The sequence below is a fragment of the Solanum dulcamara genome, chromosome 5 (genome assembly GCF_947179165.1).
Source record: "Solanum dulcamara chromosome 5, daSolDulc1.2, whole genome shotgun sequence".
Taxonomy (NCBI): Eukaryota; Viridiplantae; Streptophyta; class Magnoliopsida; order Solanales; family Solanaceae; genus Solanum; species Solanum dulcamara.
Window position 1 is genome coordinate 14,162,027 of NC_077241.1, and position 72,089 is coordinate 14,234,115.

The 72,089-nt window shown below is 35.1% G+C and overlaps 1 protein-coding gene across 2 annotated transcripts; it reads right to left on the reverse strand.

Annotated features, from left to right (window-relative positions):
- Window positions 1–21,466: 21,466 nt before the first annotated feature.
- On the reverse strand, window positions 21,467–45,805 carry LOC129889052 (putative ALA-interacting subunit 2). Of its 2 annotated transcripts, none has more exons than XM_055964165.1 (10): window positions 45,591–45,805; window positions 45,085–45,224; window positions 43,359–43,420; window positions 43,199–43,273; window positions 42,966–43,082; window positions 28,591–28,661; window positions 27,931–28,228; window positions 26,954–27,243; window positions 22,562–22,669; window positions 21,467–21,730 (listed from the first exon to the last, which is right to left on the reverse strand). In XM_055964165.1, exons 2-9 carry the CDS (start codon window positions 45,173–45,175, stop codon window positions 22,618–22,620), a joined length of 1,056 nt encoding a protein of 351 aa, XP_055820140.1. In that variant the 5' UTR covers window positions 45,176–45,224; window positions 45,591–45,805; the 3' UTR covers window positions 21,467–21,730; window positions 22,562–22,617. The 2 variants fall into 2 exon arrangements, with proteins under 2 accessions (XP_055820140.1, XP_055820139.1); XM_055964164.1 differs by having other exon boundaries at window positions 45,085–45,230.
- Between the last annotated feature and the right edge of the window lie 26,284 nt (window positions 45,806–72,089).

Below are 72,089 nucleotides of genomic sequence, written 5' to 3' on the forward strand. Positions count from 1 at the left end.
TAACCATCAATTTATATCAAAATAGACTCATAATCATAATTTGAATCATAATTCATGCAAATGGGAATAGAGATCATAAAACCCATAAAATCTCATACTTGAATTTAATAGAAAACTTGAGAATTTGATTGAGCTTCATGGATGAAAGAATACTTGAATTTAATAGAAAACTTGAGAAATTTATTAAAGAATTTGAGAGTTTTGATGGAGAGCTTGAGTAAATTTCTTTGAAGACTTCGATGGATTTCTTGAGAGCTCTTGTAGAGAGAAAAATATTTGAGTAGGTGAATTGTAAAAGAATGAATGGAACTAAGGGTTTTTGGGTAGTTTATAGAGTAGAATTAGGCCCTAAAAATATCCAGGTTCATTAACTAACAATTAGAGAAAAGTCTAAAGTGCCCTTAATTAAAAATCGAATTTGAATAAAAAAGCATGCCTAGGTCCGCGATGCGGAACTGCTCCCTGCTAGGCCAATTTTTAGTGAATGTGATTTTGGCCAGATTTTGACTCAGAAAAATTTACACTGAATAGGAACAGGTGGGCAATGCGGAGCTGAAGCGCACCTCACTGTTTTGTGCAATTTTAAAAAAATTCATCTTTCGATACATGAGCCCTAAAAATCCGCTGAGACCATTTTTCCGTAGGTTTTGACCCACTCATCAATATTCTAGACTCAAATTTGTCAAAAATAATAAGAACAATGCGTTACGCGAGTGGCTTATTCCCAAGACATTCTTAAGGAACTTCTGAGGATTTTGAGGTATGTTACAAAAGACCCCAAGCCAAGAAACTTCACTAGACTTCCACGATCCACATTCACGAGACGTGAACGAGTCCACGAAGAATGAATGGGTCCATGAACCGTAAAGGGTGTCCGTAGACCCAACCTTGCACAAAATAGTGAAGTCCAATATTGGACCCCCTCGACCACGACCTCTATTCTACGGTCCGTAGAAGGACCCGTAGACGACCCAAAGTTAGTTTTAATGAGGGGTATTTCAGTCTTTTTCCACCTTTTCCAAACTCAACCCTAGCCATTTTGGGATTCAAAATTAGTCCCTTATCAATATCCAACGAGCTTTTTCTCTCATTAACACTTAGAATATTTTGATAGCAAGAATTGGAGAGAAGGAGAAGAGCTAGGGTTCAAGTGTTTTAACCAAATTCTTTGAGTTTCGTCTAGATCATTGATCTTTCATGTATGTAAGGTTAATCACAATGTTAAAATAAGATTGTCCATGTGTCCTACATCTTCATTCAATCAAATTGAGTTTTGATTCTGATAAATTAAATTCTTGAGTTATCTATATAAATGATATTGGATTATGTATATATATTTAAATATACTTTGATGATTTTCATGAGTTGAGTTCTTGATATGTGTGTTCATGGTTGCATTCACATGAAACCTAGTTATGTTTTTATATTAATTATATTAGCATAATTTATTACTTGAATTGTGAAGTCTTTGTTTCACTGATTTAGGCATGATTCCTATCAAGTCTAAATGAGTTGAAGTATCGAGCACATATAGTATTTTGAGTATGAGATTGAGAAAGAAGTTTTATGAGTATGGAATAAAGATATAAGAAAGTAAAAAAGAAGTATTTCAAGGTTTTTTCGCAGTTTAGTATGAGAATTACATTTTATGTTTTTGTGAATAGTATTGAGCACCGAGTTGGAAGAGAGTTAAATAACTCTAGTTTCACAAACTAATTAGCCAGCGTAGGATAAGATCGTACTGAAAGTCAGGCGACTCCTCATTTCCTCTGAGAAGGCTCATAAGATGGATCCATAAGTTAAAGTTTGTCCATACCTGAAAAAGTATAGGATGGCTCTGGCAACACGGGAAAGACGTTGTATCATCACAAAGCTCATAGTGGTGGTTGTCGATTAGAGAAACTCCCCAAAAATGTAAAGTTATATTATTTCAAAAGTTGCTTTTATTGCATATTTTACTTGAGTAAGTTTAACTAACTGCTGCTATATAATCACAATCTTTTGCATATGAGTTACTTCAGTCTTTATTCAGATTAATTATTTTGTTTTTGACATATTACATACTGTACATACAATGTACTGACGTCATTCAACACTTTATCTTTTCATGATGCAGACACAGGTGCCAGAGATCATCAATAGGCGTATCGTTGAGGATCACTCTCCATCCGACTTTTGATGAGACCTCTTTGCATTCAGAGGAGCTCTTGAGTCTTACTTTCAGTCTTTATATTATTAATATTTGAGGTAGACATGGGTAGTCCCGGTACTGTCATGATCCAAATCCAGGCTTTGATGGCGCATACTATAACCCCGAGTAGGCAAGCAAAACTCAACTCAAGCGTAAGTCAAACCACAATTTAAATAAATAATTAATAACATAAGAAGGCGGAAGGAAGATGAATATAACAAAAGAAATCAGGCCAAGGTTTAAATATGTAAATATGATACAAAATATACAAAAAGGCCCGAAAGTGATAAAAACAAATGGCGTACTAATGCTACCCCAAACCTGGTGCCACCTATACAGGAGCCACTAAGTATAAAGGCTGACAATATATATATACACAACACAGAACTGACTATCCAAACCACAAAATATAAGTTAGTGCAAAAGAAAGAATGTACAAAATATCTGAAAGCCAGGAGCTCACCAATATTCAGATCTGGCACCGCTATGGACGATCAGGCGCACTTGGGGTGGTTCAAACTTTGGATCTGCATCAAAAAAATGCAGAAGTACAGTATGAGTACCAAAATACGGGGCACTCAATAGGCATCATAGGCCGACCGATCTAAAAAAGAATCAATATATAATAAACAACACAATAATACTAATAATAATAGGAGAGAAGCATAAAACTATGATTACAGGAAAGAGGGTAGGGAAGACCATACAATAATCAAGTAAATCCAATCAATCATGTAATCACATTAATAGTCTCAACTCACAAAATATCAGAAGGATGCATAAATGTAGACTAGTAGATATGGAATAATATTCCCAGTAGTAGCATGGAGTGCCCGGAATGACCCTCGAGCTCATCAATATAGAAATAATAACTGAAATATGTATCAATGGGCCACCCAAAATTCACACCTCAAGCATATCAACGGTGAATATAGTATTGTAGCCCAAAGTCAATGAAAGAGCCGCTCGAAAACATACCTTGAGCTTATCAACATCAGGAAAATGCCATAATCATGATATTCCCAGAATTTCCTTAAATTCCTTATACTTATTCATCAACCAAAAATCTTAATCTCACCATTTATTCTTTCTTTAAAATTTTTAAAACATCGGCGAGATAAATTAAGACAAGTAGCATGTCAAAAAAATTATATATCACTCAAGCCTGGTAAAATCCCGACAAGGATACCAAATCACTAAACCAAGACTCCAGTGTACCAAAAGCACGGCCTCGGGCCCAATATTTCAATGCCATAAGCAAGAAAGAGATAAGCATAAGTCAAAATCACAACAAACGGGCAACTGAAACCAATCAAGTCAAACAAGCAGCATCTTAATTTCAAGCCTCTTAGGAGAAAGTTCTAACGATTCTAAGTGATGCAATCAAGTCAAGATAGCACCTAGACTAAGGCTCAAACGGCTAAAATCCAAACTAGTTACTAACGATGATCATCGACTCCAAATTGCTCAATGGGATATCAACACCTAAATCACCAACCAAATCATACATTAGTACTTAAAATATGCCAATTCTAACCAAGCCAATTCTAACAAGAGGAAGTCATAACCTACCTTAGAACGAAACCACACACGAACCGCTAAATCAAAGTTTTTCCTTTCCAGGCTGCCTCTGAATGATACCACTCTATTAAATTATAAAAGAATACATCAACACAAACACAATGATACCCATATTACTATAATCGAAATGGAACAAAAATTGGGTTAAAATTCAACATTAGGACCCACGCATGAAATCAAAAACCAACTTCGTCACAAGGTCCCAAATAGCTCAAAGAACTTGTTCACCAAAAATGGGCACATTCTGAGCATCGAAAGAGCTCAAGGAAACCCCACCAATTTCAAAACCTAATATAGCCAACATGCAAGAAAACAACGAAATTACGTGAGACTTATAAGATATTTAGGATAAGGAAGGGTCCCGGAATGTCTCTCCAAGAGTTTCCAACATAATGCAACATATTTCATGTTAGACCCGAAGTCTGCAAGTGTTACAACCCTTCATTCAATCAATAGGGTGAAACTAATACAATACGCATTCATAGAAGTCTCCCATGATTCTAGTATGCCACGCAAAAATATACACGATAAAACAACAATGCATGATACTAAGTTAATGCCCCATACTTCAAGTACACATTTGACCCACAAAATTTACCATGGAAGCTCACCCCACCCTTCGACTCACAAATTAAATAAAATTTAACACAATATAGCATGCATACTATCTCAAGACTTTACCACACATGATCAATCACAACCCAATTCATCCACTCTCCACAATATCAAACTAGGGTTTTAGTTTAAGAACTTCAAACCATGAACAATCACCCACAATAATCCAGTTCTCAACAAAATCTTCATACCCACAACAACTAAAATCTAAGAAAAAAGCAAGAATTAATAATATGGAGGTAAAACTAAAAACCCATGAACTTACCCATATGCACTCCATCTACCCACATCAAAAACATAGAATAAGACCTTGCTTGAATTTGAAGAGAGCGTCGTGGATTTACTTGAGAAGAGTAAGAAATTGAGAGTTGAATGGGTGTAGTTCGATGAAAGAGATGAAAATATAAATCTTAAGGGAAATTTTAAGGTTAAAAGGGGAATAGGGTCGGGTTAAAAGAATAAAAATGGGTAAAACTCCATCTTTTATTTAAAATGCACCCGAAAATATGTGCAGGTCTGCGACCAGAGACATCGCGGACTCCTCTGTTTAGAGCATCTAAATTATGAGAAAATAAAATAACACAAGATTGAGCCAGGTCTTCCACACAGACCCTACGCGCACTTTCCTTGAGATATAATTTCATCAAAAAATATTTGAAAACATACCTTGGCAAACTTGAACTGGATGAATTAGGTCCGCGATGTGGAGACTTTGGGGACTCTATTGTTTACAGCTCTTCCAATCCTTATTTTTTTATTTTGATTTTGTTTTTCGTGTACAACTATACTATCCTAATTATACACTAAAACAAAATGAAATTTTAATAAACTCAAAAAATCAAATTACAACCTATGACTACAAATTCTTACATTACCTCATAGGTTGCCTCCAGTGTAGTGCCTGATTTATAGTCACGGCATGACTTATCATTGGTTTTCTCATTCTCGACTCAATTTCCTCTTCTTAACGATCGACATCTTGTCCGAAATAGTGTTTGACTCATTGGCCATTTACCACAAACATGGTTGATTTGGTGTGATCTCATAGTTCTACAACTCTATGTACTGACATTTGTATCACCTCGAATGATCCAATCCATTTGGATCGAAGTATACCTAGAAAGACATGCAAACGAGAGTTAAAGAGCAATACCTTTTGACCTGGCTCAAATGTGCGAGCGACAATGTGCTTGTCATGCTATCTCTTCGTCTTCTCCTTATACAATTTCACATTCTCATAAGCGTAGAGCCTAAATTCTTCTAGTTCATTAGGCTGATCCATATGCTTTCTACTTGCCAGCTTTGGGTCTAAGTTTAGCTTTCTGATGGCCCAATATGCTTGGTGTTCCATCTCCATCGAAAGGTGACATGTTTTTCCAAACACTATATGGTACGGTGAAGTGCCACTTGGTGCTTTGTATGCAGTTTGATATGCCCAGAGCACTTTATCTAGCTTGTTAAGTCTTTTCTTATAGCATTCACAGTCTTTTGAAGGATTTGCTTTACCTTTGATACTTTAACCTGTCCGCTAGACTGGGGATGATATGATGTGGTGACCTTGTGCCTGACACCAAACTTAGCTAATAGATTCTTTATCATTTGATTTATGAAATGCTTAGCTCTGTTGCTGATGATGGCTCCTGGAGTGCCAAACCTTGTGAAAATATGCTTTTTGAGAAAGCGACTTACCACTTTAGAGCCATTGGTCGGCAAAGCAATGGCCTCGACCTATTTAGAAACATAATCCACCGCCACCAGTATGTACTGATTTCCATATGACAGTGGGAAGGGACCCATGAAGTCTATTCCCCACACATCAAAGATCTCTACCTCTAGGATATTATTCAACGACATCTCTTGCCTTCTATAGATGGTGCCCATTCTTTGGCATTGGTCACAACTTTTGACAAAATCTGCAGCATCTTTAAATAAATTAGGCCAAAAGAAATCAGAATGTAATACCTTATGAGTCATGTGTTATCCTCCATGATGTCCACCATAAGCAGATGAATGGAAACTTTGTACAACTTATTGAACTTCGGATTCAGGCACACATCTTTTGATCATTTGATCAACCCCATGTTTGAACAAGTAAGGTTCGTCCCAGACATAGAACTTTGCTTCATACATTAATCTCTCCTTTTGCTGGGAGTTTGCTTAAGGGAGAAACACTCCACTTACTATGTAGTTCACAATATCCACGTAACATGGTAGTTCCTTGACTTCAAGTGCCAACAGTTGCTCATCTAGAAATTCTTCCTTTATTAGGCTCTGTTTACTCATATGTGATAAATCCTCTAATCTGGATAGGTGGTCTGCTATTTGATTTTCACATCCTTTCCTATATTTGATTTCTATGTCAAATTTTTAGAGTAGCAGGATCCATCTGATTAATCTGGGTTTGGCATCCTTCTTGTTGAACAAGTACCAGAGAGCTACATGGTCAGTATAAACAATCACTTTTGTACCTACCAAGTAAGAGCGAAATTTATCAAATGCGTAGACCAATGCAGTCATCTCCTTCTCTGTCATAGTGTAATTTGCTTGAGCAGAGTTAAGAGTCTTGTTGGCATAGTAGATAGAGTGAAAGAGTTTCTCCTTTCTTTGTCCTAGCACTGCTCTCACTACTATGTCGCTCACATCGCACACTAGCTCAAAAGGTAGCTCTTAATCAAGAGCTATCAGGATTGGGGCTTCAGTCAGCCTATTCTTTGGGAGTTCAAAATCCTATAAACACTTATCATTAAAAATAAATTTTACCTCTTTTTCCAGCAAGTTGCACATGAGTCTAGCAATCTTTGAAAAATCCTTAATAAATCGCCGATAATATCTGGCAGGCCTTGGAAAATGCGAACACCTTTTACTAAAACAGGTGGTGATCACTTCAATTTTAGCTCTGTCTACCTCTAGACCATTTTTAGAAACTTTGTGACCTAATAAAATCCCCTCATTTACTAAGAAATGTATTTTTTCCAGTTTAGGATGAGATTCATTTCCTCACACCTCGCTAATACCTTCTCTAGATTGTTCAAACACAGATCAAATGACTCTTTAAATACTAAAAAGTCATCCATAAAGATTTCTATAAAATCTTCCACCATATCATGGAACATATCCATCATGCACCTCTGAAAAGTGATAGAAGCATTCCAAAGACCAAATGGCATACGCTTGAATGCATATATCCCATAAGGGCATATGAAAGTTGTCTTTTCTTGGTCCTCCAATGCAACTGTAATCTAGTTGTAGCCTGAATATCCATCCAGGAAGCAATAGTACTCTTGGCCTGCTAACTTGTTGAGCATTTGATCAATAAAAAGCATTGGGTAGTGATCTTTTCTCGTGGCATCATTTAACTTTCTATAATCCATGCAGATACACCATACAGTCTCTATTCTGGTGGGGATTAACTCATTTTTCTCATTAGTCACCACAGTCATTCCACTTTTTTAGGTACAAACTGAACTGGGCTTACCCACTTGCTACCTGAGATTGGGTATATTATGTCTGCATCTAGCCACTTAATTATCTCGTTCTTCACTACCTTTTTCATAACAGGGTTTAACTTACGTTATGGTTGTGCACTCGCCTTATGCCCTTCTTCCATAAAGATCATATGCATGCACAAAGCTGGGTTGATGCTATGAAGATCAGCCATTTGCCATCTGATTGCCTTCTTATGCCTTTTTAAAACTTTAAGTGCTTCTGTAACCTGCATGTCAAACAAAGACGACGAGAGGATTACAAGTGAAGTATTATTGACACCAAGAAAAGCATACCTGAGATAGGCTGAAAGCGTCTTTAACTCCAAGTTAGGAGCTTCTTCTAGAGATGGCTTGGGTGAAGGACCCAATTCTCTGTTTAATGGCTCCATATTCATTTTTCACATACGCACATTTGGAATGTTGAGAACACTAGCTAGATCTTTAGCTTCCATGTCACCCTCAATATCTTGGCCCATCAATGCTCTCTCCTTTTGCTAAAATGCACTGAGCTGCCACTTCCTCATCAATGATAGTTATAGCAGACAATTCTTCATAGACTGCAGGCAGTTTCAGCGTTTGATATACATCAAACACCTCAACTTTGCCATGTGCTCCCATAGTTAATCTACTTGCAGTTACATTAATGAGCGCACCTATTGTTGCCAAGAACGGGCATCCCAAGATAAAAATAACCTCTGGATCAGGCTCAAAATCTAATACAACAAAATCAACATGAAAGATGATGGATCCTACTTGAACTAACATATCCTCAATAATACCATCAAGTCTAGCTATAGAATGATTAGTCAATTATAACAAAATGGTAGTTGGTTTAGGTTCTCCCAAGCCTAATTTCTTAAATATAGATCTAGGCATCAAGTTTATACTTGCACCTAGATCACAGAGACCTCTTGCATTATTGCACTTAAAATGGTTACCTGTACCGTGAAACTACCTAGATCTTTTTGCTTAGCTGGGAGCTTTACTTTGTTCAAGATTCTTGAAATGCACTCTTCAGTGAGTACTACTGTCTCAAACTCAGCTAACTTGCTCTTGTTGGCCATAATATCTTTGACAAACTTGGCATTTTTTAGAATATCCTGTAACACATCAATCAAAGGCAAGTTAATTTTCACTTGTTTAAGCATATCTATGAATTTTTCAGAACATTCCTCCTCCTTGTTCTTTTTAAATTTTGTGGGAATGGATGAGGTGGCTTTGTCTTTGGTTCTTGCTCCCTCAGTGGTGAGCTAGGCTCACCAGCTTCAACTTCTGCATCTTTACATTTACCTTCACTACCCTTGCTTTGTGGCGCTAACTCAGCTAGTGGGCATCCACTTCATGTACTCACAGAATTTACCTCTTTGGGCTTTGGATCAGTGTTACCTAGTAAATCACCTTATGGGCGAGAATTTTGAGAATTAGCTAGCTGTCTCACCTATTTCTCTAAATTCTGAGTAGTGATTTGATATTGGTGAACATCAACAGCTAGCTTTGCTTGTTCAGCCATGAGTTATTTAAGCATATCTTCCACACTCATACTTTCTGTACTACCTGATTTTTGGCTATTCTAGCCTTGCTGATTGTAGTGTTGGCCACCTCCTTATTGTCTATATTGTCCTTGGCCCCGATTCTGATTCTGTTTGTTTCCTCCCCAAGAGAAGTTTGGATGGCTCCTTTAACTGGGTTATAAGTATTCCCATAATTTTGATGGCCTCCACCCCTCTATGTGTTCCCTACAAAATCTACCAATTCAGGATTTGCACCACAGTATTCTATCATGTGTTCACTGCATCCACATACTTCGCACCACATTTGTTATTGCTGAACTGTATTTACTAGAGCCTATTGCTGACCCAATGCTAAGTTGTTGAAGTTTGTAGACATCATATTTTGCATTGCTTCAATCTGTGTTGTCAAAGTTGTTATAGCATCAACTTCAAGCATACCTGCCTAATTTTGGATGACAGGCCTAGAGTTTCCTCCGTTTCATTCTAGATTTCCTTGAGATATGCGGTTCAGCAATGTATAGAGCTCATCATATGTCTTATCCAATGCATGTCCACTTGCAATTGAATTAAGAAGATTTTTGGTGTTGGGTTTCAACCCTTCGATGAAGGTATGGACCAATACCTTGTTAGTTTGGTGATGTTGAGGACAACTAATAAGCAAAGATTTGAACCTCTCCCAGGCTTGGTAAAAAATTTCGCCCAACGTTTGTTTACAGCTTAGAATTTCGACTCTTAGCTTTGCTATCTTCCCCGAAGGAAAGAACCTGATTAAGAATTTGTGAGCTAAATCGTTCCATGTAGTAATGGAATTTGGTGGTTCCGACTTCAACCACCTCTTAGCCTCCCACAATAGAGAAAACGAAAATAAGGTCAGCATCACGTAATCAGGAAACACTCCAATTGGCGTGCAAGTGTCACTGATTTCCCAAAAAATCTGAATGTGGACTTGGGGATCTTTATGAGGTAACCCCATGAACTGCCCATTAGTGTGCAGCAATTGCATCATCTTTTATTTCAGTTCAAATCTTCCTCCAGTCAGCGGCCTCTAAATGATGGAGGTTACATTCGCTATGAGTGGGACTGTCACATCACGTATTATCCTAGTTGCCATATTCACAGGGGACCTCTACAGGTACTTTGTTGTTATCACCCAGACTAACCTATGGTATTGGATATAGCAACCACTCTCCTTATTTGTTGATGTAGATATCTCTCAAGCTCAGCTAGCGGCTCTACAATGTTCTCACTTCTTTCTAGTGTGTCTTTGCAAATTTCCCTGCAAAAATTCACAGCTAAGATCAAGTTGTTAACACTAACACAAACAACTAAGAAATGTTGAAAATAAACAATTAACAAATTTAAAGTCCCTGGCAACGGTGCCAAAAACTTACCAATAGACTACAAACTTGTTGCTACCAAAGAAGACGCAAGTGCATGCGGTCTCACAACTAATACAGTGGCTCATTTCAGAACTGGATTGTCGAACTCACAGACACTTTTTAATTAACTATTTATGGTAAATTATATTAAATCTAATTATATATTTAATCGAAATAAAAAATCCTATTAATATTTTTATACTATAAATTGCAAAAATTAAATAATAAAGTAAACTTACAATATTATTGAGACAATTCTAGGGTTGCAGCTTACTAAAAATTCATGTTTCGCATCTCTTTCATGAATTTCAAAAGGTTATCAAATTACTGATTTACAAGGTTGATTTTATAATCATGGTCTCTCAACCTCTAATTGCCTACCTTTGTTGACAGCCTAACTACATCGTTGAGCGGGGATAAGTGTGAACCAACAAAGATACATTAATCATATCATTCTATCTAGTAACCAAACATGGTGTATAGGTATGTGTCCCTATATTCTAGTGTTCTATCTCCCTTTTGTCTCTCGAATTTCAGGTAGACAATAAATTTATTCTAATAGTGATCAGGCATTAAAATAATAGAAACAAGAATATAGGAGTAATGAAAACAATAACCAACTTCATCCATAAAATTATATTAAAACTTCCCCTTTTTGGCTACAACCCTAAAACAAAGAATTCTAGCCACTCATAATGTTTAAAAATATCCAAAACATAATTAAGGGCATGAAAAACTCACTTACAAATGAAAGAGAAGAGGAAATAAAACCCTAGGAGATTTCTCCTTTCGCCTTTCTACATCAAAATGTGAAATAAAAATAAAATATTTTAAAATAAAATACAAGTAGACTATTTATAGCCTCGAAAAATGCAAAGTTTCAACCCCTGTAGTAAAGTCCGTGATGCGGAACATAGTGTAATTTTGTATTTTCTTCTTCGGCAAAATTCCTTCTATCCTTAACCAGGTCCACGTCGCAGACCTGGCGCGTAATTCTCTATTTAGCCAGATAAATTCCAAGTATTGGAATTGAATAGTTGAATCCAACTACACAACGCGAACACACTCCAATATAGCTTCACATTTATTTCCAACTTCACCTTCAAGCTCCACTTTCAATCCAATCATCTTTTGAATGTCCATTCTTCCTCAGTAAGTCCTAAAAGTGTCTAATCATGTTGGTTATAATCACGCACAAGTATTATAAAAATGAACTAATATATAGGAATTTGATCTCAAACTCTACTATGAACATGGATTATTTTGGCTATTGGATGCCTGTGGGTTCCAGCCTGCTAGTCAGTGGATGTGTATCATTAGGACAGATATAATTCACTATACGTGATATTGCATTTCACTACATCACATCATGCATCTTTTGCCATTTGTGGACTGTGTTTACCCCTAATATTCTCATGATTTAACTATCGATTAGTGTGATTTGATTAATACTTGAGTTGTATTGTCTTTGGTATATATATATATATACTTGTGCTATTAGACTGCTAATTTCTATGCAAGTTGTAGTCTGACGGGTTCGGCTGGTATGATAGGGATACTTGCATTCTATTAGCTTTGCTTAGTCTTAGTTGTATAATTGTTGGGTACTGGGTTGTTAGTACTCACTCCTTGCTAACTAAATTTGTGTAGGTTCTGAGCCTGGACAGTGTCCCAGTTTTTTTCGTTCATTTGAGGCTTACTAGGAGAGACTTGAGAGAAAGTTGTTGATGTCGACAATCTTCTTGTTCCTCTTTACTTGTACTTTGTTGTATTCGAGATACAAAATTTTGAGACTTGTATTTATTTGAGTATCTTTATATTTAGAGGCTTGTAAATATGACAATCAGTTTGTGGGAGATTTTTATAGTCGACTAAGTTTTTGCTTTATCTATATTTGACCCATCTAAATTGTTTTCTTCTTTTATCTTCCGCAATTAGTGGTTTTAGGCTGACCTGTCTGGTGGAAAAGAATAAGTGTCATCACACCTGGATTTTGGGTTGTGATAAAATATATCATATTCAGGTTCATAGGTCTCATCTATATAAGCCAAGTCTAAGTAGAGTCTCGAGGATCGATACGGAGACGTCTGTACTTATATTTGAGAGGCTATGAAGGTTGTTAGAAAATAGTTTCACTTCTTGATTTTATATCATGCATTCTTGATCCGATCTAATTACTATCTCTTTACTTTGTCCTCTCTCTTATAGTGATGACTCTTGCTTGATCCTACGTACATCCAGTTGAGATGTCTTCAATTGGTTTTAGTGTAAGATATGGTATTGAGGCAGAGGCGATATACAAATGGGAATGATATGTAGTCAGACTTGGTATCTGCGATTCGAAAGGGATGAGTAAGGTTGTAGTTCAATGATATATTTGAGGATATGGTATGGAAAGATGAACAATGGTTAAGAGACTTCGTGAACACTTTATCTTGTGTGGTTAGTTATTCTACATGTGTGGGTTAATTGATATTTGAAGTGGGTCAACAATGGAGAAGGGTATAATTAGGGGAATGAGTATGTTATGAGCACTGTGACTTTGAAAACTACCGACTGTGAAGTTCGTCATAAAAGAGTGGGTTGGATAATGAATGATATGGTGTCAACCGAGATCATAATTTCTATGACGATTTTATAGAGTGGGTGTACATAAGAAAGGGTTATGAATCATCAACTATCGTGGCACCTCTGATCACTTGGGTGAGGTTATGGGATATGTTTCTTATGCTATCGACTTGGCTTATGGAATGATATATTTCGCTTTCGATTAGAGACTGAAATGCTTTGGTAATGTTTTATAGCTATTTAATGGGCATAAAGGTGTGGTCAATTTGAGTACAGCCTTTTCAATGGACATGATGTGATATAGTGGTGTATCTAGCGGATGTTCGTAGCATGGTAATAGTGATTCATGGAAATAGAGACATCTGGAGAGTTATCAGTTGTTTCACCTACTCAGGCGATGAGGGTTGGATGTTACATTCTCAGTTGAGAAATCAAGTAGTTTTTACCATGAGCACTTGGGTTAAGCATTATTTATAAGGAAAGTCATAGTGGTGGATTGAGTGAATCGATCATGTTCTGTCGACATTTGAGTTGAGGTGGTTATAGTGGGGACCGGTAACTTCATGATAAGCCAAAAAGAGTAAACTGATATTGAAATAACAGGCTTATGGGTAAGAAAAGTTCAAATGAGTATACTTGTGTGAAGGCAAGTAAGTGTACCAGGGAGAAAGTACGTATGAGAATTGGTTAATTCATGGGATTCGACTATACTACAAGTTTGGGGTATCACGTCGGCAATAATACTAACTTCATGATGACGATAACGACGTTAAGCATGCTAATAAATTTCGAGATGGACTTTAATTAGGGTGCAACTACATGGTAATAGCTTTTGGTTAACAGGGTCCAGTATAATGGTAACAACATGCGAGTATCTAAGGTTGCGACTGTCCCTGCTTGATAAGTAGTGTAGTCTTATGGAAGGTGATATGATGTGTTGAAAATTACTCAAGTGGAATTAAGGAAAGTTTTAACTTATAATGGGAAAATCAGTGGGATGTAGTTTGGGGTTTGGAATGAGGTAAGGAAAAGAATACTTACTTTGATCACAAAGTTTGAGAATTTAACTTCAGGGATGTTGGAGATTTGAGTTTGAAAGACACGTGACTTTATCTGTATTGTCATGGGAATAGTACCGAGTGATCACTAGTCGGGTTTAGAATGCTTCGAGGGTGGAGTCCACGGACACTCAGCTCTAGTGTCATGGTAAGTTTTATAGTGATTTCGAGTTGACAATTAGCACGATTTGGGTTCTAAATGAGGGACATGGTAAGATTGTCGTATAAGTGTCTGATGATAAGCTAAGGTATGTAGGAGCATAAGATCTTCAAGGTATTGGCTAATGTTGATTGATAAGGGGGTTGATTTACACGATTTGAATTGAAATTCAAGTTTTCACATCATAAATCTACATTCGTGGTGGTTGTTTTTGTCAAGGTACGAATTGACAAGGGAAGAAAGGATTGATTATGTTGATTGTTGAGAATTTGGAAGGACTTGTGCATGGTTTGGGTTATAGGGTTTATTAATTTTAATTATGAAAGAGCTCGAAGAAGTTTTCATTTGAGGATTTTGAGTTTGTTAAAAGGTAACATGATGTGGATTCTTGACCAAGAAATAATGATGATAAATGAGATAAGGAATGGAACATGAGTCTAGTGAATCAAAGAGTTTGAGCTTTTGGTAATGGGGTCATGAGTATGGGGTAAGAGTTTGAATGTCCTGGCAATATTGCGTGGTGGATACAAGCTAAGAAATGTGAAGAAAAGAAACCTTAGGTGTAGATCCCTTGGTTAAAAGGTGAAGGTTATTTGGGTTTTCACCTTTGAATTTAGATATGACAATGCAAGGTAGGCTGGTTTTGCATAGATGTATGATGGGTCATCAGTGACTGTTCTGAAGGATGGGTTTGGTTTTAGTTTGGGTGACGGATGGTGAGGTATCAAAGATTTTGTGTTTTATGTGGGGTTTCATTGCTCAAATTATGGTATGCGACTTATGAATGCACTACAGGGGAAGAGATAGTTCTTCATGGTTATTAAGGATTTCGAGTGGGATTAATATCGCTCTGTTGATGGTATTACGTAGACTATTGCAATTCATTCCATGGATCATGTATTCATAGTATACAGAATTATTGGGGTGATCAAGGGTTCCTCTAAGTTTTGGCATGAAGTACGTGATGGTTGAACAGTAGTTGAAATTGCATAAGTGTAAGATTTCTTGGAATTGATACTGGTCATGTTTTAATAGTTCTATCTTAATGGAAAGGTACTATGAGATTCAAAACTTGGAGTTTAGCAATTGATTGACCCATACCTATCATCGGATGTGTAAATGGGGAGAGAGAGATCCATAGTTAGAAATCTTAGGAACAATAAGGTGTTGCTAAGAAAATCTAGATGTTAGTGGCGGTCTGAGAGTAAAGTAACTGGTCGGTGTGAGTATGATATTTTAGTAGTATTGGTAGTGTTAGCTTCACTGGAGTATTGTAGAGAGTATGAGAAATTGATAAATCGAGTGTGTCTACGATTGTTATAAGACTGTGCTGGTTGATTGTGAAGTCAGACGGATGGGGATGTGTGGTTTAAACACTATGGAAGGAATATCTTGGGTCTTTCAACTTCGGTTCTGGACATTCTTATGTGACCACCTACTCTGCTTTAGACATGGTTTTGGAGTATGATTCCTTGTCTATGCCTATGCGTGTTTTCACTTTCGTGGATGGATTCCTAGTGGTGGATCAGAGGTATCGATCTATGCCCTTTCGATAGGGTAAAATGCTTGTGCAGGTTTGGTCAGTTCAGATATGGTAGATTGGGTGTTGCTTTGGGGAGGTCGAAGTTTTTCGAAAATTCTATAAGTTTCACCTTTCTTATGAGAAATTATAGAAGGGCTACCATATATATTTGCAGTGACTAAAAGTTTTGTTGTACACCTCATCATCGAGTTTATGTTTTGGCTATGTATAATTGAATGTGAGGGGCCGTTGGGCCTAGTGCTACCACATTGAGGGGTTGTTTATAATTACAGTTACAGATCTGACAATTTCAATGGTGTCGTTTGAAGTTCTTTGCGCATGGGGGTATCTCTCTCTAGATGGTTGCTTGACCATTTTATTTTTTAGGTCAGATATATTCGATTCCCCTTGATGAGTACCCGAGCTTGTGGAAAGATTTGGCTATGAAAAATAGAATTTTGCAAGTGTCTGTAATGGTTCGCGTGTTATGAGTGGTTGGTGGTTGATTCAGGCTTACCTCTGATTTTAGTGAGTATTGGTTCAAAATTCTCCGTGGTTTTGTGATGAAAGATTGTCCTGATGGTTATGGTATGGTTTAGAGTATTTTGACTTAGATTTGGTCCATAGAGTAGTTTGTGACTTGGAAATTACCCCTGACTGGTAAGCCCGTCAAAGTTTGATTCAAAAGTTCAGCTCGATAGTGATTTTTGATGATATGGTCTAAGGATGGGTTTAATTGGGAAAGACAAATACTGAACGTGGAGGTTTTGCCTCAGACTCTTGGTATCATCGAGTATCCTTCTTTCTTTTACTTTATATTAGAGGACAAACATAATTTTTAATGGTGGATGATGTAATGACCATGAAGGTTATTTTTGATATTTTTGATAAAATTACCATTTTATCCCTCCTGTCAGTTGCCCTGAGTCACTTTAGATTGGGTTTAAAAGTTATTTCTTGGAAATCTTGTGAAGAGTTGAGATTTTGCTAGAAAAATGAGTTTTAAAGGCTTAAGTTGTCAAATTTTGAATTTCGGATTCATTTGGAGTTTTGAGTCTTAGAATAGAATTCCGTTGATTTTTCGGAATGTGGAAATTAGTCTAGAAGATTTACGGAATCAGTTTTGGAGTTGTAACGAAGATTTGAGGTCTTGAGTTGGAAATTTAAGAATTTTTTATCCAATGTTTGACTTGATCAACTTTCAGAGTTCTGATGCTCGAAATGGAATTTCGAGACTCCGTTGGATTCAAGGATGGTTTTTGGCCTAGAAGAAATGTTCGTTGAATTTTTAGAGGTCCTGAGGTCGTTTTGGAGTTTTGAGGCTTTAAATTAGTTTAATTGCGACTTATTTTCTTGTCGGGTCAAGGAGACTTCGAATTAGAATTATGATGGTTCCATTGAGTCTGGAACATTGAATTTAGTAGGGTAGTATATAAAGTTTGTGTGCTCAGGATTTTGAACGAATCATGATGGTCCAACCCGAGATTTTGCTAAGGGTTAAATTGTTGATATCTGAGGTCTAGTGCAAGCTTCTTCGCGTTCACGGAAACTTGTCCTCGATCGCGGAAGGCTGTTGATTTGGCCTTCGTGTTCGCGGATGTTTAACTGCGTTCGTGAAGTGCTTTGACCTTGACCTTCGCATTCGTGAGGGATTTGTCGCATTCGCGGAGAGATAGAACTTTACCTTTCCCATTCGCGGAGTAAGATGTCCGCGATCGCAAAGGTATATTCTAGTCTGAACAGTGTTTATTTTCCCAAATTGAGTTTTAAACCTCATTTCACAATTACTGGACCTTGGAGAGCTCGTGGGGGATGATTCTTGAGGGATTTTTGAGCGATATTGGTTGGGTAAATTCTTTTACCATGATTTCTTCATTACCCATTAATTATTTAATAATTTTGGCTTGAATTTGGGGATTTCAATTGAGAAAATTTGGGGGTTTTCAAGAACATGGAATTTTTAATGTTTTGATGATTTTGAGCTCATTTCAAGTCCAAATGCAATTCCTTTTTCACTAATAGATTCCAAATATATCAAGGATCATTTTCATGTAAAAATTTATGAATTTACTATTCGTTTTCAAAATTAGATTTTTCGGGTTAGTTTCGATCCGATTTTCAAAAATATTGATTTGGATATTGTTATACTCATGTTCTCATTGGGATTGCATACTTGAATAGATTATCTTGATTCATAACATTAGCGTAAGGGTAAAGCTAAGATTTTGGAGTACATCAGAATTGAAATTGAGGCAAGTGAATTTCTAACCCTTTGTTTAAACTTGTAAAATCATGTATTTGTGTCTTATGTTTGGAAGTAATGGGAAGTGATTTTGGGGATTATTTGATGTTCAATTAAACTTGATAATGGATAATGGGGTAAAAGATGGTAAATGAGATGATTTAGCATGTTGTGTTCGATATGAATTGATATTGGGATTATTGTGAATACTTGAATATGTTGTTGTGATATGAGTTGTGACTTGTTGATTATATCATTTTATCATTGTGTTTTACATGAACATTGCCTATTTGAATAGGTTTTGATATATATTGAGAGGTAAATATGGATAGAACGTTGTGATATGAGTTATGACTTGTCATTGATATCATTCCATTATTGTGATTTACATGAACATTGCCTATTTGCATTGGTTCTAAAATATTGAGATGGAATTGATTTGAGGATTATGCTGAAGGGAAATGATTTCGGCGATGACGAAGGAAAATGGTTTCGACGAGTGATGATTATGCCGAAGGAAAATGATTCCGGCGATTGATGATTTATGCTGAAGGAAAATGGTTCCGACGGATACATGGTCTATGTGTGACTCCCATGAGTTCTGGCTTGCTAGTCAGCGGATGTGTATCATTAGGACAGACATGCATCACTATACGTGACATTGCATTGCACAGCATCACATCATGCATCTTTTGCCATTTGTGGACTGTTTTTACCCCTGATATTTCCATGATTTATACTATCAATTGGTGTGATTTGATTGAGACTTGAGTTGTACTATCGTTGATATATAAGTTGTACCAATAGGTTGTAGGCTGAGGGGTTAGGTTGGTATGGCAGGGTACTTGCATTCTATTAGCTTTGCTTAGTCTTAGTTGTTTACTTGTTGGGTACCACCTTATTGGTACTCACATCTTGCTAATTATACTTGTGTAGGTTCTAAGCCCGGACAGTGACCCAGTTTTCTTTTGTTCATCCGAGGCTTACTAGGGAGACTTGAGAGACAGCTATTGATGCCGACAATCTTCTTGTTCCTCTTTACTTGTACTTTGTTCTATTCGAGAGGCAGAGCTTTGAAACTTGTATTTATTTCAGTATTTTTATATTTAGAGGCTGTACATGTGACAACCAATCTGTGGGGGATTTTTAAGTTGACTAAGTTTCCGCTTTATCTATATTTATCCATCTAAACTGTTTTTTGCTTTTATCTTCTGCAATTAGTGGGTTTAAGCTGACTTGTTCGGTGGGAAAGGATAAGTGTCATCATGCCCGGATTTTGGGTTGTGACATGAAGTTAGGAGTTTTATGAACTTGCTAATTTTTATAGATATTTTGATGCAAGACCTCAAATCAATTGCATACTTTAGTAAGAAGCTGAGGAAAGAATTATTGAATTGCTTGTGATAAAGAGTTGTATATCTTTGTAAGTTTGAGTTCGCTACGTAGCAAATTTGTTGAATTTTGATCAAATCAAGGTATTCTCAATGTTAATGATTCAGATTTTGGTAAGATTTTTTCAGAATGCAAGTTGTCCTTTTGAGAAGTTCAATATTCAAGATGAATTTCAATTTAAGAAAAATTAGTTGTGGTTCCTAATTGCTCTTTTGCACAAACTATTTGTTAGGAAAACAGATTGTGGAAGGCTACTGAGATATTTTAATGTATCCAAAATGCCGAAAATACTTTTTAGCCATTTTTATTGGTCTAAAATGAGAAAGAATGTTGAAAGAGTGTTTTCAGTATTTTGAATATAAACAATTCAAGTATTTCTATTTTCCCTTGAATTGATATTTCCATGAATTTTATTTTGGGATTTTCAAAGCCCAAGTATGGTAAGGATAGATTTCCCATTGATAGCTTAAAACGTGAAGAAAATGAGCTAAAACTCCGTCCAAAACCATTGAAGCTTGCTTAAGCTCAAATCTGAAAAATTGAGTTTTCAAAATACAAACTTGTTTCAAATTGGCGTTGCTAAAATATATTAGGTAAATCTTAATATTGGGTACGTCTTAAGGAGTTTGAATTAAAAATTTGAAATAGACGTACATGAAAGAAGATGGTTGTATATCCCTTTCTATCCCATATGTATTCCTTTTATATTCATGTATATGACTGTACGTAAGATATATGAGTCATTAAAAAAATATTTTAACTGAATCTCAATTATGAATTTTTATTTCAAACCAATCTATTATCACCTCTAATTTTTATTTTCAACAAATTCCAACCATACCCATAAATACAATATTACTTTGATTTTTTAACACTGTAAATCATTGTTAACTTCTTATATTCTGGGTCATTCCAATAAAAGGTGTAATGAAGCTGTATTTGCATCAGTTGTCTAGATTTTAGCAAAATATTTAGGGGGAAAAGGAATACAAATCAGATACTAACAAAAAAACATCCAAACAATATTTGACCATGATTTTATGCTATAAATTTATTTTTATCGGTCATTGATCAAATAATATATAGACCATTAATTCATCAAAAAATTCTTAATAACAACGAGAATTAAGTACCTATTTTCTCGGTTTATCGCTAATAATAAATTATTTCCAACCTTACATTTACATACTCAACCAAGCTATTATATAAATGAACATCAAATCTCAAATTCTTGACAATAAAATCAAGCAAAAGCAGAAACCTTTTTTTGTTTGTTTTTTGCCAACAAGCTTCCTGCCCCCCCCCCCCCCCCCCAAAAAAAAAAACACCGCATGGCAAGGGGATATCTGAATAATGTTATAGAAATTGCACCAGCACGATTTATTTGTCCTCGAAAGCTTTCAAATGCTCCAAAATTAGAGACAATTGCAGAAGAAGAATATAAAAGTGGTCAAGTTTTTATTGAGAAGAAAGTGTGTTATGTTGTTTTACTTTCTCTTCTAGCTTACACATTCATCAACAGATACACTACGTAATAATATATAGGAGGAATGTTAATTTTGACACTCAATTTTAATTATTCAATCATCATTACATAAATAATTTATACTCACGAGATTCATTTTTGCTCTAAATGCATCGTGTATGTCAGTATCTGTATTCTTTCACCCTAAAAGTTATATTTCATTTTATGTAAAGTTTAAAATTATAATGCACTAACAATATCTTAACTATTTGTTTTGTGGAGGGGTACAATGTGTAGTATGAAAACATACTTTAATGTATTAGAAAGGAGAAAGTACTAATTATTGGACACCAAATCTTTAATATATATTGAAATATACCTCTTGAACACCAACAATAGCCTCTTCATAAATGGACTATACAAAGCAATATATGCTACAGAAGTTATCACCATATAGTTAACTGACTATAACAAATTCTATAATCTATACTTTTTTTCCTCTGAAAAATCTGATATGGCTTCGTTTGCATACGAGGACAAGGTACTGTTCTGGATATCCATCTGCACATATAGCATGCATTCTAGGGTTATCAAATAACTAAGGGTGTTATCTTATTTGGTACGAACAAATAAGAAAGCACTTTCAAGTAACCATTCAAATCCGCGGATAAAACAGAACATCAAGGGTGCTTGGTACGAACGAAAAGGTTTTCCAGGAAATGAAATTCCCAGAAAATGAGTGGTTTCTTATATAATTTCTAGTGTTTGACCCAATATCCCAATATCATTCATAAATATAATCTACAGAAATCATATGGCAGGTGCGTTTAGGGTGGCAGGGGAGTTGGGGTTGGAGGGTGATGAGGTGACAATTGGCAGAAAATGCAACTTGTTTTTCCTATTCTCACCAAGAAAGTCACTTTTCTAATTTTTTGAAGAATTTGTTTTCCTAGAAAAAATATGTTCCAGAACATTTTGACCAACCAAACAACTCTGATACCCTTGGATTCAGTCCCATAAGAAGGATTTAGTCATTCAAGCAAACATCAAACCTTCAAAGATTGCAGAAAATTCAGACTCATATCATTCAATTTTATCAACTAAAATACCATTTGGTATGTTAAGAGTAAAGGACGAGAATTATCTGATTCACCTGGCAAATTCATACTAAATAGCTAGTTAGCTAACTTTTACACGCTTAGTCAACAGTAGCTGGGGATTTTGCTAAAGCATTTTGAAGATACAAATAGGTATTAGCATGCCAGAACAAGTTAGTGAAATGATATACCAAGTTGTTTGGGTTTATGATTCCAACACCCAACCATGAATTTATGAACAAATTGCAACCACTTAGCATATACTCTGTTTTTCTCATTAATAAGCTTCACTTACCTCATGAAGCCATATTTTTCACAGAGGACTTTATAATTTAGCAATAGTCATGCCTTCTAGTTTGACATGCCTTTCCAGTTCCAAGATAAATTTGTATCCCCATAGGGCCTGCATAAAAGGGAGCTTAATCAAAGTCCTGACATGCAGAAAAGGTTGAACAACAATGACTTTAATGAGATGTATAACCTTATAGTATCAACAACCAGCACAAGGGTAACAACTCTTGAGCACATTTTACAGAAATACATACTGATCATTTGAAGCGAGGCAGATATAAAACCATCTTGATGAAATGGAAAGAAAAAAACAAAAAGCTAGCAATATGTTAAGTTGTCAGCAACTCTTACTTGCCCAGAGGGAACTAAACACAACAGATTAGATACCCTATCAACAAGTCACCCACTCTTATTGAAGGAAATCCCCTTCCCAGCCTCCCTTCAGCCATTACTTGTTATCCTAGCATTTTTCTATCTTCCACAGCTAAAGCCACCTGCAAACTTGTCTCAGTTTGCAGGGCTGAGCCACTCAGCAAGCAATATTCTTTTATTGTGCTGGGATAATTACATTGGCAGCCCCTCTCCAGCACAGTGTAATTGGTTGGTTCTTCACGGGTGACCAATAGTTACATCAATGCAAAATTTTGTTTATTGTCACAGGAGGTATATTTTATGAACTTCAAGTTTTACTTTTAGAACATATTTTATGAACTTCAAGTTTTACCAATCATATCAGTCTAATCAATAGTTGGTACTGAAAATCCTATAGAAGTATTCAGGTAACGAAGCTGCCACAGAATTCAGATTGGAACCCCTCCCCCAACACACACACACACACCAAAAAAAAATACCATCATGCAGCACATGTACAATTGCTTAAATCATACTAATTATGAAATCCCTACAGCAGAACTCCAGCTTTTAAGTTGGTGGAGTACAGAAAGCTTCAAAATTGTAATTATTAATCAGGTTTGCCGGGCAAAAGTCAAGGCTTTAGAAAGGCTACCAATCTGCATGAAGATTCGAAGTACTCATAATGAGGGTTGTTGAACCATATAATCTGCTATGGAAATTTAAACTGTCAAACATCTTAGAACCCTCTGAAAATGAACATCCATCTGCTTCAGTGGAGGATCAACAGTTCTCCAGAAGATGAGTTTTGGACAAAAACATATCAGAAAGTATATACCCACTTAAAATTTCGGCTCTGGTTCTAGACTTTCGATCATCCACATGTTGGTTCTGAACACTGGTCATAATATCGCAACCCAATGCACACACTCACCCCCCTGCCCCCACCTAAAATATGCAATTATGATTGAAAGTTTTGGGTGAAACCGCGATGTATCAGTCATAAGTTACAAGGTTAACCTTTTCATTTCTTTTCCTTTTGTGAATTCCAACAGTTAGGTAGAGTTGGATAACATGTCATCTTACCTTTCTGATATTATCGGCATAAGTGTAGCCGAGTAAGTTACCTATAACTTTATATGAACATATTATATACAGAATAGAATCCTAAAAAAGAATTCATCTTGAAGATTATTATACTTGATTTTAGCTCCAAGCTCCGTTCCAAAAGGTGGGTGATGTTACAACTGGTTGTTGGTTCCAAAAGGTGGGTGATGTTACAACTGGTTGTTGTTGAACATAATATCTCTTTGGACTTCTAGTAACTTAGTAGTCACTATTCTGAAATGATGTGTATGATTTATTGATTGGCTTTTATTTATTCCAATCGATATCCCAAGCACAATCTAATCAAACATTAGATTTGCTACTAATTGATAGTTAAAACATTAAATTCAAAGAGAACAATACAATTCAAATATTTCCCTTTCAATTACTTTACATCCTTAAAACCTTTACTGAAACCGTTTGGTTTCAATTACTTTCTCTTAGCAAATTTATGCTATGCTCAACTTTCAGAAATCACCTTTTGTGTGAAACACATTCCTTTTTAGTCTATTCAAAAAAGAATACACCTTTCTCTTTTTGGAAATTATTTAATAGTCTCCATTTTACCCTTCGTGACATGACTTGGTGAGAACCCTTAGGAGCCTTTTGGTTACTGGTTAGAGTTATGCAGGCATTAGTTATGTAGGGTTTTGGTTATGCAGATATTAGTTATGCCGGGTTTAGTTATGCAGATATTAGTTATGCAGGATTTAGTTATGCAGATATTAGTTATGCAGGATTTAGTTATGCAGATATTAGTTATGCAGGGTTACAATACATTAGTAAGCTACTTTTATTTTTATTCCAAAAATGTTTAGTAAGCTAATATTTATCATACCCATTAAAATAAACAACTATCTAAATAACACATTAAAATTAAAGAAATGTCAATAGGTAAAAACAATAAAGTAAATAACAAATAACTAAAAGCAATTAAGTAATTTGTATTGAACAGGAATAAGCAATTAAGTAATTTAAGTAAATAACAAATAACTAAAAATAAATTTATACATGTATTGGCAGAGCGTTGCAACGAAACTAAGCAAAGAAATTAATTATAATTAACAAGAAAACAATTAACAGCCACTACCTTACCACCAAAGAAAACAATTAACAGCCACTACCTTACCGCCAAAGAAAACAATTAACAAAGAATTAAGCAAAGAAACTAAAGTAATTAAGCAACTAACAAGACAAAAAAAAACCAAAAAAATTGGTAGTGCTTTTTTTTAAATGTAATAATTATTTGATTTGTTGGAAATTAATCTACATTTAAAAGTAAATTGATAGGGGTAATGGTTCCTGCCAAATTCCTTTTATGTGCAAGAACTTTCATTCCAGAAGTTGGCACCGAGTTTTCTACTATTACTTAAAATGTTTTTCATTGTGCAAGTAATGATCTTGCATTTTGATCTTCTTTATAGTGTACAAGTAATGGGCTCCTTTGATGGTTGGAGTCAAGGAGAGCACTTATCACCAGACTCCAGCGTATACTGGCTCTTTTATATGAAATGCTTTTACAGAAATAGTATAATTTTTTTAAAAAAACACATAATAAAAAAAATTGAAAGTAAACTGATAGGGTACATATGCAGTTTTATTATTTTAATCCATGTATAATTAATACCCACATAACTTATTCCACCTTCTACCCCGCATAAAATTGTACATAGATTTCATCATAAGGTATGTGAGTATTAGTTATGTAGACTTACTAAAACACAACCAAACACAGTATAAAATTAATACATGAATAACTTTTATACAACATTTGAGACTTACCAACCAAACATTGTACAGAATTAATACATGAATAACTTTTATTCTATTTACAAACCAAACAATGTATAAAATTAATACATGAATAACCATGTTATTCATATATTAGGTTGAGCTTTAACCAGCTACCAAACGGCCCCTTAGTGACATGACTTGGTGAGATCCACTGGATATAAAATTTATTCTTTTATAAGGAGAGAGAAATGAAAATGCACGTGGAAATCTCACCACCACTCATCTTAAAGGATAATTTTCATATTTTGCATATATTTGGCTAATATGTTAAAAAGATTTCTTTAATTTCTAAAACTTTGACCCCAATAAACACTTAAACATAAAATGGAACAGAGGTGTGATTAATTATTTTCTCCTGGGTTGATCAGGGACCAACTACGAAATGTTACTGCAATTCTTCAACTAGTCTATGATTCATATGCGAAGAAAAAAGAGGATTTGTAACCGTTTGTGATGCTAGTAGAAGTATAGAACCTTGCCTGCAAAAACATGGTGGAATTTATAACACAGCCAAATTCTTCAGTTTTTTCCATACCTTTCTGTAAGTTTGGGGTGGACAGTCATATCTAGTAGAAAAGGGCTGGAAGGCACTAGGAACTATACTAAGAGAAGCACCAGCTGTGAGAAGCCAAAAGGGCATACCCACCTGGTCGGACTGGTTGGACTAGATTAGGTCAATGGGTCAATAGGATTTTGTGTTTTTGCTTCCACTGTAATCTCTTCGCCAATCTCAAATCCTCAATAGTAGGCTATGCTAATAATGTTCTTGCTACTCGCTATTGAATGAAAGTCATCTTTCTCTCTCTCCCCCTACTTAAATTCTCAAGAATGGAAACAGACAAATATTACCGAAAAAGTTGGTTTAACAAGTATAACTGGCATCCAGTTTCTTGTTATTGTGCTTCAGATCTATCTTAATGCAAAACAGAATTCTCTGCAATTTTATCTGCTTCTTAAATGATCTAGAGGAAAACACAGGAATCTGTATTTACATTTCCTACAGGGAAGGGGCAGGGAATATGGGGCAGAAAGGGTGCCTTCACTGTACAGCATGAAGCATATATGAGTAAAGAACAGAATTTTGGCACATATAAAACGGTGTCATGAAGAATTAATTTGTATATTGGCCCACATGAAGGTTTACCTTGGATTTTTCACATGAAGTAACAAGAAGACAAAAGCGAGGAAGATAAATGAAGAACCGACAGAGACATAGGACATCCCAAGGAAGTTATTCCTGCCTCCCAGCCAGCTGGTTGTTGAAAGAACAAGTTTCTTCCTTCCACCAAAACTGTATGTGTTGTAGTTGTTAACAAGATTCACCATAATTAAGTCATCTTCCTCTAAGTCCACTTCAATTCTTCCATATAACTTACGGAAGGTAGGGAGAGCAGCAGTACGCATCCATACAATGAGATCCTCTTGATCACTTAACTGATTGATTCCATCAATCCCATTCCAAAAAGAAAACAAGATCCATGAAAAAGGACACATTAGAGGAGAAATAAATAGAAGTCAAATCCGTATACTTGAAAGAGAAGACAAGAAACACAATGTTGAGGTCAAAATTTATGCTTAAATCATCAAAAAAATGCGTAACCAAATGAAGTGCTGAAATCCCAATCCTTAAGAAATGATTAAAATCAACAAAAGTGATATAAAGACTCAGGTCATGACTGCAACATCACAAGGACCACATCTAAGAATGAAACCTAGCAAGAACTTTCAAATTCAGTGTTATTATTTTTGTAATATAAATCCAGACACTGCATCAGACAAAATGGAGGTGTGAAAATTTTAATAAACAGCCTCATAACACATGGACAGGAATCTAGAATAGAAGTATAAGAGCTTTCAATGATCAGTATTTGATCTTAGCAGTGACTCATGTACATGTTCATCCAGGAAAATATTGAAATGTATCAAGAACGATACTTATTCTCCATTGGTCATTTCTTGTCCATCTTCTTTAGTCTTGGGATTCAAGAAGAGATATCGATTCTAAATGAAGTATTTCTCCTAAATTATATGCCTTGATTTAACAATTTTGTAAGCACTTTCATATGTTTCATTTAACAGAAAAAGATGACCAGAGTTGCTGCATCTGTTCAAAGGCCTTACAGGAATGTTAGGGTCCAATGTTGCACCACCAATTAGAGACCCACTCTGAAAATTGGATGGATAAACGTCTTTCCCATATTTGTGTTCACGATCACTCCTCCAAGCAATATTTTTCCTGTTGACTTTTATAGCATCTGCCCCTTTGAAGAAGGAATATGTGTCGTTAAACAAGCTCCATGCAATCAAACCACAAGGAACAATTGGGAGACCATTGTTTTCGCCTTCAGGATAGCAAGAACTCGTATCATTGTACTTTAATCCATGTAAAAGCTGTTTATCACTTCTGCTTTTGACGTACCTGGATTGAAAGGGCCGAGCAGAGTCAGAAAAGAACAATTAACAGAGATAGATAACAAAATGGACTTTAAGTGGAGGAAAAAGTGATGACAAATGCACACAGAACACCAAAAAGAAAAGAGGAATAAATAAAATAGTAAAGAAACAAATGATACAACTAGTTTATTATGTGACAAAAATATGATATAACTGAGAAAAGCATCTATATTTACATACATATAAAAAAAAAAAGAGGACCTTATAAATCTTGATAATCAACTAAATTAAATGCCAGTAGTTCCAATCTTCCATGAATTTGTATTAATCACTTGAAAATTGGTAACTGAAAAAGAAAAATGAAACAAAGGAGTTAAGAACCTTCACCTTCTGTGGTTCTGGTAATAGTTATCGAGTTGATAGTAGATGTAAATTGGAGCTTTCATATTTTGGGGCACCTGCACAGAGACAATTTCCAACACAAAACAAATCAAGGAAGAGGATAAAGAAAAAATTCTAAACTAGAAATGATTGCTGGAATCATGGAAATTTTATCACAAGTAAAAGAAAAAGGCAAAAGGATGACCGTGTTTGTAGGGCGAAGATGGAATGATGAGGTGTGCTGCTGGATGAATAATGACCATTATGGATTGAATGACACAATGCCAAACACGTTATACTTCAATATACGTTATACCTCGTTAATGCTATGGTGTTTCTTGACCTTACAAAGGAAAAGTTGCAACTTATGAGAGATGATGGATGGGAATCATTGATGGATGAAGTCTAATTCATTTGGTGCTAAATATGATATTTTGGTGCCCAAGATGGAAGAATTCTATATTCCTGGTAAGTTGAAATGTAGACCTTCTAGCGTTACTTAGTCACATCACTTATGTGTTGAGCTTTTCTATGCTGTAGTTATGATAAGGCATGTATCTTCCATACTTATTCAAGGAGGAAGAAGCAAAGAAAAATAGGAGAAGATAATGATTTGCATTCTCAATTCCAGGAGGTTTCACACATGGCGGATGGAACAGTTTCTTACCGTTATTTGGCAGTTCCTTATGGTTACTAGAAGTTATATGTCTTTAGCCTAAATAGTAATGAAGTAGTTATAATTATCTATTATAGGGAAAAAAGGACGAATTTACCCCCAAACTATTGAAAATGGTAGCCCTCTGTCATACTTTTGGGACATTGGTGTCCCTTCCATCCAAAAACTAGAGCATTTATGCCCTTCACTCTAACAGAAGACCCATGTGGGACACGTGTCATCATCCTACGGAAGGACCCATTCCAATTTTAAAAAACCCACGCCCAAACAAAAGAACCCGTTACCCACCCAAATAGACCCAAACAAAAACCTAATAGACCGACCCAAAAATCCCTATTTCCTCTCACAACTCACTCGTTCATCTCACACAAACAAAAGCTCACAGACCAAAAACCCTGGTTAATCACACAAACAAACCACTCGTCTCCATTGATTCTTCATGGATTCACTCCGATCCGATCATAGGTACTCACACTTTCACTCCGTTCATCTCACAGTTTGTTGTTTGTGTTCGATTTTTGCTTGTATTTGTCATTCGTAGTGTAAGAAAGATGTTGTTGAGTTTCGATTTTCACTGGTATCTTTAATATTTGTCTAGAATCTTCATTTTATAGTGATATTTAGGGGTTTGTTCACGTTTATCTTAAAAAATGAATTGTGCTCGCTCTTTTGTTTTCTAGGGTTTTACTTTAGTGTCATTTTGTGTGGTTTTGTTAGGAGTTTGTGCACTTTATGTTAAAGAAATGTTTCTTTTATTTGTGTTTTAGATGTATTGCTTGTGTAGTGTCGTTTTCTATGATTTATGGATTTTTTATCTTCTTCTTTTGTCGATTGTCTCCATCCCTTTCTTTATTGACATCCTGTAAAGTTAGGTAGGTCCATAAATAATTGATAGTTGATATCATTGACATTCTGTAAAGTTAGGTAGGACCACCACTTGTTTTTTACTTAGCTTATCAGTTAATTAGTATTGTGTAATTAGCTCAAATACTTTAATGGTACCACTTGTTTAATCTTATTTTACTTGGTTCATGTGTTAATTAGTATTGTGTAATTAGCTCAAATACTTAACAGGGACCACCTATTTAATCTTATTTTACTTAGTTCATCTGTAATTAGTATTATGTAATTAGCTCAAATACTTAACGAACTTAAATCTTTCTTGTTTGACTGTCACTTTTTTATTTTTTCTCCTTTATTTCTAATGTGAGTACTTATAATTTATGTAATGTGACTTGTTAAATCCTTTAAGATTTACTTATGCTTACTAATGTCACTATCCATCTTACTTATGCTTTTACTAATGTGAGTACTTAAATAATTCACTACCGTCACTTTTCATTTTTTTCTTCTTGTTTCCTAATTTGAGTACTTACTAACTAACCTTAGGCTTTAAGACTTAAATAATTCACTTGGCTTATCTGTTAAATGCTTCCTTTGACATGTCACTGTCCATTTTTTTCCTAATATGAGTACTTACTATCTAACTAACTTACTCTCTTTTCCTAATGTGACTGACTTATGTAATGTGACTTACAAACTTACTTGTTCCTTTTTTCTAATGTGACTTACTTAAATTTACCTTGTTTGATTGTCACTTTTTTATTTTTTCTCCTTTATTTCTAATGTGAGTACTTATAACTTATGTAATGTGACTTGTTAAATCCTTTAAGACTTTCTCCTTTATCTATTAAATGCTTCTTTTGACCATCACTTTTCAATTTTTTTCTTCTTGTTTCCTAATGAGTACTTACTAGCTAACTAACCTTATGCTTTAAGACTTACATAATTCTTTTTTCTAATGCGACTTACTTACTTAACAATTTATTTAGTAGTAATATATACACTGTTTTTGTCTTTGTAGGAAACATAGTTGAAGTTACATTATACTTTAATCATGGTGGTCGGTGGCTTAACAGTCCAGAACCACATTATGAGAAAAGATGGGTTCATTATTGGAAAGGGTATGATCCTGATCTGATATATTTTATTAATTTAGTCAAAGAGTACATAGATAAGTTGGGTTTTTTAGGTATGCAACAACTTATTGTACTTGTTCCTTTTGGAAAATATTTTGAAATAGCAGGTGATGAAGGAGTTAGGATATTATCATCTTTTATCTCTAGTGATTATAAATCCATTCATTTGTTTGCTGATGACTATGAATTTTCTATTGATGTACCTGATATTATCATGCATGATGGATCATTTTTACTTTTACCAGTAATTAATGAAGGCACAGACTGTAGTGAAAGTGATAGTGACAATAATAATGGAATGGTGTTTAGTGGTTCAGATTATGATACTGATGAATTGGAAAATTTAGTTACTAAAAAAGGAATATAACTGATAGTTTGTAAGATTATAAGGAGATTGTTAAGGGTATGACCTTCAAGGACATAGCTGAAACAAAACAATACTGCAAACCTTCTTAGCCATAGCATAAAGCTTGCAGTATTGTTTTGCTTCAGCTATGTCCTTGAAGGCCATACCCTTAACAATCTTGCAAACTATCAGTAAATTCCTTTTTTTAGTAACTAAATTTTTCAATTCATCAGTATCATAATCTGAACCACTAAACACCATTCCATTATTACCGTCACTATCACTTTCACTACAGTCTGTGCCTTCATTAACTATTGGTAAAAGTAAAAATGATCCATCATGCATGATAATATCAGGTACATCAACAGATAATTCACAGTCATCAGTAGAAAACAAATGAATGGATTTATAATCACTAGAGATAAAAGATGACAATGTCCTAACTCCTTCATCACCTACTATTTCAAAATATTTTCCAGAAGGAGCAAGTACAATAAGTTGTTGCATACCTAAAAAACCCAACTTATCTATGTACTCTTTGACTAAATCAATAAAAGATATCAGATCAGGATCATACCCTTTCCAATAATGAACCCATCTTTTCTCATAATGTTGTTCTGGACTGTTAAGCCACCGACCACCATGATTAAAGTATAATGTAACTTCAACCATGTTAATAACCTACAAAGACAAAAACAGTGTATATATTACTACTAAATAAATTGTTAAGTAAGTCACAGTAGAAAAAAGAATTATGTAAGTCTTAAAGCATAAGGTTAGTTAGCTAGTAAGTACTCATATTAGGAAACAAGAAGAAAAAAATGAAAAGTGATAGTCAAAAGAAGCATTTAATAGATAAAGGAGAAAATCTTAAAGGATTTAACAAGTCACACTACATAAGTTATAAGTACTCACATTAGAATTAAAGGAGAAAAAATAAAAAAAGTGACAGTCAAACAAGGTAAATTTAAGTCTGTTCAAGTCACATTACATAGTAAGTTTGGAAAAAGAAGAAAAAATGGTCAGTGACATGTAAGCATAAGTAAATCTTAAAGGATTTAACAAGTCACATTACATAAGTTAGTACTCACATTAGAAATATAGGAGAAAAAAATAAAAAAGTGACAGTCAAACAAGGTAAATTTAAGTAAAGTAAGTCACATTAGAAAAAAGGAATAAGTTAGTTAGTTTGTAAGTCACATTACATAAGTCACATTAGGAAAAGGGAATAAGTAAGTTAGTTAGCTAGTACGTACTCATATTAGGAAAAGAGGAAACAAAGGGATAGTGACATGTCAAAGGAAGCATTTAACAGGTTGTAACTTGTGAATTAGTTAAGTATTCACATTAGTAAGTTAGTAAGTCACGTTAGTAAGCATAAGGAAGATGGACAGTAACTTTAGTAAGCATAAGTTAATCTTAAAGGATTTAACAAGTCACATTACATAAGTTAGTACTCACATTAGAAATAAAGGAGAAAAAATAAAAAAAAGTAACAGTCAAACAAAGTAAATTTAAGTAAGTAAGTCACATTAGAAAAAAGGAATAAGTAAGTTTGTAAGCCACATTAGTCGGTCACATTAGTAAGTCACATAAGTCGGTCACATTAGGAAAAGGGAATAAGTAAGTTAGTTAACTAGAAAGTACTCATATTAGGAAAAGAGGAAAAAAATGGATAGTGGCACGTCAAAGGAAGCATTTAACAGATAAGCCAAGTGAATTATTTAAGTCTTAAAGCATAAGGTTAGTTAGTAAGTACTCAAATTAGGAAACAAGAAGAAAAAATGAAAAGTGACAGTCAAAAGAAGCATTTAATAGATAAGCCAAGTGAATTATTTAAGTACTCACATTAGTAAGCATAAGTAAGATGGACAGTGACATTAGTAAGCGAAAGTAAATCTTAAAGGATTTAACAAGTCACATTACATAAGTTATAAAGAACTCACATTAGAAATAAAGGAGAAAAAATAAAAAAGTGACAAACAAACAAGAAAGATTTAAGTTCGTTAAGTATTTGAGCTAATTACATAATACTAATTACAGATGAACTAAGTAAAATAAGATTAAATAGGTGGTCCCTGTTAAGTATTTGAGCTAATTACACAATACTAATTAACACATGAACCAAGTAAAATAAGATTAAACAAGTGGTACCATTAAAGTATTTGAGCTAATTACACAATACTAATTAACTGATAAGCTAAGTAAAAAACAAGTGGTGGTCCTACCTAACTTTACAGAATGTCAATGATATCAACTATCAATTATTTATGGACCTACCTAACTTTACAGGATGTCAATAAAGAAAGGGATGGAGACAATCGACAAAAGAAGAAGATAAAAAATCCATAAATCATAGAAAAAGACACTACACAAGCAATACATCTAAAACACAAATAAAAGAAACATTTCTTTAACATAAAGTGCACAAACTCCTAACAAAACCACACAAAACGACACTAAAGTAAAACCCTAGAAAACAAAAGAGCGAGCACAATTCATTTTTTAAGATAAACGTGAACAAACCCCTAAATATCACTATAAAATGAAGATTCTAGACAAATATTAAAGATACCAGTGAAAATCGAAACTCAACAACATCTTTCTTACACACTACGAATGACAAATACAAGCAAAAATCGAACACAAACAACGAACTGTGAGATGAATGGAATGAAAGTGTGAGTACCTATGATCGGATCGGAGTGAATCCACGAAGAATCAACGGAGACGAGTGGTTTGTTTGTGTGATTAACCAGGGTTTTTGGTCTGTGAGCTTTTGTTTGTGTGAGATGAACGAGTGAGTTGTGAGAGGAAATGGGGATTTTTGGATCGGTCTATTAGGTTTTTGTTTGGGTCTATTTGGGTGGGTAATGGATTATTTTGTTTGGGTGTGGGCTTTTTTAAATTGGAATGGGTCCTTTCGAGGATGATGACACATGTCCCACATGGGTCCTTCGTTAGAGTGAAGGGCACATATTTCTAGATTTTGGATGGAAGGGACACCAATATCCCAAAAGTATGACTGAGGGCATCTATGTACCATTTTCAATAGTTCAGGGGTAAATTTGTCCTTTTTTCCTATAATAATAGATCCAGTAATGTGTAGGCAGGTTGTAATATATCTTTTATATGCAGAAAGATTGTTCTAAGAGATACGAGATACTTGTGTCTCTTTGTATTTTCTATTTTTCTAAGAGATACGAGATACTTGTCTCTCTTTGCATTTTATCTAGTATAAAACTTTGGTTTCTATCAAATTGATTTGCAACTTTTGGAGTTTAACAGTCTATTTGATGTTGTGAGTAATAACTTGTTTCTTAGTACGTTCGGTTAATTCATTTGCTAATTTTGATAAGGAAAGAATAATGACTCTGGCGAAGTATTATCTAGATGAGTTTGGAGAATTGAAACTTTGAGATCTCAGTTACCAACTTGACATTTTCATAATGCACATGCAACGAGGTGACCCTAGGTTCTCTGATTTAAAAGGAATTAGTGATTTGGCAAAAGCGTTGGTTGAGGCAAATCTTGTGGAGACTTATTTACTTGTGAAGTTGACTCTCATTTTACCTATCGCGACAACAACCGTAGAAAGAGCATTCTCATCCATGAAGTACATCAAAGATGAATTATGTATTACTATTAGTGATGCATTTTTAAATAATTGTTTAGTTTGTTACCTTGAGAAGGAAGTATTTGCAATTGTAAGCAATGATGCTATTATTGACCGTTTTCAAAATATGAAAATGTGTCGAGTTCAAGTATGAGTGGATGATGTACTTTGTTATATTAGTATCAAATTAATGATATTCGATTATATTGAAGTTTGTACTTTGCTATCATTATCAGTAAGTTTTTTAAGAGTTGTAAACCGAACTTTGTCGCTAGTAATTGGCGTACTAAAGATAGTGGTGCCCCTGTTGCACTCAAATCTTGGGTCCGCCTCTGATAAGATAGGTTGTTGTGACTTATCCACTGCAAGAATCGGCTCGTCAGATTTTAATAAGGTAACTGAAGTTCCATTTACTCATTTATTTAAAATTAACATAATACTTATGAAGCAAGTATGCACTGACATGTGAATGTATGATAATATAAACGTTTATGTCACTTGTAAAAACCATTTTTTTCTAATTCAGCATTTCTTATGGAAATGTAAGCTTACATTGGAGATCTAGCACAACTGGTTCAAATCACCACCACGGTGTTGTTTTAGGTCAAATACGATTTGCCAGCAGTTTTCTAGATATTTTATTACCTGAACTATTTTCTACTATTTGAAACCAATGACACCCTATTTCATTGAACGAAATTGCAAGTGTTTGGTTTATACATTTAAATTAGAGGAAAAGGACATCCAACTTTTCCTTGTTCAACAAAGAACTTTTATAAATTACACAGTTTCTTCTTTTATTTTCTTGTGGTATGTAAAGCTCTTTCAAAAGGATAAGAAAAGGGGAGAAACATTCTTAAATATGCACTTTATCATCTTGCATTAGCTAAGAATGCTGGTATTGATGCCTTTTCAGAATCAAATTTGGTGTTTATGTATCACAAGAACTTGATTGCTTAGACAATAATATGCTATTTTTTAATAAATGACAATACAATGTATTTGGCTAGAGTAGCTCCATATTTCTCTACTTTCTAATCCACAATAATTTGCACTACACTCCTTCAAAAAATATGATCTCAACCCGTCCATAAGAAAACCTTTGATATTACCTTCCATGATCATATTTTAATTTTTAAGTATGTGTGTCTCTCTATGTATAAATCATATATATGTAAGTATACTTACATACATACATACAACAACAACAACAAACCCAGTATAATCCCACCATGTGGGGTCTGGGTAGGGTAGAGTGTACGCAGACCTACCCCCACCTTGAAAGGTAGGGTGGCTATTTCCGAACGACCCTCGGCTCAAGAGAGGAAAACAAGATAAAAGGTCAGATAGGAACAAGCATATCGAAAACAAGCATATCGAAAACAAGATGAAAACAAGGAATAACAAAAGTGAGAAAGAAATGGTAGAATAGTACGTAAGAAAGAGGCATTAACTACTATAAATAAATAAGATAATCAAATTACAACAGCCCCACACCTATAAACAGCAATACAATACAGAAATCAAATGGCAAAAAACAATGAGCATAACTACAACTACTATGGTGTAAGGATAAGTCACCTAGCCTTTTATCCTAATCCGAGTCCTCCACAAAGGAAATTATAGTGCGCTAATGCGCTTACTAGTAGGGAAGAATAACGAGACTATGTACTAGCCCTCTACCCTAATGTGGGTCCTCCACACCCTCTTATATAGGGTCATGTCCTCGATAAACTGTAACTGTGCCATGTCCTGTCTAATCACCTCTCCCCAATATTTCTTCGGCCTACCCCTACCTCTTCTGGAACCATCCATGGCCAACCTCTCACACCTCCTCACTGGGGCATCTTTGTCTCTCCTCTTCACATGCCCAAACCATCTCAGTCGCATTTCCCGCATCTTGTCTTCCACCGAGGCCACTCCTACCTTGTCCCGAATAGCCTCATTTCTAATCCTGTCGCTCCTGATATGCTCACACATCTATCTCAACATTCTCATCTCGACTATTTTCATCTTTTGAACGTGAGAGACCTTAACTAGACAACACTCCGCCCCATATAACATAGTCGGTCTAACCACCACTTTGTAGAACTTGCCCTTAAATTGTGGTGGCACCTTCTTGTCACATAGCACACCGGAAGCGAGCCTCCATTTCATCCACCCTGCCCCAATACGATGTGTGGCATCGTCGTCAATCTCTCCACTGCCTTGCATGATAGACCCAAGGTACTTGAAACTACTTTTCTTTTGGATGGCCTGGTCACCAAGCCTAACTTCCGCGCCAACCTCCTAGGGTGTCTCACTGAACTTGCACTCTAAGTACTCTGTCTTGGTCCTACTCAACTTAAACCCTTTAGACTCCAAGGTATGTCTTCAATCCTCCAGCTTAGCGTTAACTCCGCTACGAGTCTCATCGATCAGGACTATGTCGTCCGCAAAAAGCATACACGATGGCACCTCACCTTGAATTTGTCGCATCAATCCATCCATCACCAAGGCAAATAAAAACAGACTAAGGGTTGATCTCTGATGCAACCCCATCGCAACTGGGAAGTGCTCTGAATCCCCTCCTACTGTCCTTACCCTGGTTTTGGCACCCTCATACATATCCTTGATCACTCTAATGTATGCCAGAGGTACACCTTTAGCCTCCAAACATCTCCATAGTATCTCTCGTGGAACTTTATCGTAAGCCTTTTCTAGATCGATGAATACCATATGCAAGTCCCTCTTTCTCTCCCTATACTGCTCAACCAGTCTCCTCATAAGATGGATGGATGGCTTCTGTAGTTGAGCATCCCAGCAAAAATCCGAACTGGTTCTCTGAGATAGATACGCCTCTCCTAACCCTCATCTCCACCACTCTTTCCCACACTTTCATAATATGGCTTAGAAGCTTGATACCTCTATAGTTGTTGCAACTCTGGATATCCCCCTTGTTTTTGTATAGAGGGATCATTACGCTCGACCTCCATTCTTCGGGCATTGTTGTTGTCGTAAAGATGACATTAAATAACCTAGTCAGCCACTCCAAACCTACCGAGCTAGCGCTCTTCCAAAACTCCCCAGGAATCTCGTCAAGTCCGGTCGCTCTTCCCCAGCGCATCCTACGCACAGCACCCTTAACCTCTTCGACCGAAATACTCCTGCAACACCCAACATTGTGAAGCCTCCCTGTATGTTCCAAATCTCCCAACACAATCTCTCTATCTCCTTCTTTGTTCAAGAGTTTATGAAAGTATGACTGTCATCTCTGTTTAATGAAAGTCTCCTCTACCAATACTTTTCCATGCTCATCCTTAATGCACTTCACTTGATCCACATCGCGTGCCCTTCGCTCCCGCACCCTGGCTAGCTTGAACAATTTCCTATCCCCACCTTTCTCTTCTAGTTCAGCATAAAGGCGTTCAAAAGCTGTCGTTTTTGTCGTCGAAACCGCCGACTTCGCCTCCTTCCTCTTTATCTTATAAAGTTTCCTATTCGTCCACTTCTCCACCTCATCCTTGCTTTCTATCAGTTTCGCATACGCTATCTTCTTTGCTTCCACCTTCCCTTGCACTTCTCCATTCCACCACCAGTCCCCTCGATGCCGGCCACGACTACCTGTCGAGACTCCCAATACTTCCCTTGCTACAACCCTAATACAACTAGTCGTCCTATCCCACATAGTGTTTGCATCCCCACTACTATCCCAGGTCCCCATATCCTTCAATTTCTCTCCCATCTCCAGGGCGCTAGCCGTGGTCAAACTCCCCCATCTGATCCTAGGTCGGTCATCCCCGACCCTCTTCTTCCTCGTCATCTCGATTCCTAAATCCATCACCAAGAGCTTATGTCGGGTCGTAAGGTTGTCGATCGGAATGACCTTACAATCTTTGCACAGACCTTTATAATCCTTCCTAAGGAGTAAAATAAATATCTGAGTCTTAGCCACCGCACTCCGAAAGATTACCAAGTGGTCCTCCTTTTTTGGAAAACTCGAATTGGCTATCACCAACCCAAAAGCTCTTGCAAAATCCAAAAGTGAGACTCCTCCCCCATTTTTGTCCCCGAAGCCAAAGCCTCCATGCACATCATCATATCCTCCCGAAATAGACCCGATGTGCCCATTGAAATCCCCTCTCACGAAAAGCTTCTCAGTAGGCGGTATGCCTCCCACTAACTCATCTAAATCCTCCCAAAAGCACCTTTTATCCTCCTCGTTTAAGCCCGCTTGCAGCGCATAAGCACTAATAATGTTCAACGTGATCCCTTCAACGACCACCTTAATCGACATCATCCTATCAGTGACTCTTCTAACATCCACCACTTGATCCCTTAAATTACTGTCTACTAAAATGCCTACCCCATTCCTATACTTCGATCTACCAGAGAACCAAAGCTTATACCCATCTACTTCCTTAGCTTTAGAACCTACCCATTTGGTCTCTTGTACACAAGCTATATTAACCTTCCTCTTCTTTAGAATCTTAACTAGCTCTATGGATTTTCCCGTCAACATCCCAATGTTCCAAGAACCTACTCTCAATCTAGACGCTCATTTAACCCACTTACCCCTCCTAACCCTCGTCCTCGTCCCTGAGCGAGAATATGACCCTAGTCTATCATCACTATCCAAAGCCACGAAAACGCGTATGAACTAATAAATTATTCAAAGGTTTAAAGTCAGCAAATGTAACTACAATTGTATGAGCAAGGAATAGATAGGGAAAGATATGGAAATTGGAGGTACCAACTCCAGTTGAAATGAACCTAGTTGTCGTTAGAAAACACTGTTCACTTCGGAGCTACTGTACACATCGGAGTTATTGTCCACGTCGGCTTGCCAAGGTGTTGTTCACAACGACCTTTGGGTTGTGTGCGTAGCAGATCTTGGGTTGAACGAATCCTTGGGCCAAAAACCCAAAAATGGTTGCATTTAATGAAGCAATATTTCGTTGAGGAATTTCGTCGAACACCTTCAAGGCACTGTCCACGGTGCTTCGATAAGCAGCCTTTATGTCTTTATTGTTAGCAGATTTTGGGACCCCAAGTGTAGAGTAATAATCAACGGCAACAACCACCAATCTCCCACAAAAATTACAGAGAAAACAACCAAATCGTATACCGGTTTGAAGAGCAAAGCTGATGAAACAATAGATATGTAGCAGTGGATATTGAACGAAAAACAGATCTGTAAGCCCTAAATTGAATCGAAAGGGAAGGTTTTGGAGCAAATATATATATATAGGATTTTGCTAACCAACTATGGTCGAGATAGGTTAGCATGTATCCTTTCTTGATTTCCAAATGCCGTTACTAACACACTAATAGGAGGGGATTTACTTTTAAAACCCGAACTTTAAACCCAATTCTCCTTTTCCCACTTCTCTTTTCCACATTTCCCTCTTCAATGGTGACTCCACACACAACAAACATAAAATTTGGAAATAGATTAAATACAAACAACAATTATTAAGACCATTTTGGGTGATGGGAATCACTTTATCATCATTTTTCCTGCTTTTTCCCTATTTGTTTCCTTATTGGAAAATGTGACACCGGTTGATTTGACCTGGGTAGAATCATTGTTTGAAGGGGCATTGTTATTGGATTTTGATGTATTCGAATCAGCTAAGGAAACTGAAATTGGGAGTTTCTAATAACATTTTGAGATTTCAAAGAAGAGGACGAGGCGCAAAAGCTTGCTGAGAGTTGAAATGAATATGAGATTGAAGTTGGAAATGTCAGGTAATGTTTCTCTCTCCTTGATTATGGATTCAAAATCTTTGGTTTATTTCTTAGAGTAGCTGAAGCTATCTGTGTTTTTTAAGCTTTCACCATGAATGATGGAAGAAGGAAAAAGAAAAAGAGTAGTGAAAGGGATTTGGGTTTTACTTTTGTGAAAAAAAACAAAAGAACCCCGTCATTATTCTTGTTAATGTGTTATTAGAGGCATTTAAGAAAATATAAAAAATGGGTGCAGTGCTAACCTACTAGGCTACTACAATCATACAATAGGTTAGCAAAACTCATATATATGACTCCCAAATGAATGAGCTGGACTGAATTTGGACGTGTCAAAACAGGTTGAGTTAATAAATGGGCGTGTTAATGACTCGCAGAAAGGTTACTTGGGCTGAGATGGGCGAGATATAGACGGGCTAAAGAATGGGTCATAGCTCAACCAGCCCACTCCTTACCAAGTTTCAATGTCTTTGTTTGTTCTTATAATTAGTTTAATTATCAAAAAAGAACTCATATACAAAATTCTTGTTTAAGTTTTTTTTTTAAAATATAGTTTGACAGAGTTTTTCATGGGTCAATTTTGGCTAGATATTTAGACCAAGAGGCCAACTATTAGAGGGGCTGAATTAGGTTAGTCAAAATGGACTTAGTTAATAAATGGACAGGTCATTAACCTTCTCAAACTTGAGTGGGGCTGCACGGATAGAGCTTTGCTAACCTACGAAATGAAGATAGTAGATTGTACCCACTTTTTAATTCACTAAAATACCCCTGCCACCTCATAAAAATAGGAACTTCCAGGGGAACTTAGGTCTTTTCACCTAATTCCCCTATTTCCATTCCAACTCTCAGTCCTCCCCATCTTCGATTCTCAATTAAACCTCACACTAAAACTTCTTTCACTGCTAACTAATGTTTTCCTCCATAATTTAACCATTATAACTTCACAACCAAATACGCAAAGAATAAACAAATTTAAAAACTGAAAAAGAAAACAGATGTTAATTCATTTCAGCATCGATGAGAACTTTTGTGGAATTGGGTTTAGAATTAGTATCCTTTGGAAGTGTGTTTAGTGTTATGCTTCTCATGAAGGAAGAGGAGTTGAAGATGATTTTTGAGTTGAATTTGCCAATATATACATACCTTTGAGTTGAAAGAGTACTGACTAAATGTCCGGAAAAAAATCAATTTAAGAACTCCATTTACAGTTCATCAAAAAGGAAAACTAAAATTAGGAAAATGTGTCAAATCTGTAATGAAAAAGTTTGCAGTTAAGGCAAGCAAAAATTCAATATTCCAGAGAAAGAGAGAGATGAGTGGAAAATGGGGAGGAAGAAAAACCGGATGAGAGTGAAAGACTAAAATGCCCCTGAAAGTTCTTACTTCAATGAGGTGGAAGGGGTATTTTAGTGAATCAAAAATTGGGTTCAATGTTAACCTACCTTCATGCAGTAGGTTAGCAAAACCCATACATATACATATATATACTTTGAAGAGAATCGATGGGTAATTCTGTACAGAATTCTGAATACTAAGTTTGAATGGGAGTTATATAAGATTGTATCAAAAAAAAAATCATATTGAAATTAATTTTTGATACACAGAAGATTTCATTAGAAGCCAGAAGATTACTAATGTCGTCTCAATAGCAAACGAAAAACTGTGTGTTATGTTAAACAAAGGGAAACAGGGGCTGATGCATAAACTAGACATGGAAAAGGTCTACAACCAGAGAAACTAGAGATTTCTTATGACCAGGGAAACATGATATACTCAACATATGAGCCAAAAATGAGTTTTTTGTAGTAAAAAGTGTACTGTTTTTTTTAAAATATAAAGTGGTAGTAAATGGTGTTCATCGATTAACTTCAATGAGCAATCAAAGTATACATCCTCATCACTGGATGTGCAGAAGAATGCTTAATTGTAGTGTCGTAAAAAGCTGACATGGTAATATCTTGTGAAGCAAGGAGAATTAATATATAACAAGAGGCATGCTGGAATGCGAGCTCATAACTCATAATGAAATATCACCTTTAAGTAACGCGTACAATTCTTGGAAACAGAGCTATCTTTGATGTAAGCAACTTTTTGGCTCTTGAAATTATCTGGCACACAATCTGTATCATATCTGTCAACAATCTCAATAACCTGCAAATGCTTTTCTGATCAGCCATTTATGCCAAACGTATTGATCAGGAATGGAGGAAACAGATTAAACAGATAGATTAATAAGGACTTTAATCAACAAAGGAGCAAAAGCTTACACTTTCAGAAGCATAAAGACAGAGAAGTCCAATTGGAATAAAAATGACGCCTATCAAGAAAAAGATTGAAATGACCTGTTAAGAAGATGTAGTCAGAGAAGTACAACACCCAGTTGATTTAGAAAAGAAATGTGAATTTCAGAGAAAGACTTCTTCTCACCCATGCTGGTGTCAGGACAGGTTTACATGCTGGGAGATTTTGTTGTGTAAACTGATATACAGCTGCAAATGTGAGGATGAAACATGTCAATATTTAGCCTCTACTTCTGTATTTTATAAGTTATGAAGCAAATAGAGCTGCATTACACTAGATTGAGAGATAATACTGAGAAAAATGAAGATCAACAGGAAACTGAAATAATCAACTAGATGAGTACCAATTAAAATAGAACAAAAGCTTAAATCATAACAGTGGTATTTTGATTGAAGATGCCTCACTTATCCCAATGTCACAATCACATAACCAATTCTATATTTCATAGAGAGATGGCATACTCCTCCTCATATGCTTATTTAAAGAAACAAACATACAAAGACTCTAGCAACAATCGCAATACCTTAAGTGAAGTACAACTGGAACCTATGTTTCAAAGAAGGATTTTACACTGTTGAGGAAGCTTATTTAATCCCGTAACTTGACCCAAAATCAGACTTTATAACCAACAGATAGACACCAACCTCTAACTTTATATGGAAGAGGACACTGCATCTCCCTTCACAGAAAGTCACTCTCACATGCTCCTATTTCGCTGACCAAGAAAAATTACTTTTTTATATTTAACATTACTATAGAAATCAAGCAAGTCCTCTGGAATAGACAACGAGCTTCCATTTTCTTTCACCTAATTACTTGTTAAATGTGTCCATACAAGTATTATTACTTGATTATAAGTTTTTCCTAGGTCTTTACAAGAGTTGGATAAAGTCCCAACTCCCATAAAAGGTCTTGATATATACAAGGATGGCATAAGATCACATCCCTAATTCAGATTGATCATACTCTCATAAGTCTTTCCCAGCTCATCTAAGGGCTAAAACAAAGAGACCACAATCTCTATCACTGACTAGCACTACAATTAATTCCTCATCACCACATGCCAGAAGTAACTAATAACCATCCCAAACCACAACCCCACATAATGCTGATACAAATTGAGAATTAACATCTGTTAATACCACCCGAAGTATCACCAGCATAACATTCGCGAGTCCCACAAAAGAGACATTTCAAGTACTGTGAAAACACAAAAAGTAATTTTCTCTAGTTTAACAATTGGCAGCAGCAATTCCAATTTTCTGATTATTTAGTCCGAATCTACTTGTTAAAGAACCTGGCACACTGAGAGAGAAAATTCTACCCATAAGATCTTTTTCTTCTCCTTTGTTTTGTTGGTTTTAATTTATGATACCCATGACAGAAAGTTGTTCTAATCTATAATATGTTCAAGCCCATACTTAATGTGCATTCTCCACCAGTCATAACAAATAAATTTGAGGACTTCCACAGTTTTCCATTGATGAGATCTATCACTATTGCTTTTTGCATGTCTTTGAAAATTAAAGTAGCTGCAAATCTCTTGATTTGTGGCATATCATATTATCTGTTGTATTAGTAGATAAATTCCTTTTCCGTTATGGATAGTAATAGTTTGGCCGATCATTGTGGGTATAATGGTAGATGCCCGGCACCACGTTATTATAAAATCTTTCTGCTCTTTGCTCGATGTTTGATTTGAATCAAGGGGGCTACCTTTCCTCAAAGAGCTTGATTAGTAATTTGACCTATCTTATACCGACTCACTTAAAGCCAAACTGTCACAGAATTTAACTATCACGGAAAACCTGACTCATAGGAATAACTAAATTGTTTTACACTTTGAACTTACCATCATTCAAATGATGTCGAACTGGACGTGAACGAGATTCTACAGATTGTGCACCATTTCCTGACAAAGTACTTGCTCCCTCCACATCCATTCAATCAAATTATGATTAAAAAATTCCAGTAGAATCTCTACTCAAGAACCTGCAGCTGGAGCAAAACAATCTACACATAGTAAATTTTACATACGAATTTCCACCAATCTAATCTCGAAGATTCATTTGGCTGCTGAGAGAAATCCATAATGGGGTTTTAAGTGAATTTTGCAAATCCAAACAAAAATTAATTACACTAAAGAGTGAAAAAACTGAATTCGTGGAACCCATCTGTTCAATCCAAACTGTGATCAATGTGGAACTTGTTAATTTTTCAACCAAAAGAAAATGAATTAATTATCAACCATACTATATTTGAGGTAGAAAATCAAGATTCAAGTTGAATAAAGGTGGGTCTAAAACATAGTGGAAAGAATTAAACATTGGAAATGCAAGAAGGTGTCAAAATTCTTACCCGTGAATTAGGTATTTGGAAAATTGAAGTAGCTAGCCTAGTACAATGCGACTTCGAATTTATACAACAAAATATTGGAGACTGCGGCAAAATGGATGATTGTGAAGAGAAGTGAGCGATTGCTTTTGACCGAAGAAAAGCACAGTGCACAGTGTATAGGGTAATACGCATATATACGTTTCCACTAAAGACTTGTTTGGAAGTCTCCCATTGAAATCTTCCTTTTTCCTGCTATATTGTTTCTATAAATTTTTATTATTTGAATTTGAAACTATAATGTTTTGTAACTTTTTGCATTTCGTCGAGAAAACTTTATAATAGATAACTTTTTCTTAAATTATTATTTAATTATATTTATAATATTTAGAAATCTAGAATTAATTCTTACAATAAAATTTATTTTTTATCCGAAACCTGGAGTTCAACTATTTCGGATTTGCGCCACATAGGGCTCCATTTGGAGGGAAGCACTTGAAACACTCCAAAAACCTCCCGCAAAGATCCGAACCATTCTCCATATGTGTATAAGACTGAACCTAATGATTTCCAATTTGTATGTATGTGATGTTAAGATCAATTTCTAAGTGTTGAAAGTGTATTAGATGTGAATTAGGGTCTTAGGAGACCTCTGAACACCAAGTCAAGTTCAAAGAAGCTTTTCTACCGATTGAGTTATTTCATGAGATCATGAAAGGGTCAATTCCAAATGACCATATCTCTTAGAATATGAATAGTTAGATGAGCCACCACATATCTAATTAAAGATTTATGATTCTTCTTTCCAACGTCGTCGATCTTTCGTAAATTAGAGTTCGGAGTAGAAAGTTATGATTGTTTTACTGGAACATGTCCCAACTAGAAAATTTAGTGATGACACTTGTCAATTCGGCGAATCACCAAATAGTTTGAAATATCGCCGAAGTGACCCCAAAACCTTCAGAAGCTATTAATTTTGGCGATCCGCCAAATATTTTTGCGATGGGGCCTCTAAATCGCCAATTTGGCCGACAGGATTCATTAAAAGGTCATATTCTTTGATTTTTCAGGTCTTTTTATGTTCCAAGACGGATATTCTTGCCCTTTTAACTTCTAGTAACTTCCCCAACTCCATCTTAAAACCTAATAACATTCTAATATGTATAGTAACTCCCAAAATCCCTTATTCTCCTTCTCCCAAAATTCAAGAACGTCAAGAAAGATTTTTCAAATTTCTCAAGATCTAAAGGCTCCAAGTTCAAGATTCTCTTCAAGAATCCTAGGGTTTTGAATCAAGATTCGTTTTCAAGAACTCCATAGAAGGGCTTCTTAAGTTCAAGCTATAAGGTTTCAACCTCAAAGTTTTTCTACAAGAATTTCAAAAATTCGGGTATGTAAAGCTATCATAGTGAGGGATTAAGTTATTTCTGACGCACTACATCTACAATTTTAATTAGTAAGATCAAAGCTAGGGTTTTGATCTCTCCAAAGTTCACGATTTCAAGTTCTCTCTTTTTTTTTTCTATTGTTGATTCTTGTTTTCATTATCGAAATTGTGGTACTTCACATCATTGATGATCTTTGATTTATGGTTCGTGTTTATTATACCACATGGATCCTTTTTAGCTAAGAGTTACTTGAAAACCTTGTTGTAGTAATTTATCTGTAGTATTTTTATGAGTAAAGTAAATTTCAAGATTTTAAAGAAGTCTTTCAAGAAATAGTTCAAGGCAATTTATTTAGTTTTAAGGTTTGTTGTTATTTTTTATTTATTTAAATATGGGCAAAGCCCATTTATTGAATAAAAAGGAAAATCTACCTAAATATACATATTATTTTGTCATAATCTTTAAAATTTCCTATCATCTAAAAAAAATATTCAAAAATCTCCTCTCGGATACATTGTTCCCCTTTCGCTGATACATCTCTATCCCTCTTATTGATGCATCCCTCCCTCCCTCCTCTGATACATCTCTCCCCTCCCGGATATATCCCTCCCCTATGTATCCGAATGTCCTATCCTCTGTATGATACATCTTTATCCCTTCTCTGATGCACCCCTCCCCTGTGTATTTGGATGTCTGTTGATGTATCCGAAAGTCAAGTGATGAATCTGAAATTCATAAATTTTAAGTAATTTTTCTAATTTGAAAAAGAGTAGGAAAATGATGTAATTAGCTCTTAACATTGTGAGATTTATGTAAATTACATGAATAAAAAAGGTTCCAACATAAAAGACTTGGGCCCAAAAGTGACCCAAGCCCAAAACAAAATAAAAATCAGCAAAAGGCTGATAAATAAAAAAAATAAGAAAGGAAACTAACGGAAGGATCCTTCAAGAACTCACTGCAACACAACATCATCTTCGCAGAACATCCATGGAGCCCCGATGGTCATTATCTTTTCAAAGTAAACATGGCAGATATGTGTTGAACTTTGGTGGTATCCATTTGGGTGTTCATGTTATGACCCAAGCTAGGACCTAGGCGTGACACGATGATTAGAATCTCAAAGGACTCCAATCAAGCCTCTTAACATAGCATACATAAGGTAAATAAGAAATATCGAAAGAAAATCATCAATGTAAAAGATAAGACTCGAAAGTAGATGTCTCAATAAAAAGTAAATCAAAGCATAATCTCTTAATAAATGGGACAACATACTCATAGTTGTTTGACAAGCCTCTACTAGTCTAGACAGGGGCGTAGGACACGCCCTAGCTCACCCACACTTAAGATAAAGTCATGAAAGAAAGTACATGAACTCATGTCGGTTTCTCCCTCAAAGCATGATGACTCACCATTCAAAGTGATCAGTAATCAACTGAACTAGCCATGAGCAGGAGGATGAGAGTCGACCCCTATATTATGAGAAAGTGTAGGCATCAAAAGTATGCATTAATACATGGAATGCACTAAGTATATGAGAAGTATAGATGATCATGGGAAAAGGACATGGTAATAATGAACATATGATGCATGACCAAATAACATGAAAGCATGAAGTAAAACATGAGCAAAACATTTAATAAGGTCAATGCACCATAAAATATTATTTGAGAGCTTATAAGAAAAACAACCATTTTGTGGGGTATTAATCTTAAACGACTTTTAAGACTATGTGAGCTATAACATAGAATCTGATATAAATCCCATATCAAGAAGAGAGAGACTACTTGCCAAGGTAGACTTTGTATCATAATCATAATTATGTGCTATATATGGATCCACTAGCTAAGCCAATTAAGGCAATCTATGGGGGAAACGTAGTTTGGGACTAGGAGTTGCTACTAGAGACTCCCTTGCTAAGTCTCCACCACAAAGTCCTCTCGGTGCTAAGTTAATCCCAATGGAATAAGTAAATCATTTATCATTCATATCATTAGGAAAGACAATAATCAATATCAATCTACATTATAAAATATATCATAAAAATAGCTCCTTAAATCATGATTTCATAACTTGTTCATATAAACACTTACCTTTCTAAGCATTTAAATCATGGTTCCTTCATAATGTGAAAAAACTTTTCACGATTCATTCGTTCATACTTGAAAACATACTTGAAACATAATTCATAGCTTTTCGTAAATCATTCATAAAACCTTCATAAGTTCATGATCATAAATTCATAGTTCATCATGAAAATCATTGACATAATACATGAGTCTATGTGGAATCAATTTAAAATTATGTCGTCATGTGAATTCATGCAAAATCAAGTGAAATAATATCAATTGAATCAATATAGGAAAGACCCATGAAGAATTGACTTGAAACCCTTTGAAATTGAGTAAAATTGAATTAGTAGAATTGAGTTCTTTTCGGACCCAATGGATGAAAGGAATCCATTGGTGAATTCCCACATACCTAGAGTAAAAGCATAGATTAGTTCCTTCAGTTATAGTCCCTTAGTAAAGCTTTAAAATGAAGAATTATAATAGTTAAATAAATGAAAAAAGACCCAAATATCCTAGACATAAAAATTGATGGGGTAACTTCACTGACCACTATACAGTCTGTATAAACTACCATGAATCATATAGGCATCTGTAGAAGTGAAGGTGAACAAAGTCGAGGGGAGGGAGTCTTAGACGGAAGGTTGTGCGGGTCGTCTTGTGTTCCACGGGTCATAGACCCTATCATGACTCTTTCCTTGCCTTTCCCTTTTCCTGGTCACTTTTACGGGACTCTATATGGGCTTTGGTTCCTTTTATGGTCCGTATACCGTCTCCCTCTAAAATCTTCCTGTGGCCTTTCCTTCTGACAGGTCTACTGTCCGTAGGTCCTTATACGGACCGTATGACCATTCGTATAAAGTCACTTGCCATATAAAGTCACTTGCCATTTTACTTTTCCAGACCACTTCACGACAGCCTCCTACGGACCGTATAGACTTGTACGGTCCATAAAAGCTTCCGTCAAAGCTCGCACCATTGATTTTTTTATGAGAATTTTCTTATTCTTGACTTTCCAACTTTCGGGATCTTACAAATTAAAATCTCACGAGCACCATGAATTTGACTCGGTTGAAGACTTCTTCAGCTCAACTCATTTGCCATCTTCATTCTTCAAGGTAAAGACCAAATCCGCAAAACAAGTCAGAATCAACCTTAATTGAGAAAAAATAACTAATCTATCCCTAACTTATGTAGATTAAGCTTGAAAGAGCTGATACCACTGCATCTTAGTTTTAGATTTCAAAGGTATTCCCTTAACCTTGGTTTATTTACTCTTGAACATCATCAAAAGAGAAATTATTGAAAAAGTGAATGGGTGAAGAGGACTAAATGAATGTTTTCATCAAAGAGGACTCCGATCCTTTTTTCATTATTACTGTATGCTTGAGATCTCTCCCAATGATTAGATTCCTTCTCATGACTCAACCTACTAGGCCATGAGGGCACCTACTCTAACACCTAGATAGGAGAACCCTTCTACCCATTTTAAAAACAGTCCAAATGCAAAAATTATAAAAAAATATAAGAAATCTCTTTAGTACTTAATTAGTCATGAAAGTACAATGAAAGCCTTTGAAAACACAAGAATAATTTTTCCAAGATATTCAAAGAATAAATTGACAATAAGAAATTGGACATAACTTCAACCATAAGGAAAGAAGAAGTAGAAGCTGTCGGAGATCATCATCGTCTTTACCTAAGAAACATCATTGATCATGCAACTAAACTATGTCAAGTGGCATAGCAAGAATAGTATCAATATAAATAATACATAATAGTAGGCATCATTGGTCAATCTGAAATCCACCATATAATATAAGGTAAATAATTGGAAGAAAATATGAAATAAAAAAATGCACCACTCCAACTACACTAGCTACTACCAACACACTTGAGCTCAACCTTGTCTTATTCCGCTGCACCACTCTGATATTTATAGTACCACCCCCTTCACCTTCTATTGAGTTTCAAGACTAGCACTTATTTGATCATAGCCTAGCCCTTCTATCACATAGAGGAGTTTCTGAAATATAGGCCACTATTAACTTTATCTAACTAGTATACCATTTTTGCTCAAACTCTTATGTCAACACCCTGTCCTCTTGACTATTCAGTATACCACTTGCAAGACTACATACATAAAAATGATTTGGGACTTCTTTATACTGTATTTGCACTTGCCTTCTATAGAAAACCCTGACCAGCTATAACAGCCCTGCAATAGCCGGATTTATCGTGCCATAGCAGCTCACATGGAGTTAGAATCTCAAAAATCATCCTTCAGACCCTATTATCACCTGCATTAATAGGACCGCAACATAGTCCGACTCTAAGTTACCAAAACCTAACTTAACAACACAATCAACTACTCTCCACATGATCACACACAATTAAATACCTAAAGATTTGAAGTACGAACAAGTATCCATAACATACTAAAATAGATAATACACAATCACATCATGAATATAACATCACTCGGACTTCCAGTCCTTTACTTGAACCAATTTACACAATGAGAAAGATTGATTAATCACAATTGCCATAGTCAATCTGGTTCTCTCATAGAACTCACACCCAAATTGTTAGTGTATCGATGTGGTACCCGATCCCAAACATAGTTAATATACCAGCGTGGTACACGATCTCATTGTGCCGATGTAGCACCCGTTCTAAGTGTAATATGTCATACCCGATCCAAATATATCAGTATGGAACCCAATTCAAGTTAGTGTAAATGTATCAGTATGGCACCCGATTCAAGTTAGTGTACCAACATGGTACACTAACTTGAATCGGGTGCCATACTGATACATTTGGATCAGGTATAACATATTACACTTGGAACATATGCTATACTGACACAATGAGATCGTGTACCACGCTGGTACATTAACTATGTTTGGGATCGGGTACCATATTGATACACTAACAATTTGGGTGTGGGTTCTATGAGAGAACCAGATTAACTATGGCACCCGATTCAAGTTAGTGTATAGGTGTGGTATCCAATTCAATTATACCGGTATGGTACTTGATCCAAATGCACCGATGTGGTACCTAATCCAACATGAATTCACACATCACAATCACAACCATAATGAATAGGTACAAATACTTGCACAACTAAGTCACTAGATCCAAGTTAGTATATAGGTGTGGTATTCGATTTAATTATACCGGCATGGTGCCTGATCCAAATGCACCAGCGTGGTACCTGATCCAACATGAATTCACACATCACAACCATAATGAATAGGCACAAATACTTGCACATTAATTGTATGTAATTTGATCACAAGATGTCATTTTAATTCATGTTCCTCATTTCCCCTAATCATATATTATGCATACAATACTAGTGAAGTAGTTAACAAGCAAATATAATACAATCACAACCATAATACATATCCTTACGTTTGCACATAGTCATAGATCAGTATTGGACATCCTTATAGATACACTCTTGTTCTCAGGAATTACCAACCATTTCAGAAGAAGTTATTCAAATTATCAATCAATAACTAATCAACTACTCCTAGCTACCGAGAAGTCATACCTACATAACTCACTCGTACTCTGGCAATAATAACAATATATTCAGCTATTCAAACTTCCTGCTCGAAGGCCTAGACATGAAATCTCTCATTAATCTATAATATATTATGCAATGAAAACAGGTCTATAACTACTTAGTTAAGAAAACCTAGAAACCTAGCCTGGGCGCCAAGAACTGAAGGACTCTAGCATAATTTCTAACTTTCGAGAGGAGAATCAATGGAGGTAGGCCTGAAATCCGTGCATTGTAGCCTTCATTGCACTAAGATCCATTCTTTCCCTTCTTTCTAAGCCTATAATAGCTTTTTGAGGGTTTTTAGGGTTACCCACATCTATTTTACCACTAAAGAGGAGAAGGATGGTAAAAGAATTTGTGTTTCAAAGTTTCTGCCCCCAACGACCCCACTATGGCGCCCTAGATCTCACTATAGCGGTGCCGCTGTGGCAGGGTATGCTCTATATGGAATGACACCTTGGTTGGAAAACTTCTAATTTTATAAAGTTTCTCCATATCATGCCGATTATTTTCACCTGAAGCTCCTTTTTAGCTAACAACATTTCAGGTCATTTCACTCATTTCTCATGATCTTGTAACCTTCCTATGAATAGTTGCTTCTCTTGTTAATGTGCTACCTTTAATTTGAACCATGACTATTAAAATTTATGTTCTCGCATTTCTTTGTTCTGAGCTTTGGTTGACCTTGTTTGTATTTCTGTATTATTTTTCTACTTGTGTTGGCAAATCCTCATCAGATAAAAACTAAATTAATGTACCTGCAAAACCATACACAAGATTAGTTTAAAAAATCATCCAAGTTATTGCCTTCTCTAAAAGTGTGTCTCACCACCACCTCTCTATTATTCTGAACACAATAAATCAAACCATATTTGAATGCTTTCAACTCAGTTTCTAAAGCATCACACAAAGAAAACCTCTCAGCTTCAGCAAACACCAAATTACCCACATTTTCTCTCACACAAAAAGCCTTTGAACTACATTTATCCTTGTACCTACTAGAACCATCAGTGTTACACTTATACACCCCTACAAAAGGGAATATACATTTAATCACCTTACAAGAGATAATAGGAGTTTAAGATTCTAAAAATTGAACTATCTAGGGTCTAAGACTCCACATTGAATTTCTAGCAGTAGATCGATAATCATAAAAGTATTTGTGATTATTTTAGAAGAAATAAAACAAAAGATATGGTAGAGAGAGTAGGCACATTAGTAAGCCAAGGATATCTAGTAACAATCATGGAATAAATATTTCTATTTATCTCCCTCACCATGACATTCTTCCTTCATATTTTTTAATATTCCTTTTTTTTAAAATTTACCAAATGACAAAAATTGAAAGAGCTCTAAACACAGAATTCAGTTTAACAACACAATCAGCACTCCACCATTTATCTAGAATATGTTTTAGCTGAACAAAATGATCCTGAATTCCATTTGCTCCTGCAAATATTATCCATAAAGAATTGGAGTCAGTGCAATACACAAATAGATAGTCAAAGGTCTATTGTACAAAATTTGAGTAGCAACAACATTCCATAGAATTTGTTATTCTATTTCTCACCAAAACCTCTCCTATAAGAACTATTTGAAATCATATCCTCCAAATTAGAAAGGAGATTCTAAGTGGAATACCCTTTTCCCATATGTTCATTATACCAAACTGCTTCCTCTTTCTTTGTCTAACAATATTCCAAGCACTACTTACTGTGAATTTTCCTTTAATAGTTGGCATCCACCAAAGCTTATATTTTTCCTCCAATAGTATAACAGTACACATGACAACAACCACATGATCACACACTTCTTTATTCAAAATCTCAATCATCACATTCATATTCCATCTATCATTCTCCATGATCTGATAAACATCTTCAAATCCTTCTATATATCCATGTGAAATAGGCAAAACATAGTGAAGAGTATCTAATTATGTCCAATTATCATACCAAAGACTAGCATGACCACATCTAGGTTCCCACTATATCTCTTGACCTATCTTATCTTTGACTTGCAGGATCAACTTCCATACTTGAGACCCACCCTTTTATTCAACACTTTGTGGCTTGTGTCTTTTACAATACTTGTTCCATAGGAAATTAGACCATAAGAAAATTTTGATCCTTAAATTCCACCAAAGTTTGGCAAAGAGTGCCTGTGAAACATCAAATAGAGACCTAAATCCTAGCCCTCCTTCTTCTCTTGGTAGACACATATCTTCCCAAGCTTTTTAGTGTTTTGCTCTTCCTTCCTCCTTAAAGTTTCATAGAAGTTTTGCAAAACTTATATGGATATCACATATGATACATTTAGGAGGTGTGATAAAAGATAGTAGATAAATTGGCATACTTTGCAATACATGATTAATTAGCACAACCTTACCTCCAAAGGATAACAATTTACTCTTCCAAAGTTGTAGCTTATTCTGAATTTTTTTAATCAATTATGCAAAATTAGTTTCCTTCTCTTGGTATGTCCTATAGTACATCCAAGATAAGTTAAAGGAAACTTACCCCTTAGAAAATCAGTAGTCTCCTCCACCACCTTCACTGATTTAGTAGCAGCCTTATTGAACATGTAGAAAATGCTTTTTTTCTTACTGATTTCTGAGTAGACTGGTTCTCATATTCCTGCAACACGTGCATTATCAATGAAAGAATATTCTTTTCTTCTACAGCAAAAATAACGGTATCACTTGCATAAGTAAGATGATTTAAATTATCACTCCATCTAGGCATTTCAAAAACATGAAAGTCGTTGTGATAAAACAATTGATTCAAGGTTGTGGATAGAACTTCAGCAGACAAAATAAATAAAGCAGGTGATAAAGAATCCCTCTGCTTTACCCTTTTTGTAGCATAAAAAAATCAATGAGCATTCCCTTTTATAAGGATATAGTACTAGTTATTAGCCGCAATTCTCCCTATCAAATCAAGAATTAAGCCATCAAAACCCATTTGAGATAAAAATTCTCTTTAAAAACTTCCAATTCACTCTATCATATGCCTTTGTCATGTCAAGCTTGATCACCACATTTGCAGGTTTGGCCCTCTTCCTTATATCAGTAATAATTTCTTGAGTCAAAAGTACATTCTCAACAATATTCCTGTCTTTCACAAAATCTTATTAGTTTTGAGAAATTAACATTGGTAAGAACCTCTCCAGCCTGTCATGAAGAATTCTGAAAATAACCTTGTTAATAAAATTACTTTAGCTAATTGGTCTTAAGTCTGAAAATGTTTTAATAAAGTTCTTTTTAGGCAGCAAGACCAAATTAGTATGAGTAATTGATTTAGGAAAAGTACGACCTTGGTAAAAGGCATGCACCACACTAATAATATCAAGGCCCACAATGTCCTAACAAAATTGAAAGAAATGAAGGTAAAGCAATTAGGGCCACATACACTGTCTCGGTTTAACTTGAACACAATATTTTTAATTTTCTCCACCTCTGGTATAGCTTTAAGCAAAGCATTTTCATCTTCTGAAATTTAAGGCTGCAAAGGTTGTACCAATGAAAATTTTCATCAACATCAATCTCAGAAAACTATTCTAAAAAATAGTTTAGAGCTTCATTAGCAACATTATCATTTTCTTCTGCCTAGGAACTATCAGATTTCATGATTCTCTTAAGAGAGAGCCTTTCTTCTTCCCTTTACCAAACAATGAAAGAACTTAGTGTTCTTTTCCCCCTCTGCATACCATTGGATTCTTGCCTTTTGTCTCCAAAACTCCTCTTCATTGTGCAAATATAGTTTATATTTAGCCTGAGCTTGTTGAAGAATCATCCTATTGGATGCAGAAGGAAACTCTTCAAATAACTCTTCTTTTAATTTAATAATCTCCTCCCTTATCAATAGCTGCTTAAATATATCACCAAACTTGTTCTTACTCCACTTAGTCAAAGCTAACTTGGTCTTCTTCAATTTCAGCTTGCATTGCACAAAGACAACACCAGATACCTCAGATTCCCAACTCTTCTGTACCACTTCCTTAAAATCAACATTCTCAGACCAAAATTTTTAAAACGTAAAAGGTTTAATAAAGACTTTGAGTTATGCCTCCATAGAAAATAAATAAATGAGCATGATCAGACCCTGTTCTAACCAAATATTATATATCCACATTACCAAACATATCCAACAGAGCCTGTTTAATGGCAACCCTATAAAGTCTCTTAAAAATACATTCTCCATCTGCTCTACCATTCCATCATGTAAAAGAACTACCCAAAAATTACAAGTCAAAAAGCTCACAAGAATTGATACAAAAAGCAAAGTCCTCATATTCTTGTGGGTAAATACGAATTCCCCCAATCTTCTCCTAATCACTCAAAAAAATATTAAAGTCTCCACCAACCATCTGAGTCATTTAGTTGTAACCAATAGGGTATAGATATTTCCATAAGCTTAGTCTTTCTATTGAAAAACACTTAGCATACATCAAAGTAACCAATAATTGATTATCATTGTCAAGTGTTAATTGTAAGGTCAATCATTGATCAGAATTAAATAGAAATCCTACCTGAATATTGTCATTCAGAGATATCAAAATTTGACCATTAGTGTTATAGTTTACATACTGCATGCCCAATCTTCTTTTGAATCTTTGAATTTTCCTAGTGTCTTGAAATGTTTCCATCAAGGCAACTAGGAAAAATAGATGATGTCTAGTTAGCATTTGAACCCTATGGAAAGCATTTTAGGGTCTAACAGACCTATGTTCCAAAATAAGGCTTTGTAATTCATTTAACAGTTTTTCCTACCCTTTTGGCTTGAGTCCTTGTTAGCTTTAATTTAGTATCCTTCCTTGGTTTACCTTTCTTTAATTTTTGCAATGATTTTGGTGATAATCCAACTTCCTAATAAACTTGGTCCTCCAGAAGACCACCTTCCATTTATTCTTCACCATCTTCAATTAGTGCATCAGTATTTTTCACAATTTAGGTGTCACCTTTTGTGTTTGTGACTGCCAACTTTTGTATACTTTGATGTAAAACTATAGCATGTAACTTCTCAATAGGAGTGTATTTTTTTATCATATTTTAGCTACAGATGCATTAGTTAAAGTACTGATCAATTGTTGTTCTTCTTCCTGATCAGGTACTACTTCATCTGATTTTCCAGTTCCATTTCTATCTGCAGTATCTGGTTGTGCTCCCCTTCAAGAGGAATTCTTCCTTCAAGCAAAGCCATAACTTTAAGAGGTTCTTCATAACAAACATTCCTTAACATCTCCCTATTATCATATACTTCTAGATTATCACTTCTCACAATTGTTGTATCAGATTTTCCACCCTATTGTTATCATCATTATCTTTGTAGAAATCTTTTGCAACATAACTATTCTAATTTACTTCTTTTTGATTGATAGATGCATCCCTCTATTAACTTAACTATCTAATTCATCAATCTTGGGAATATCTTTAGTTATTGCCTCACTTTCCTTTGCAATCTTTATGTGTTAATCTAGCTTTTGCTGCTCTATATTATTGTTGTTGGTACTCACACCCATCTTTTTTTGTTGACCACAAAAGGATTTGGTGACCCAGTCTTTGATGGATTTCTTTTGATGATTCTGCTGAATTTACTAGCCCATAATCTCTGGATTGTGTTGCTTGTTTGTTTCTACTTTAGTATATGTATTACTGTAACACTTTGTACTATTCATACTTAAGACCAAGTCCAAAAATCAGAGATATGTTCAAAAGAGCAGTGCCAGTAATGGAAATGAGTGTCGCATATGATATGTATAATGTTCTATGAGTTGTAGGGATAACTCGTAGACCCCCATCTAGACTTAGAATTATTATAAGTGTTGGATCACCCTACGAGCCTAAGTTGATGAATCGTTAAAGGGACTATGACCTGTAGAAGGGATTCGTAGACCCTGTGATGCAATTCCAGTAGCTCAAGAAATTGTACCTGAGTTGTACGATTTGATCCTACAACCTGTAAGAAGTGGCTCGTAGACTCCACCTTCAGAAGAAGCCTCACAACCCTCCCTACAAGTTATTAGGATGACCCGTCTAAGAGTCGTATTCATAGGCCAATGTGTGCAATTTCTAGAATGTCTAGGGTTTTGGACAAGGCTTCTACAACAGGTTTTCTATGATCCGTAGAAGACTCTACGGTCTATAAAGTTCCCATAGATGGTCTAGAGTCAATTTTAATGAGGGTTAGTTTGGTCTTTTTTCACCTTTTCCAAACGTACCCCAAGCCATTTTGGGACTAAAATTAGCTCCTTATAAGTACCCAAATTTTTTTTCTCTCATTAACACTTAGAAGCTTTTGAGAGAAAGAATTGGAGAGAAGGAGAAGTTCGTCCACATTCCCTACATGCGAGTTCTACAATTTTTGACTAGATAATCGTTATTTCAGGTATGTAAGGCTATCCTAGCATTGGACTAAGTTCGTCCACATTCCCTATATCCTCATACTGTCAAGTAAAGTTGAGTTTTGAGTTTCAATTCCAATAAAATATATTTTTGAGTATCTATAGAACTTCTTAACAAATTCTAGTATGTATAATTTTACTATACTTTGATGAGTAGAATGTTTGAGGTTATGGATTCATGTTTACATTTACATGAATCCCTTGAGTTTTGCATTAATTATTTCATGCATTGTTTGATGAAGAAAGAATGATTATTTTCATCGTTTAATTGAGAAATAGTTGAGCATGAGTTGAGTTGAAGAACTCTATTGATGTCTATTTGCAAGTATGCGTGTTAATACATTTTAAACCTATATTTTTGAGATTGAGTTGAGAATTTAATGTATGCTTAAAATGCATTATTGAGATGATATTTACCTATCCTTAAGAGAAGAGATGAGATAAGAAACGATGATGTAAATTGATGTAAAGGCCCAATAAGACTAGATGAGATGCATTTTGAGTATTTTACTTACTTGATGTATATGAGTATATTAAGTATCTGGGGAGTAATATTGAGCACCGACTTGGACAAGAGTTTAGATAAACCAATCCCCATAAACTACATAGCCACATAGGATAGGATCGTACCATTCATTCGAGCGACTGCTCATAGTCCCAAAAGAGAAATTTTTATATGGATCTAGTGATGTGGCGTCCCTTACCCAGGAAAGGTATTGGATGGTTATGGCAATGACATCACTTCATTGTATCATCATTACCTCATAAGTGATGATTGTCTATTAGAGGGACTACCTAAGAAGTAAAGTATTATATTTTTATATACTGAGTTGCATTTAATTATCTAGAGCATTGTCTATTTTATTATATTGCATGCTTTATTGGGTTGAACTATTTTCGGAGTTGAGTATCTTGATTTAGTTACTTTCAGCCATTTTATATTCCTTACATTTCATGTACTAACGTCATTCGACCTGCATAATTTTATGATGCAGATACATGTGTTAGAGATCATCAACAGGTGCATCGTTAAAGATTTACCTTCTTGAGATTTTGGTGAGATCTTTTTGCATTCAGAGGCGCTCCTTCATTATCAGTTTATCTTATTATGTTAGTTCTTATGAGGTAGTCATGGGCTTGTCTCGACACCTTCTTAGTAGTTAGTGGAGACTTCATAGACTGAGTAGAGTGGAGTCATGATGAGTCTATCAGAGTCTGTTTTAAATTACAACTTTCATTATTGAGATATGATAATGAGTTACATCTTTATATGAGAACTTCAATTTATTATTTAAAAAATGATGAGTATATATATAATAGGAGACGTAAAAGTGTCTACGTGACAGCACCACAGAAAAAAATTATGAATTATTAAAATTAATTTAAAATCAATAAAAAATTGCAAATACTTGAAGAAAAAGAACTAAAGAAATGGTAAATATCTAATTTTTACTATTAGTAACCGTATGGCACCACAACTCCCTTGAAAAAAGGTGAACTAAATATAAAAGGAGAGGCGACTAGCACACGTTTCGGCCACAGTTTATTTCAAAATTTCAGTATTTATAAAATCAATTTAAGAAATAATAAATATAAAGAACCAGCTCATAATATATCTATTAATATATAATTAATAATTAATATTTATAAAAAATGAATTTCATTATTTAAAAAATCAATTTAAGAAATAATAAACATAAAGAACCAGCTCATAATATATCTATTAATATTTAATTAATAATTAATATTAGGAAAAATTAACTCCATCAAATTTTTAGTTAGAAAATATTTTCTTTTAAAACCTTACTAACTTCCCACGTTTTGTTAAAGAAAATAAATAAATATTTTAACTGTCAAGTTTAATCCTTTTAAAAATCTCTAATTCAAAAAACACTTCCCTAGCAGTAATATAAATGCACCCACCAACTCATTTTTAAAAAAAACAATTTTAAAAAAAAAAATCAGTCACCAAAAAAAATTATCAGTTTTAAAAAATAAAATTTAGCACTTATATTTTTCTTTGCACAAATTATTTTAAAACAGAAAATTAAAAAAAAAAAAAACTGTCATTTCAATTTTCAAGTTTGAAAATCTGAAACTGTACATAATTGTTGGAGTATTTAAACTTTTTAATTATCTTATCCTTCTTCAAACCAATCATTCATTGAATTCAACCTTCAACATCTACTTTCAGTTTCCTTCCATATTTTCTCATTCAATTTCAATGGCACCAAAGGCATAGAAGAAGCCCGCCTAAAAGAAGAAGACCACCGTCGCCGCGTAGAAAGCTTCATCGGAGAAGAAATCGTCACTGTTCGCGACCCAGGATTCTATTTTTTCATCAATCCAATCCCCGTGATTGAAGTGAAAGTTGTTTCTTCACAAATACTACTACATTGCAGAACGAGTCACTTCCATAGTGTATCCGCCTTCAAGCAATCCAAAGGTATGCATTCAAATTTTAAACTATGAATAGTAAAACGAAAATGAACGGGCACAAAAATAATTTTTTTTGCAATTTAATTTCTATGGTGGAGAAAATAATTGTTACGATAGAAAAGTAAGTGAAATCATACTATTGTTACTGAATTTTTTTTTGGTGTTAGGTGGTGAAAAAAGAGATGCAAGAAAGGAAATGATGACAATGGCTTTAAGGACAACTGGATTGTTTTTACGAAGAAGACGAATAAGTGGACGAAGCTCGATTGTCGTATGTGTGGGAAAAAAGAAGATTCAAAATGGTGAATTGCTCTACGACAATAATTGTTGGGTTTAATTGATAGGTTGAATGGGAAATTGAGGGAAAAAGAAGTGGAGAGGAAATGATATGTTCTCTCTTATTTTATTAAATAAGCTTTGGTCCCACATAGGTGGTGGAAATGAAAAGTCTCTTATTTAAAAATAGAAGCACTCCTTCATGTTGCTAAAGGGTCAAGAAGAGGGTCTCCCATCGCGCCGTCGTCGTCGTCACTCGCTCGGCTCGGCTACGGCTACGGCTACGGCTACGGCTACGGCTACGGATTCAGATTCAGATTTGGATTTGGATTTGGATTTGGTCAATTGATATGAGTTCTCTCTTATTTTATTAAATAAGCTTTGGTCCCACATAGGTGGTGGAAATGAAAAGTCTCCTATTTAATTCGGATTCGGATTCGGATTTGATCAATTGATATGATTGATTGATAATCTTTTTGGACCAAATTTAAATTCTTCCCGGATTAATTTAAAATTTCCCTCCGTTTTTTCCAACGGATTTTTGAATGGTTGCAACCTTGTCCGAAAAGTTGCATTGGATTTGGATTTGGATTTGGTCAATTGATATGAGTTCTCTCTTATTTTATTAAATAAGTTTTGGTCTCACAAAGGTGGTGGAAATGAAAAGTCTCCTATTTAAAAATAGAAGCACTCATTCATGTTGCTAAAGGGTCAAGAAGAGGGTCTCCCCTCGCGCCGTCGTCGTCGCTCGCTCGCTCGACTCGTCTACGGCTACAGCTACGGCTACGGCTACAGATTCGGATTCGGATTCGGATTCGGATTCGGATTCAGATTCGGATTCGGATTCGGATTTGGATTTGGATTTGGATTTGGATTTGAATTTGGATTTGAATTTGGATTTGGATTTGGATTTGGTCAATTGATATGATTGATTGATAATCTTTTTGGACCAAATTTAAATTCTTCCCGGATTAATTTAAAATTTCCCTCCGTTTTTTCCAACGGATTTTTGAATGGTTGCAACCTTGTCCGAAAAGTTGCAAACCTTCTCAACAGGCAAACCTTTTCCCAACAGGTGCCTTTTCTGAAAAGGTATAAACAGTCTATATATATCTGTAAAATCTTCAGAATGTTCCATACGAAATTCTGAACATACCATCTTCTTCTTCTTCTTTTTGCATTAATTTTTCCAGATTCTGTGTTTTATTACCTTTACTTGTTGTTACTGGTTTTAATATTTACAATACAGTTTATTAACAATCTTAAGGAAATTATTCCCCTCAAAGTACCCGAGGTTTTGGAATTTTTCCTCCCAGGATAGAACGATTTACTCACCAAAGTAGAGGTACTGCAAATCTTTGATGACAGCGAACCACTTGAAGGATGTATATCACACAATTTTAAAGCTGCAATGTCTTCTTCTGATTCAGCATTTTGGAAAGAGGCAATCAATAGTGAGATTCAATCAATTTTGAATAACCATACATGGGAATTGGTTGATCTTCCTCCTGGAAATAAACCTTTAGGATCAAAATGGATATTTAAAAGGAAAATGAAAGCTGATGGCACTATTGATAAATATAAGGCAAGACTTGTGGTCAAAGGTTATAGATAAAAAGAAGGTCTTGATTACTTTGACACATACTCGCCGGTAACAAGAATAACATCTATTCGGGTGTTAGTGGCACTTGCAGCTGTATATGGTCTTGAAATTCATCAAATGGATGTTAAGACGGCTTTCTTAAATGGAGAATTGGAGGAAGAAATTTACATGGAACAACCTGAGGGTTTCATAGTTCCAGGTAAAGAAAGGAAAGTGTGCAAACTTGTTAAGTCACTTTATGGACTTAAACAAGCACCTAAACAATGGCATGCAAAATTTGACCAAACAATGTTGGCAAATGGATTTAAGATTAATGAGTGTGACAAATGTGTTTACATTAAAAATACTCCAAATCATGAAGTCATTGTTTGTTTATATGTTGATGACATGTTGATAATGAGTAAAGACATTGCCAATATAAATGCTACGAAGCGTATGCTTGCTAGCAAATTTGACATGAAAGACTTAAGGGTTGCTGACTTAATCTTAGGAATTAGGATCCATAAAACTCCACAAGGTCTAGCATTATCACAATCACATTATATTGAAAATATACTTGATAAGTTTAAATATTTAAATTTCAATGTTGCAAAAACTCCAATTGATGTAAGTTTTGCACTTCAAAAAAATAAAGGTAAAAGTGACTCACAATTGGACTATGCACGAGTTTTGAGAAGTTTAATGTATATTATGAATTGTACACGACCAGATATAGCATGTGCTATTAGCAAGTTGAGTCGATTCACGAATAATCCTAATCAAACTCATTGGATGGCAATGAAACGAGTCTTGGGGTATTTGAAACACACCCAAAACTATGCTTTGCATTATAATAAATATCCCGCAGTAATTGAGGGATATAGTGATGCAAACTGGATCACCGGATCATCTGAAGTTAAATCCACAAGTGGATATGTTTTCACTGTTGGTGGAGGAGCAGTGTCTTGGAAATCATCAAAACAGACATGCATCGCCCGCTCTACAATGGAGTCTGAATTTATATCTTTAGACAAGGCTGGTGAAGAAGCTGAATGGCTTCGAAATTTTTTGGAAGATATTCCATTTTGGCCCAAACCTTTGGCACCCATATGTATACATTGTGATAGCCAAGCGGCAATAGGGAGGGCAGGAAATGTTATGTATAATGGAAAATCGCGTCACATTCGACGGCGACACAATACTGTTAGACAACTACTCTCTAGTGGTGTTATCACTATTGACTACGTAAAGTCAAGAGATAATATATCGGATCCACTAACAAAAGACTTATCTAGAGAGGCTGTTGAAAGATCATCGAGGGGAATGGGGTTAAGGCCTAGGACAAGTCAACATGGCGGTAACTGTACCTAGTAGACTGGAGATCCCAAGAACTAGGTTCAAAGAGATCAAACAAAGTTATGATTGACGGTTCAACATTGTCAAATAACTCAACCCATTCTCGTGATGATGACAATGTTCAGAAACAAAGGATAAAACCTTAAGGCTTTTAATGAGTTAATAAAGCTTTAAAGGTTTTTTAATGATTATCTAAATCTGACGGAAAATAACTAGATAGTGTGTCTATAGGACTACACGTTTAGAAATCACCTATGTGAATGTGAAGTATAAGCCGCTTCAAGGGGAATGACAGTAAAGGCCCATTCTCTATGCATTCACGAAACCAGGCGGTGTTCATGGCTGAAACGAACACAACCGTGAGAACCATAGATGGTTGATGATTGATTGTGTGACTTATGTTGTCTAGTTATACAACAAAGTTCGACGGTTCAAAGATATCGCATCTACCGATTGATCGAGTATATCCTATATAAGTTCACTATGGAAAGTTCAAAGGGAAACCTACTTATCCAGATGCAATTAATCTTCGCTTGTATATCACACACTTATCCATGCATTCCTTTATCTTGTAGACATTCCCCATTCATGTGGGGAATTGTTGGGTTTAATTGATAGGTTGAATGGGAAATTGAGGGAAAAAGAAGTGGAGAGGAAATGATATGTTCTCTCTTATTTTATTAAATAAGCTTTGGTCCCACATAGGTGGTGGAAATGAAAAGTCTCCTATTTAAAAATAGAAGCACTCCTTCATGTTGCTAAAGGGTCAAGAAGAGGGTCTCCCCTCGCGCCATCGTCGTCGTCGCTCGCTCGGCTCGGCTTCGGCTTCGGCTACGGCTACGGCTACGGCTACGGCTTCGGCTTCGGATTCGGCTTCGGCTTCGGATTCGGATTCAGATTCGAATTCGAATTTGGATTTGGATTTGGATTTGGATTTGGTCAATTGATATGATTGATTGATAATCTTTTTGGACCAAATTTTCTTTAAATTTTTAATTAATTAATATTATTTATTTAATTAATTAAGTGGAAAAAATCCTGACCCGCGACCCGCGACCCGTTTCTTCCCGGATTAATTTAAAATTTCCCTCCGTTTTTTTCAACGGATTTTTGAATGGTTGCAACCTTGTCCGAAAAGTTGCAAACCTTCTCAACAGGCAAATCTTTTCCCAACAGGTGCCTTTTCTGAAAAGGTATAAACAGTCTATATATATCTGTAAAATCTTCAGAATGTTCCATACGAAATTCTGAACATACCATCTTCTTCTTCTTCTTTCTGCATTAATTTTTCCAGATTCTGTGTTTTATTACCTTTACTTGTTGTTACTGGTTTTAATATTTACAATACAATTTATTAACAATAACATTAACGAAGGATCACCCAAATTATCACTGATAGGTAAACATAATGTTTTTTAAATGATTTTTAATTATAATAAGTTGACACTCTTATTAAAAAAACAAGTGTCACGTAAAATGAGCAATATAGTTGTCTATACCATTAATTTAATTTGAAATTGTTGTTGAATTTTATTTGGTATAGCCAAAGACACGTAAGGTTATACATCAGTCATGTATTTATTTATTTTCCTTCAATATTATGCTTCCATTTTTTTGTAGTTAATATATGTTTGAACTATCCATGTTTCGTTTTTTAACTTTGCATATCCCGCATCAGAAAAATATTCCTACGAGAAAGTTTCGATAGATAAGAATTCAAAATCGGAGATAACAAGAAGATGGTTATTCTGGAAATTGTTATTAGTTCCTGATGTCATTTAATGGTTAGAATTGATAAAGTTTTTTGATTTCTTATGTTTCTCCAACATTTTTTGGATGCAAATCTAGATTAAAAATATTATTATATTTAACTTTTAAAGATTCAAAAATTTATATGAATTGGACTAGCTTGTGACTACCATAATTTTATTTATCAAACGAACTTTATGATTATTAGTTCAACAGTCTCTCACTACTACTAATCTAATACATGATTGAATTGATATCTATATTAAGAAATGTGGCAAGTTATTAAAAAAGTCGCACAGTTATGTAAGGATGTGAAGTAATGAATAATAGCATAGCTATAGGCAAGGATAAAACTAGATGTAAAATTATAAAATTTATAGTATAAAGAAATTGAAAGACATGACTTTTATTTAGATGAGAAAGTATTTTTTTTAATTATAAGAAGCAAAGTCTAAATCATGTCACTAAACACTCTATAGATAATGAACTCAATTAACATTCAAATATAACAATTTAGAAAACTCAATTTCTTATGACATGTAACACACTCAAAAAATAATCAAAGTCAAACTAGCGAAAAGTAATTAAAATACAGTATAAAAAATGTATAAAGACATGGTCATGGCAGTAAGATAATATTTTGAAGTAATTTTGATAATAATATAATAAAGTATTTAGATAATACACATATTATTACTCTCTATGTAAATTTTAAATTGAAAACATGTTAACAATAAAATAAACATTACAACAATAAAGAAAAGTACGAGTAAACAAAATAAATATATCTATTTTATATTAATAAGAAGAGCACGTAATTTAATTAAGCTAAGGAATAAACTAATAAAAATCAATATTAGAAAATTAATAATTTTAAATAGTGAACACTATAATAAAAAAATGTGAAACCTAAAAGTTATTTGATAATTATGTGATTAGATTATGGAGGGATACAAGGGAGAGTACATTTAATTGAGGAACAATATAATAGTTGAATTTTTTTATGTTATAAGATTTAACATGCTTAAACACGACATTGTAATTTGAAATAATTCAATAAAAACATAAATTTTAATCTAACTATTTAAAATAGAAAAACAGTGAAAAATGACAATTGAACTTTTTTTTGTAACAATGTTACTACAAATTAAGTTCACGTGTAACGATCTTTGTAAGACTCAAAATTGACATTTAATTAGACAAAACGAGATGCTAAGAGTTCACAAAAGACTTATGCAACTCATATTACCTCATTAGACTCACACAAACATGTCGTTCATCAATACACAACAGATTTAGATTGACAAAAAATGCGATATAACAATCGCATAATAAACTAGACGTGCCTGAGAAGATAATTAATTTTCCTATCACAAGTGCAGCCATGACAGTTGAAATCTTCATCATCACTATCATCAACAGGCCAACCATTCCTCCTAAGGGGATTTTTATGAATAAGGCTTAAAAGTAATTGAAAACGTGTGAAAACTTATGGTCAATGCAGTATAAAACTTCAAAGTAAATCTCATATCTTTAACATTCAACTTGTGTGGGATAAGACCTTTAATAGACATCTTAAGACCATGCAAGCTATAACATGGAATCCGATGTAACTTCCACATCAAAAAGAGAGAGGCTACGGTCTGATGCTTGTGAGGAGAGTTTCCAGAAATTAAAGACCAAACTGACCACCGCTCTTATTTTCACTTTGCCCGATGGAACAGAGGATTTTGTAACCTATTGTGATGCGTCTAGAGTTGGTTTGGGATATTTGTTGATGTAGAGGGGGAAAGTGATAGCTTATGCTTCAAGACAGAAGTAGAAAGGAACGCTAGACTACCCATACTCACTGCCTTCCGACTCAAGACATCTGCTACTACATTCGCCTTGCCCGGATGGTGGAGGGTTATTTATGACTAGGGAACTGAGGTTGCTTGGATCAGTGAAATTGCAAAAAAAAAAAAATACAAGACGAGCTGAAATTACTACTACTGTTTTTGTAATGCTAGTCTGTGTGATTTGGAGGGAAAGGAATAAAATTAGATTCCAAAAAGAAAGACTGTGTCCAGATATGATCGATGTAATAAATAGGACTATGTATTCTCTGATTTGATCGAAAATGTGAACTCCATATTTTGAATTGACATGAACTTGATGAAATGCTATGATAGCCTAAATGTGATTATGAATTGATGAATTTTTTTTATTTGTTTGAAATTTGTCCTTGATATGGATTGCTTAAAATGTTTTCTTATGTAGATATGAATCCATAACTTTGCCCTAGCTTCTAGAGGTACTTATGAAAGCACTTAAATTATTTAAAATTGTCGGAATTATAATTTGAGGGCATTTTCAAATTTGATTAGTTAACTGAACTATTATGGAAGAGGTATAAATGAGCTTGGTCGAGCTCTAGAGGTTCAAGTATTTCAAGAGTCCAACAAGAGTTTTTTGTACGTCTTTTAAATATTTTGAATTGTTAATTATTGTGACTCATAATACTTCTAAATTACATAATTTTCGAAAATATGTGAAGTTTGTTTTGAAAACCTTACAGATTCTATGCTTGAACTTCTAGAGTAGAAGGGTAGTAATTACGTGTTCAAGGGTCAATTTATTTCGTGCCTTAAAACTCAGAAAATGATTTCTAAGGGTTGTATCTATCATCTTGTAAGGGTTAGGGATGAAAATTCTGAAGCCCCTACTCTAGAGTCGGTTCCTTTTGTTGGATTTTGCAAATCTATAAATCAAATCAAACTAATTAAACTCAGGTTTTTCAGCCTTGGGTTTTTTGGGGGTTTTCGGATTTATGGGGTTTTTCCGGGTTTTTTGGTAAAGTATTCATACATTCCGAAATAATCGACAAGGGCACATCATGCAATCTCACCAACACTCGAATATACAACTTAGCATAGTCCTCAGCACTATAAGATGTCTTGGCCGGTAGGAAGTGAGCCGACTTTGTCATTCTATCAACAATTACCCAAATCGAGTCATGACGTTTCCGAGTATGAGGCAAACCCACTATAAAATCCATATTCACATCTTCCGAGATGTATCAAAATTTGATATAGGCCTACATAACGACGCCTAAGCTTTCCTTTCTTACCAAAATGCTTCACACCCTCACAGGTGAGATTTTCTAGTAAACTCAATTATTAACTTCAAACTTAAGCTCTCTTCTTGTCACATTCGCATAGGATTTGTCACGACCCGAATCCTGGTGTGATGGCACCTGTCCTTTCCCACAGGATAAGTCAGCCTAAAATTCAACACTTCGATAAATAAAGCAGAAATAGTCTAACTAGGTAAATAATAAACAAAAGTAGAAGTCTTTCAACTTAATTTACCCCAAATATTAGTTGTCACATGTACAAGCCGCTAAAAAAAACAAAGCTGAAATGAAATACAGTCTCAATATGTCTTCAACTCTCAAATAGAGTAAAGTATAAAAGTACAAGAAATCTGAGAGTATGCTAAAGGTAAATAGATACCTCTCCCAAAAATCCCAAAAGCCTCGAATGATCAGAAAGAGACGGTGATCAAAGTCCAGGCTCATAACCTACACAAGTGTAGAAGCAAGGTTGAGTACCAAACAACACGGTACCCAGCAAGCTAACTAGAAAAACTAAGTAAATCTAATAGAACACACAAACTCCTTTTCCAACCCAATTGAACCTCGAGACTACAACCTGTACAGAAATCAGCCCAACCTAACAGCTCATACTAAAATGTTCAATAGGGTTCAAATCACAGCTCAATATCACAAGACATATTGTACAAATACTCACAATCACAAATAGGCATCAAACTATTAATATAAATATGCATAATATGTGTATGCACACTAAATGATCATGCATGTGTGCAATTGCCGCAAAGACCTCAACATAATAAATTCTGATCGAAAGTGACCTCGGTCTCATAATCCCTGACCGGAAATGACCTCGGCCCCATAACTTCTCTGAAAATGTCCTCGACCATATAATATCGCCGGAAATGACCTCGGCAATGTAATCCCTCCATAAATGACTTTGATAATATAATTCCATCGAAATGACCTCGGTAATATAATTCCACTAAAAATGACCTCGGCCTATCAATCTCTCATCGAAAATGATCTCGGCCATATCATATCTCTGACCGAAAATGAACTTGATCTCACAATCACATACCTCTTATCACAGTGTCTTAGAACCAATACAAACAACATGCTCACATAAGTAATGAGGAATAATCAATTCAGACCAACTGCAATCACAATTAGACTATCAAGTATCTCATCAAATACACATAGATATCTAAATTACGATATGTAGTATTCAATAGTCAACAATATCACACATCTTCTTTTATTAACACCATTGATTCATGTTAGATTAATTCATATCACAATTAAATTCATAACCTTATCCCAATTACGCCCCAACACATATATACAACAGGATATTCGGAAATTCTAAGAGATTCATAGAGTTTTAAGAGTTTACTTGCCTTATTCAATACGCGCTCGATCAATCCTCGTGAGTTTTTCCCTTCTAAATGCACTCCAATGCACCACAATCTATTCAAATATTATTTCACAACCAGGAACCAAACCGAACGATACCAAATATGCGAAATTTGGTGAAAAGGGGGTCAAAGGCTCAAAATCCGAATTCAAAATTGGGGGGGTTTAAATTCGGGAATTTTTAGATGAAGTTGTTCCTTTTAGTCTTAGGAACTCAGTAGTGAAAACCATTTCAAAAATCCTTCCCAAATCAAGTCACAATCACCATTTTAAGAAATTCTCAAATTTCTTGAAAAAAAGCCATTTTTACCTATTGAAATCCCCGAATTCGTGTTAAAATCAACAATTAATCATTGGAAACTAACAAAGCAGGGTCAAAATAACTTACCCAATGAAATTCCACGAGAAATTTCTCGTCAAATCGTCTACCCAAGCTTTCCAAATTCAAAAATGGTGAAAATCACCTTAAACCCCGTCAAAACCCATCTATGATGTCGCATAAGCGACACTGGGTTTGCTGAAACGAAGCCTGCAAAAATCTTGTCCTTTGCTTTAGCGACAGGGTGTTCGCTTAAGCAAAGGTCGCTTTTGTGACACACCCTTCGCTTTAGCGAAGCCTACACAATGTTTGACCTTCGCTTTTGCAAAGGGTTTCCGCTAAAGTAGAGGTTGCTTAAGCGAAGGGACCAGAACCAACAAATTTTCACCAAGTCTCAAAGTCTCTGAATTGACCCTCGAAATTCGTTCAGAATCCCATATAGATGAACTATATATGCAACCCTACTCAACATTTTGGACTCAATGGAATCATTAGATTTTGATTTTGAGGCCTCCTTGACCCGAAAACCAAAAAGTCACAACTAAACCAACATTATGTCTCAAAAGACCAAAACGCCCTTGGAGCTTCCGAAAAATACACAATAACTCTCCCTAGGCCTAAAATCACCCTCCAAATCCAATAGAGTCGTCGAAATTCAAGTCCGAACATTCAATCCTCAAATGTTGAACAAAGTCAAACCTATGGCTAAAAACTCAAATATTTTCAACTCAACACCTCAAATTCATGATATGACCCCAACTGTGATTCCATCAACTCTCCTAAACCAATTTCAACATTCCAAAACTGATAAAATCGATGAAATTTTATTTTAAGACTCAAAAATCCAAATGACATC

Coding starts and splice junctions, on each gene's coding strand:
- LOC129889052 (XM_055964165.1), bottom strand. CDS start 45,175: ATGGATGTGGAGGGAGCAAGTACTTTGTCAGGAAATGGTGCACAATCT. Junction 43,274..43,358: donor CTGTCCTGACACCAGCATGG/GTGAGAAGAAGT, acceptor TCTTCTTAACAG/GTCATTTCAATCTTTTTCTT. Junction 28,229..28,590: donor TATTACCAGAACCACAGAAG/GTGAAGGTTCTT, acceptor CTTTCAATCCAG/GTACGTCAAAAGCAGAAGTG.